Here is a 71569-nt window from a genome sequence, read left to right as displayed (position 1 = left end):
ATTTGTGTAATGGGAAATAATGCAACCGTGAAAGCGAGTGTACCGCGGCTACCTGTGTGGCGCCTGTGTGAACAGCACCTTCATGCAGTTAGGGTGAAAGAAGTATCACAAAGATAGACACGGTGTGGTTCTCCATGTGTAAAAAAAAGATCACAAACCACTGAGGAGCTGGCGCTGTGGTGGACAGGTAAAGCCATCACCTGTGTTGCCGGCATCCCGGCTGCTCCACTTCAGACACAGCTTCCTGCTAATGTGCCTGGGAAGACAGAAGATGATGGCCCAATCATTTGGGTTCCTACACCCAAGTGGGAGGCCCAGAAGAAGCTTGTTGCTTGTGGCTTTGGACTGATCCAACTCCAGCATTTGTGGCCACTTGAAGAATGAAATCAGCAGATGAAAGCTCACTCTGTCTCTCTCTTCCTCCCTCTCTATAACTCTGTCTTTCAATTAAATAAATCCTTTCAGAAAGCTATAAAGGATGCAGATCCAAGAGGTAATATAATAACTCAAAGCACGTCTTAATCTGGGTGATTATCCTGTGGCTGCTTTATAATTATCCTTGAAATGGTACACATGCATGCTGCACATTTTTCTTTCAGTGTGTATAATTATTTTTATGGTTGAAGTAGAAAATAATAGCTACTAGTCATGGTTCTCCTAAGACACAGAGTCAATAGGGTATAGAGAGAGCTATTGCATGAAATTCACTACACGGACAGGCTCATGCTGTTACAGAGGCCAACAGGCCCCTTGAACCTGCTTCTGCAAGCTGGGGACAGGGAAGCAGGGCTGGCAGTGCCCTAAGTCCCATCTAAGTTCACATGCCAGAGAGCCAGGAGATGGAAGTCCACAGACAGGAGATGGGTGTCTATGGGCAGGAGATGGGTGCCCAAGGGCAGGAGAAGATGGGTGCCCAGGGGCAGGAGACAGAAGTCCACGGACAGGAGAAGATGGGTACCCATGGGCAGAAGAAAACAGGTGTTCTGGATGTAGTGGAGATGCAAAACCACGCCTGCACCACCTTCTTGTTATGTTCAGACCTCTGTAGACTGGATGGTGCCTCCCCACACTGGCGAGAAATCTTGACTCGGTCTACCGATCAAGTGCGAGTGGCCTCTAGAAACACCCTCAAAGGTTCGCCCGCCTTCTGGGCATCCCTTAGCCCACTCAGGCTGATACAATGAAAAAATTTTCAAACTAGTTTTTTTAAAATGTTCATGTTGTTTTTTGTTTTTTGTGGTTTTTTTTTTTTGTTGTTGTTGTTTTTATGAAATGCAGAGTTACAGAGAAGGAGAGACTGAGAGAGACAGAGAGCAATCTTCTATCCCTGATAGCCACAACAGCCAGCACTGGGTTGAGCTGAAGCCAGGAGTCAGGAGCTTCATCCAAATCTCACACATGAGTGGAGGGTCCCAAGCACTTGGGCCATCTTCTATTGCTTCCCCAGATCATTAGCAAAGAGCAGGATGGGAAGTTGAACAGCTGGAATACGAACCAGCACCCATGTGAAATGCTAGTGTCACAGGCAGCACTCTAACACTTAAGGTCCCAATGCCAACCCTGATGTATGCTATTATGAAGATGTGTGCCATTAAGACCATCGTTCAAAATGATTAGGAAGTTTCTGCCAAATGAAATAAATCAGGAAAAAGGAATTAGGCAGTAGAGACAACAAAAGTGTAAATTTTATCATGATGATATAATTACTCGGAAACCCAAGAAAATTAACTACTAAATATTTAGTACTAATTAGAGAATTTTTGTAATGCATCTAATTGCAAAATACACACAGCTTAACATCAATCATTGCAATCTCAGTGGCTCCGGGGACTCGGCCGACACCTAAGGGAAGTACACAGTGGGGACACTTGCTAAGTACCAGAAACAGCTGCTCCCAACGGCAGCACAGTTCCAGCAAGGACTGCCAGGCAAACTGAAATGTCAAGAGAATTTGTGAAACTGAATTTGTATATAAAATTGCCTGATTTTGCTATGCAAATAACCCATTGAAAAATTATTTGACTATCATGTCATACCCATAAGCCAGATAGGGCTATGGGCTCCAGCGTGAGTCGGGATCCGCATTTCCCTATATAACTAATCTGCAAATGTAATGAAGGGAAATGTGAAAGGGAGTGAAAGAGACTGACTTTTGAATAACAAGCCAGTGGAAACAAGTCAGCTTAAATTGCTACTTATTGTATCGTATCAAATAAAGTCCATAAACACTTAAGTGTAAAGAAAATGAAACTAAACAAATAGAAGAAACATACAGGTAAATATCTATCTCACCTTGAGTTAGAGAAGAGTTTCTAAAAACAAAGATAGATATGTAAATCAGGAGAAAACCTGAGTTTGATTATACAAGCTTTTTAATTGTATCATGTCAGAAAAATAAAATTCCACTCCAAAATAGGAACAATGTTTGAAACACACAGAATCAATGTCCTGTAAATAATCAGACTGGTCTTAAAATTCATGATAAGAATCTCCAGAAAATATTGAGGACAGAATGTGGCAAAGCACATCATAAAATAAGAAATAAAATGGCCAATAGAGTAGGACAATATTCAGCCTCATTAGTAATCCCAGAAATAAAATTAAACCATCAGCAAGATGGCATTTTCCCTACTGACTTGACAAGGATGTAAAGAAATATTTTTGTTCTTGTTTTAAAGATTTACTTTCTTATTTTTTCTCTTCTTTTTTTTTATTATTATCATCATTTTATGATGCAGTTTCATAGACCTTGGGATTTCCCCAGCCCCTCTTCCCTAATTCCACTCCCTCACTGGGTTCTCCCATATCATTACAACAGTATAGTTCCTCACAAGCAGTCATAAGTCCATCATGGTGGGCATAGACACTGACAGAGAATTTAGCATCTAATTGCCAAGACACCTCTGACAGTTTCACTGAGTAAAGATGCACTCTGCACCATATCCTCACATCTGGACATGTCAGTCTCCACCACAGTCACTATAAATCCACCCAAGTGAAAAGCCACAAAACAATACTAACAAAGGAAAGAAAAATAGAAATTTACAATTCCATGAAGTTAAACAACATGCTATTGGATATGATGGTCTCCATTACACAGTCACTATATACATCTCCTTAAATAAAAAGCCACAAAACATAATCAACACAGGAAGAAGAATATAAATTTACAACACCATGAAGTTAAATAACATGCTACTGAATGACCAATGTGTTGCTGAAGAAATGAAAAAAAGAAAATCAAGAAACTTCTTGAAGAAAATTATGCTACTGTATCATCTATGAGTCAGTGAAGAATTTAATGAGAAAAAAACCTGTTTTGAAGAAATGAAATTAAAAACATCAAAATCCATGAGATATAATTTGTACTGATCTTTGTTGGTGAGATGTATCTTCTGTAGGCAACAAATAAATAGGTTTTTTTTTTTTTTTTTTAAAATACAATCTACTAATCTATGACATTCAATTGCTGAGTTTAAGTCATTTATATCCAGGGTTAATATGAATGGGTGGTCATTTGTTCCTGTCATTTAGCAATGTGTTATTCATTGAGCTACTCTTCTGTTGTTGTTTTACTGGGATGTTCTTCACATTTGCCTTTGGTTTTGGTGGGTGCTATCCCTCTTCTCTGTCAAGAGAACATCTTGAAGTGTCCTTTGTAAGGCAGGTTTGCAAGAGGCATATTCTTGTAACTTTTCTTTACTGTGGAAGAATTTTAGTTCATTTTCAAAGACAAAGGAAAACTTTGCTTGGGATGTTATCCTGGATGAAAATATTTTGCTTTTAGAATCTGGAATATGTCTCTCCATTCTCTTCTGGCCTGTAGAATTTCCTGTGCGAGGTCTGCTGTGAATTTAATTGCCATTCCTTTAAATGTCAACTGATTTTTTTTTTTCAAAAGTACATCTAAGGATCTTTTCCTTATGTTCGATTGTAAAGAGCTTGATTATCATGTGTTGTGGTGAAGATCACTTTTAATTAACCCTGTTGGGAGTTCTGTGCCCCTCCTGGATGTTGTGTTCCAATTCTTTCTCCAGATTAGGGAAATTTTCCCTTATTATTTCATTAAATACATTTGCAAACCCAGCTTCTCTTTCTGCACCTTCTGGGACTCCCACAACTCTTATATTAGGCCTCTTAATAGTGTCTTTCAAATCTTGATTTTTTTTTTTTTAGCTTAACCTATCTCTGCTTCCAACTTTTGGTTTGTTTCCCCCTGGTGACAAGAAATATCTTCCAATTCTGAGATTCTTTCTTCTGCCTCCTTCATTCTAGTTTGGAGACTCTCCACTGTACTTTTAGTTTACTCCACTGTATTCTTCATTTCTGATATATCAGCTTCCATTTGATTCATTTCCTGTGTGACATGGTTCTTAACTTTCTTGAACTCATAGATTATGTGTTTCTTGTTGTTGATAAGAAAATTTATAACAAGTGTTTTGAATTCTGGATCCCCCATTTTCTCGATGTTTTCTTCAGGTACCTCTGAGGTTGGCAAAGGCCTTTTCTCCTTGCAGGGGAGTCTTCAATGATATTCATTGTGCCTCTGTTTCTTCTTTTTCTCTTGGTCATTGTACTTCTAGTTATCAGAGTCTTCTCCTTGGGGCAGGTTTCCAAGCTGTGTCACCCACAGGTCTGCAGTTCAGTTTTACTTATTGTGGTAGGTACACATTTCTTTGTTTGCAGTCAGTCACTTGTGTCACTCCCTCCAGCAAGGTCTGGGTTCTTATGTTAGACTTCCACCATGGTCTGTGTAGGCTAGCTCTTGACTCAGCACTCCACCTCCTGTGATCCTGCACTATTGTTGCACCGTTGTCTATACAATGTTGCTCCCAGTTCTAGTTTGAGTAGTTCCCAGGATGATAGCACATGCACAGCTCCATGTTGTTCCTTCGGTGTCAAAGCCTTTTCCACACTGTCCAAAATGGCACCTGATGTGCCACTACTAGAGTTCTTCATCTGCTGGCTGTTAGGTCTGGGGGCTACCTGGATCTATTTTGGGTAGAACCTGAAGGATGCCACATTGTTGCAATTCACTGAGCCTGAAATGCATTCACTCCCAACTTTGTGGATGTGCAGTCCTGTCCAGTAGTCATTACCTCCTTACACAAGATAACACCTGATTCAGCCCTAGTGGGGTGTGGGCTGTGAAATCCACCTGTTCTCACACTAACTGTTTGGGACCTGCTGCTCTGTCTCTGCTCCTGATCAAATCAAATAAACCAGCAGGATGGGCAGTTTTTTATCTGGATTCATATCCTGAGTTCCCAGTGAACTCCCCTTCCCACCTGATTGTTGGTGAAGTTCTGACTTGCTGAATGCTACTAGTGTATCGGGTCATTGCAGCATTACCTGTTGTCTCTGCTGCTTTCTTGTGTCCATCAGTCTCTAGGTACCTCTCTGCTGTCGGTTTGTCCTCTCCTATTTCCTGGACTGTGCTCTTTCTGCTTCACCCTGTCTAATGTTTCTGTCTATTTAAACATGTCCTCACCCTTTTCTGCCATCCAGATTCTCACTCCCAATTGTTCTTGTTTTTATTGTGCCAACTTACAGGGTATCATGTAATAATATGATACATGTACTAAAGGTGTAATCACCAATCAGTTAGGATTTCCATTTCCTTAAATATTTTTAAAAGATTTTTCAATTTATTCATTTATCTGAAAGAAAGATAGAGATAGGTAGTCGATCTTCTACCCACCAATCCCCACCCTGGATGCTTACAGCAACTAGCAGCACTGGAATGTAGAGCCAGAAGCTCCATCTGGTCTTCAGATGAATGACAGAGCCCACCTCCTGTCCCCCAAGGCACACGTTAGCTGGAGCTGTGTGGGGACTCCCCACAAGGCTCTCTTGTGTGAGATTTGGGTATCACAAGGAGTGGGTTTTTTTAAGAATTACACACACAGAGCAAGAGAAATCTTCCATCTGCTGATTCACTCCCCAGATGATCACAATGGCCAAACCTGATCAGAAAGTAGGAGCCAGGAGCTTCTTCTGGGTCTCTCATGAGCATGCAAGGGGCCCAAGCACTTGGGCCAATCTTCTGCTGCTTTCCCAGGAACATTATTAAAGAGCTGGATGAGATGTGGAGAAACCGGAATTGGACACATGGCATTCCAGCGCTGCAGGCATCAGATTTAGTTGCTATGTCCCAGCACAGGGATGACTTAACCACTCTGCTAACCACTTACCCTAAAGGATCTCTAACACATAAGTGTTCATGTTTGCGGGGTACGATGTGCTAGCTCAACAATGTATACATTGTGTAATCATCAAATCATTTACACACTTTATATTGTGGGGTTATAAGTTCCTCACTTCTGTTTATCCATATACTTGCAGAACACAAAAACAACACACACACAAAAAAAACATAAACAGTGCAAAAACTGACAGAGAAGTAGCTAAGTTAGTACATTCACACTGTGGAAATCTGGGATGAAATTTAAAGTCAGAAGAAAGTATTGAGGGGAATATTTATTACTGAAAGAGATTCACAAAACATTGCTAATGGCTTTAAAGTTTATTTAAAATTAAAATGAATTGTATGATTGCAACCCACACAGTCATATATGATGATCTGAAAAAAATATTCTCCAAGGTGTTAACAACACTCACCTCTGTACTGTAGAATCAGAATTACAATAACCCCAATTTCCTTCTTTAAAATTGTGTTTCTAGGGCCAGCGCCACAGCATAATAGATTAACCTCTAGCTGTGGTGCCTGCATCCCGTATGGGTACCAGTTTGAGTCCTTGCTGCTCCACTTCTGATCCTGCTCATGTGCCTAAATGGCCCAATGCAACCAGAAGCTCCAGCCTTTTCTGCAGCCTTTTGAGGATGAGGCAGTGGATGGATCAACTCTCTCCCTCTCTCTCCATAAGTGAAAAATAATTTTTAAAAAATTGTTTCTGAAGCTAGTTTAGAGGCCCTCAGTAGTTCCACGGATAATGTGTGAGGAGCTCAGAATCAAAAATTGCCCTCCTCTAGATGTGAAGAAAGACAACAAGTGAAGTGAGAGAAGGAAGCAGTCACATCCTGAAGGATCTCACAAACTACATCAAAGGAAAGTCCTTACAGGACAAGGGACTGATCATTGCCCTTGATGCCACTGGACACAGCTGCAGCACCATGAAGGCCTGAGATGTCTCAGCTTTCTCCCAATGCTCCTATAAGTGTGAATTATGTACATTTTATCATTTCACTTATCACAATGTAAATCTAAACAGTTGACTACCTGGAAGACTGTCTGTTTCAATCATTCAAGGAATAAATAAATTCATGAAGTATAAAACCTTCAGAAAAATTGTTTCTGCTTTTTCTATAATAAGCATGTTGTTTTACAAAAGAGATTTATTTTTTACTAAAAAATGCAGTTAGAGTCCTCAGCTGGACTAATGGATTTATTACAGCTACTTAGCTATACTAGAAGGAGATATAGTTCATACAATTTAGTTTGCTGTAGTACTCTGTGTGTGCAAATATATACATTTTATATAATTATGCTTCTACTTATGTTTTTCTTGGACTGTTTTTAAAATAAAGTCATATGCTAAATGCTAATCTAAGAAAGCCACTTTCAAAATATGCAAAATGCCTAAAGAGAACTTAGGCAGGCTTCAATTTAACATAAAATTTAAATTTTATTTCAAAGAATCCACAAACTGAATTCTCTGAAAAATGGCTCATTGGGGTTGCCTGCAAGCACCTGGTTTAGCCATGGCCACTTAATATAGCTACTGAATCTTACACAAATATTTCCAGGCCCGAAGAGGCATTTACTGGCAGACTTGGCCCTCCTTCCAGGCCCAGTTAGCAGTGAATTTTTGCCAACCCCTCAAATACACAGAGAGAAAAAGCCAGAAAGATCTTTTGCCAAGGATTTAAGCAAGGAAAAGTCTGGAACTGCAAAAGGTGTGATGTTTACCAGATGAAGCTGAGAGGAAAGTCATAAACAAGAATGCAGAGGTCCAAAATACACATCAGATCAGGTTTACAGATTTCCAGTGCTAAGAACTACAGAGTAATAGCCTGTAATTTTAAAACAATAAGGCATTTCTTTGACCTTACTGAACACCATCCCGCTCTCCCAGTCAGGGTAGGCCAGCTAAACTGCCTCATGTCGGGCCCCCAGAGCTCCCGCTTAGGTCCCCCCCAAAGTCTCCCAGGCCTTTGTTTTTGAGTAGTAACATCTATAATCTGGTGATTCCCAGATGTGTATCCGGTTACCTCTCTGACTTTCTCATCAAGATCTCTCACACCCCAAACTTGACAGGATCGCTTACAGACTGACTCCTCCCTAATTCTCTCCCTTCCATCCATCTTCTCAGTTCAGTGAAGAACATTACTATGCATCTAGGATTCATTTTACATTTCCTTTTTCTCCTCCCTCACACAAATCCACCAGTGAGTGCCATCAGTTCTCCCCACACTATAGATACACAAGCTGAATCCACCCACTCCCTAGCAGCTTGATTCAAGCCATCATCCCATCATCTCCCGTCTGCAGGATTGTTGTAATAACTATCTCATCCATGCTCCATTGAATGGCCACACTGCTTTTTGAAAGATGTAATTTCTATCTCTACAGTGGATTTCTATTGCGAGTAGAAAAACAAAGCAAGTAAACAAAACTCCACACATTTTTTACTGTGGTCCGGGGGCTGACACAAGCAAGCCTGTGTGATGTTCCTCCACCACCACCTACTCTTGTAAATTACTGTCTAGCCTCAAGGCAGGGAAATTCTACCCTTCTACTTCTGGGATGCTGGATTCCTCCCAACTAAAGGCATTGCACCTTCAGTTACCTAAGCCCGGAAGGGCCTCCACTCCTCCTCACCTCACCCCTGCTTCTCAGGCATTGTTGTTGTTGTTGTTTTCTTTCAATTGTTTGTTTTTTAATTTATTTGAAAGGCAAAGAGCGAGGCTGAGTCAGACACATCTTCCATCCATGGGTTCACTGAGCCAGGCTGAAGCCAGAAGACCAAAACTCAATCCAGATATCCAATGTGTATGGTAGGGATCCAAATATTTTGGCCATCATTGGTGCCTCCCAGGGTGTGTGCTTAGCAGCAAGCAGTCATCAGGAGAACCTAGACCGAATCTGGGCACTCCAATATGGGATGCAGGCATCTCAAGTAGCATCTTAATCCCAGGACCCAAACCTGCCCCTGTTCGCTTGTTGTTAAAATACTAAGAAATGAAGAATTGAGTTGGGAGTATGCAGCTTGTAACAAGTAATTGAAAGTCTAGGGTACTGGCCTTCCACTACTTTCAAGAGAGACACTCCAGCTCTATAATGATGCAACACCCTGCTCCCTCCTGCAAGGGGCTCATAGAACCCAGGCACATCCTCTAAAAGACTTTAAGCAGCTCTAGATAATTTCCCAAATGTAATACAATCTAATTGCTGTTGTGATAGTGGATGGTTCAGGAAATGATGACAAGAAGAAAGGCTGAATGTGTTCAGGACAGACACATTCCTAACACACTTCCTAACACACTTGTGACCTGCTGGGGTTTGATGGACCACGCAAATGCAGATCCTGTGGCTACAGAGGACTGATGGTGCCGATCATGACCGTGGTCATCAGCAATTAAGGTGCTAGCACATGATTCCCTCTGCTCTGGGGCTGACCATCTTGGAAACTGAGAGCCTGAACACAGAAATGCAGAGACCACAGATGGTCAGCTGCCACAAAGATTCCCACATTGGCCAGAATTCTTTGCTCAGCTCCTTCTTTGGGATTTATGTGCTTCCCAGTGTGCCTTCAATAAGTCCTTTAACTAAACTTGCTTTCTGTAATGTACAACTGAAAGGAACCTAAAAAGGAGCCCATCTTCATTATCTGATGGCCAACCTAAAGCTCAGCCTCCCAGAACCGATTCCTTACCAGTGCTTGCCTGCTGCCCTGGGGCATTTACGGAATTTAAACCCAGCACTGATGTTGGTATGTGTGGGATCACTGAATGTATGCGTGTGTACATGCACACACCACACACACAAATACCACATACAGATACAGCATACACAACCTCACACACAATCAACCCACACACTAAACTCACAGTCAACAGCTCCAAGCTCTGCAAAGGAATGCTGTCTCTCCTCATGTCCCTTGTCCGTCCTCAGCTGTCCTCTTTCTATTTCATTTGCCAGGAGTTGTGTCCAACCATCAGAGCATGGGACTTCATTTTCTGTGTATCAAGGGCCCCTTTGATAAATGTTACATTTTGCTACAGGAAAAAAGCCCACCCAGACCCTCACATGCACACACACTTTTGCATGCTGCCAGATTGTTGGGCTCATGATTAAGAATCACGTTTCCAGAGCTGGTACCTCTGTGACCATTCATCGTGCCCCCTGCCCCCTGGCCCAGCAATACCCACTCCGCTCTAGCTAAGGCATTCATCTGTGCCTCTCTCACTAGAGACACCAATAAAACAAAGCAGTTCCTTCCTCCAAGGGTTTGTTATGTGGAAACAAAAATACAAAACCTCCCCAATAATTATAGGCAGCTTCACTTAGGAGTCATTATATGCTTCCTCCATTAGAACACCTCCCCAGGACAACACTTTATAATTTCCTAGATTACAGTTTGTGTCACACCAATTACATCTTAAATGCTTTTCCTTCGTGGGAAGGCATGCTTGGATCCTGACTGGGATTAGAAAACAGCCAAGTCTATCAGCAGCATACTTAGCAAGAATTTCTTCAATGGGTTGTTTCCTGAGAAGATTATCACAATGAGTAATCTCACCGATTTTTTGTTGTTAGTTCCGAAGGGTGACATTTTTGGCCTAGTTCCCAGATTCTGGTGATGTCGCCAATGTGAAACCTGTAGCTTCTTAATATATTATCTCTGCTTTCTAATTAGAGAAGAGGATTGAAAATGTTGAAGCTGTCTAGGTTGCCTTCTTCAAGCAAAGTAAGAGATGGCTGAGGAGAAGGGTGGAAAGAAGGAAGACTGGGTACATGTAGCAGAGGAAGGATCACAAAGTTGAAGGTTAAGTCTGCAACTGGACACAAGTGTCTTTTTCTTGCCTGTGTTAAAGACTCAGGACCGGCTTCAGGCCCCTAAGCCTCCCCTTCAGCCCAGTCTGACGCCCTGTGGGATCATGCTCATTTTCTGCATATACATGATATGCAGCAGGCTTTCACAGTGCAATATATTGAATATCTGTGTCCTCTCCAAATTCACATGCCAAAAGCTAACTCCTAGATGATGGGTTAGGAGGTGGGGTCATTTGGAGGTCATGGAACGTGCACCCTTGTGAAGTGGATTGTAAAAAAGATGCTAGAGAAGTCCCTCAGCCCTTCACACAGGCATGGACATCAAGCAGCAGGGCACTCCCTCACCCCTTCCTCAGGCAAGGACACAAAAACCAGGGCATACTCTCACTCCTTCCCATGGGGAAAACACAATGAAAAAAAAAAATGGCTATCAGGTACCAGGAAGTGATCCTGCTCTAGATACTCTGATTCTGCTAGAACTTCAGAGTTTCCAGAATGGTGAGAAATAAGCTGTTGTTTATAAACTAGTCTGTGACACTGTGTTACAGTAGCCTGAACAGATTAAAGCGTTCTGCCTCAGTACTGTTGACACGTTGGCTACAATCATTCTCAGGGGCTTTTCTGTGCCCTGTAGGATAGTTGACAGCATACCTGACCTGTACACACAAGATACCCGTACTACCCCACCGCCAAGCGAGACAACCAAAATCATCTCCATTGCCAACTAGCTCCATCAAACGTGACAAAATTCCCTCAGAATCACTCAAGACAGGAAAGCTTGGAGTAGACAGGCACAGATTCTAACTTTAACTACATCCTAAACAAGTCCATAACCGGGAGGTGGTGTAGGGGGATGAGGTATTCACTCTTCCTGAGCCCATTTTCTTGTCATTAAGTAACGTCTCAAAAATTATTGCTCAGGTGGGTCTGACTTGGAGGCACGGTACTTCGCTCTCACGGCTGCATGGCTGCAGCTGGGGGATCTTGGGCCAGGCCAGGCTTGGCATTTGGGACCCTAGTTCCGTCCACTGCTGCCATGTGGTGGGCAGATCTTGAATTAGTCTGAGTTTGAGGTTTGGGAAGTTTCTCCGTTCTCAGCCACCATGCTGTGGGAAGATCTCTAGTGGGTTCAGGCATACCACAGTCATGTTGTGGGGCAGATCTCAGGTAGGTCTAAGCTGGAGGCACAGATACTTTGCTCTTCCAGCTGCGTGGCTGCAGCTGGGGAAACTCAGGCTGGGTGGCCTGGGTACCAACAGTACCAAGCAAAGCCCTTGGGCTGCCCAGTGGTGTACTCTGGGAACCTGGGAGTGTGAGATTACAGGGAGCCTGGGGGATGGCACAGGTGGGAACAAGCAGGGACCTGATGGTTCATGCCCAGGTGAAGAATGACTTCTCTGGGACTTCCATGGACAAGTCCACCCTACTTGAAAGGCTGGAACATGGAACCCACCAGGTATCCAATGGGTGCTGTGAGGTTGGGCCATGAAGTCGACAGACATGTGAGTGAATCATGTCTGGGGGGTAGAATCTGTGGGGAGTATGTGGGCTTACCCATGAGGAACAGCAATCTCCATTGGCACATGTAAGATCTCTGGCTGGGAATAGGTCTGGTTGGCAAACTAAGGGATACCCCAGCTGGGTTGGAAATTCCTACTGGTGAACATAAGAGCCAGAATCAGGGCATTATGCTGGGCAAGACATGGCTGCAATCTCCCTCAGCACAGGTGTGGATTAGGTCTAGGGAGGGTCAGACTAGGTTAGACTCTAGCACCCACTGGTACTCATGAGAGTCAAGGTGGGAGCAGAACAGGCTGGGCTACTGCTGAATCATGTGAGAGCTGGGTCTGGCCATGGACCAGGTGTGATTGGGCTGCAACACCCAACAGTAAGAACCAGAAAGAGTATGGGCTGGTTGGGCAAGGACACCATTCCTGCCAAGATAAGAGATATACAAAGTTAACCTGGGCCAAAGACCCACCGATATGCACAAGCTATGCCACTGGGAAGAGGCCAGATAGAAAAGCTTGGTGAACTCCTTTGTCAGGTTGCATTCCCTGCAGGTAAGCACAAGAACCAAGGCAAGGAGCAACCCAAACCAGGCCAAGCTACAGTACCCACCAGCACACATGTGGGTCAGGTCTAGGGGTAAGCCAAGCCAGGCCAGTTCATAACATCCAATGGCAAATCCAAAAACTAGAATAGGGTGTAGGAGGGGCCTGATCAGGCCACAACACCAGCCAGTTCACACTGGAGCTGGGTAAGGCTGGGCTGTAATACCAACCAGCAGAAGCTGGAATTGCGGGCAGGTTGAAACACCTGCTGGTGCATGCTGAGATGAAATGAGCCATGTCAGTCTTGGGTGGGAGTGGGTGTCAGGTCCATGAATCCCAGGAATGGAGGGGCACTTCAGCCTGCCTGCGAGATGGGTGCTAGATCTGTGAGTTCCAGGGGTAGGGGGTCTGCTGGGGCTTGGGTCACCTGGTCCAGGTCCTGGGGCCCACCTGCATGGTGGATGTTGGGTCTGAGTTCCAGGAGCAGGGGGTTTGGCAGGACCTGGGTCATAAGGCCCAGAACTTTCAGCCCACCTGTGAAGTGGGGGTGGGATCCCTCAGCCCCAAGGGTAGAGGTTGACAAGAGGGACCTGGGTCTTCTGGCCCAGGTCACTGGCCCCACCTGCATGATAGGAGCCAGGTCCATGAGCCCTGGGGATGGGAGTTCTGGATGGCCTGGGCCTGCCTACGCAGTGGTTGCTGGATCCATGAGCCCCAGTAGTGGAAGGTGCAGCAGGTTCTGGGTCGCATGGCCTAGGGTTTTGCGCCCACTTGCACAATGGATGCTGGGTCCAAGAATCCCAGGGGTGGAGGGCCCAGTTGGGCTCAGGTTACTTGGTCTGGATTCTTGAGCCCACCTGCAGTGGGGATCCCATGTTTGTGAGCTCAAGAGTTGGAGATCCAGCTTGGCCCATGTCACCTGGCTAAGGTCCATGAGCCCCCCTTGAGAACTGGTCATCCTTAGTGTAAAGGATGGAGTACTAAACAGCAGACCACGGTGCCCATAGAGGACATGGTAGCCCATTGGGGCCTGCAGAGGACATTAAATACCATAGCAGAGAATAGAGAACAGAACATATGGACAACTACCCCAGCCAAATGATGACAGCAAATATCTGGGCAAATGGAGCCTCTAAAGTCAATGGTGTCAGCCAATGGGCATTGGAAGGGATTCCTCATCCACAGATCAGTGAGATTGATAGCATTTCAGAACTATTGCATCCACCTGGGCAGAACCCTCGGAGCATGCACCATTGTGACCCTGGGTTGATACTAAGTGGCCTTTCCCCATCCTTGAGTACTAGAATGTTAGGGAAGCTGGGTATGGCCTATCCCCTTATCTCTCTCCTCCCCCCAGAAATGGGAAGAAGAAATAGAAAGTTTGGAAACAATGATCACACCCACTTCTCCCTAACCCTAGATCCTTCCTACCTGATCAACTATGTAAACATCATCTAAAATAATAATAATAAAGAGCTAAAAATAACAACAACAACAAAAAAAAAAACCTATTTTGAGGGCCAGTGAGATGACTCAATTGGCTAATCCTCCACATGCAAGCACCAGCATCCATATGTGTGCTGGTTTGCTCCATTTCCCATCAGTTCCCTGCTTGATGAAAAACAGGGAAGGATGGCCCAAAGCCTTGGAACCCTGTATCCATGTGGGAGACATGGAAGCAGCTCTTAGCTCCTGGCTTTGACTTCAGCTGCAACGGCCATTTGGGGAGAGGACCAACAGATGAAAGATCCTTCTCTTTCTGTTTCTCCTTCTCTTGTAAATCTGCCTTTCAATAAAAATAAATAAATCTTTTAAAAATGTTTTGAGGATTAAATCAAATTTTACGCAGAGTGTGTAAAATATATAGGATCATAATAGATGCTTCACAAACATTGCTCCGGCTTCTTGCTTCATTCATATAACATTTACTGAGCACATATGCTGTATGATGAAAACACAATTCGTGTCCTTTAGGAGCTAACCAACTCCTAGAGGTGAATACACAAGCAAGATTTGAGAAAGAGATGAATACACAAACAACTAAGGTAAATTACAGCAAATGCATTGGCAGGGGTTGCTTAGAAATGTAACAACTGTTCTTATTTTATTCTCTTACCTTTTGAACTTGCCATGATGGCTCAATGGCTAAATCCTTGCCTTGAATGCGCTGGGATCCTCTATGGATGCCAGTTTGTGTCCCAGCTGCTCCACTTCCCTTCCAGCTCCCTGCTTGTGGCCTGGGAAAGCAATTGAGGACAGACCTTGAACTTGGGACCCTAAACCCACATGGGAGACCCTGAAGAAGCGCCAGGCTCCTGGCTTCAGATCAGCTCAGCTTCAGCCTTTACAGCCACTTGGGGAGTAAATCAGTGGATGGAAGATCTTTCTCTCTGCATCTCTTTCTCTGTCAGTCTTTCTTCCAAATTAAAATAAACAATTAAAAAGTTAACCTTCTTCTCCATAAGTTCATCTTGCATGCATCTTGATAGAAGAAGAAGCCACTGCTGGGTCTTGAGAATGAATAGCAGTTTATCTGAGGGCACAGAACGAGGAAAGCATCCCAGGTACCAGACATGCTGAGCATGGTTTGGTCATGAGAATATTTCAGGAATGCCTGTTACTCACCGGGCTAGTGTGAGGCTGAGTAGGGGAAATTGGCGCAAGATGGAGCAGGTCCCAGAGCCCCCTAGGATGCTCTCATTAGCATGGTGAACACGAGCAGACCTGCCTTGGAAAGCACATGGTGACAGCAGCTGGGAGGATAAATGAGATGGGAAATGAAGGGCGAAAGAGATGGGAAGTAAGAAGACCAGTCAAGAGCTAGTGATTCCAGATGAGAGATAATGAGGGCCCGCACTATAAAATCTGCAATGACAATGGCAAGGGGCCAGCAGGCTCCAGGGACATTAAAGGTAGAACTGACAGGATTTTAGTGACTGATTAGATGGGGGTGGAGAGCTCGTGAAGGAAAAAAAAGAATAGGGAATGAGTATAAGATTGGAGCTTAGAAAATTAGGTAGATGCGGATGGCATTTAGAAATGACAGGCTGCAAGAAAACCGCTTTCTTTTCCTTTTCACAGCTGCCACCACTGACACTGTGCAAAGACGCTCTTTGTCCCCAGCTCCCACTTGACAAATTTGTTTACAACTCAGTTTAACAAAGCTAACTGAATGTGTGGCATGTGCTGTCATTCAGTGATGTTGGATACTCCTGGCTGTCTTCGCTTGGATCCTGGAAAGCTCTGGGAAAACAACACCAGTAAGAAATCATCTCTGTCCAGAGGGGCTCACACCACCTAGGCAGCACAGTCACACCATGTGACCTGCGCTATCCAAGCTTCCACAGGAAAGAATCTTGCACAGAGGTGATGGTACTTGCAACGAACAGTTGCTGCTGAGGGACACAAGGAAAGGAAGATCTCTTAGTCAAAGATGCAAAACATGAAAAGGTCACATAATTTGGCAAGCCTGAAGAATGAAGTGAGCTGGGAGATGAAACTGAGGGTGTGGGCCAGAGCTGATCATAAAGGATGTGTGAGCTAAGGATAACCAAAAGTATGATTAATCACCAGGTTCTTTTGTTCTTTTGAATTCATTAATTTTATGATTAACATAATTATGCATAGATACAGAGTGCAATAAAATCCTTCAATATGGGCATATATTATGTAATACTCAAATTAGTCATTACCATATCCATCACTCCAAATAATTATTATTTCTTTGTGATGAAAACATTAGAAACCACTCTCCTCATGACAGGGAAAACATAATATCTCGGTATTAACCACACCGCCCTATTGTGCAGTAGAACAATACAGTGCATTCCTTGTGTCTGCCAGTAACCATACTCTTTGACACACTGCCACCATTTCCTCCCTTTCGTGGCTTCTGATAAACATTGCTCTACTTCTCTGAGACCAATTTTTCTAGAGTCTATTTTAAATAAGATCGTGTTGCTTTGGTACTTTTGTACCTGGCTTATTCAACATAATACCCTGAAGGTTTATCTATGCTATTAAAAATAATAGTACTTCAACATGTTTACGATGTACATAATAGTATTCTATTGATCCAGCTCCCTGTTAATGCACGTGGGAAGACAGCAGAGGATGGTCCAAGACCTTGAGCCCCTGCACCTGTGTGGGAGACCCAGAAGGAGTTCCTGGTTCCTGGCTGTGGAATAGCCCAGATTTGGTCTTTGTGGCCATTTGGGAAATGAACCAATTGATGGAAGATTCTCCCTCTCCATCTCTCCTTTTCTCTCTGTAACTCTGTTTTTCATCTTGAAGATGTTTTTATTTTTATTGCAAAGTCAGATATACAAAGAGGAGGAGAAACAGAGAGGAAGATGATTCACTCCCTAAGTAGCTGCAACAGCAGGAGCTGCACCAATCTGAAGCCAGGAGCCTGGAGCCTCTTCTGTGTCTCCCACACATATGCAGGGGCCCATGGCTTTGGGCTGTTACCTACTGCTTTCCAAGACCACAAGCAGGGAGCTGGAAGGGAAGTAGAGCAGGCCACTGGGATTAGAACCAGTGCTCATATGAGATCCCAGTGCGTGCAAGATGAGAACTTTAGCCGCTAGACTACCGCACCAGGCTCAAAATAAATAATTTGTTTAAAAAAACAATAATCACTAAAAGAATGAAGAATAAAGGTTTAAAATTTTCCTTGTGCAATGAACTAAACTTCAAATATTCATGCCCCAAATTATTTTTAAATGGTTACTATAAGAGTCATTTCATTTTATGCAGCAAACATAGCAATTAGCAGAGTGACTGGGCCACCAGAAATGCTCCCTTTTAGCCTAGCTTTTGTTCAGAATAATGAATATGAATGCTTATTTTCACTAAATAAATGGTTTTCCTAGATTAGTGTTGAATAAATGCTCACACTATTGTTGTGACACTTCTGACTCAAGCAAAGACATGTGCTTCTCTCTACAGAACACCAACCCTTGAATGACCTCCCAATACAGTGGAGAAGCAAAGTGCTGTGTAACTCGGGGGGAGTAAACCAAGCTTCCAACTGCCTAGACTCAGTGAATGTACAACAGGAAGTCACAAGTACGAAAATGTCAATCCTGGACCAGCATCTAAAGAATCTGCCATACATTTTCACGGGTAATGATTTGCCATCTTTTCAAAGAACCAAAATAGAAATAATAAAGTATATGGTAACAGGTAGTTTAAAGCATTATTTCATATAGCCCCTTGCCTATGCCCATTAGATTGTAGTAGGCATTTGAGGAGTAAACCAGCAGATGGGAGATTCTTCTGTATGCCTCTGCCAATCAAACAAATGAATAAATATTATCTACAATCACAAAATCATGCTCATATATTGCTGTATCATCTTAGAGCCCTAAACCAGCTGAGCTGTTTAAAAGAAAAAAAAATAGAATGCTCTTTTAAGCATTTCAGAGAGCATTCTTCTGAATATTATAGTGACAAAGGACACAGATCTGGCCACTGAAGTCTCAGTTTCACAGTCCTGGGTGCAGTGGGTATGGACAGCATGAAGGTGTGATGAGAACAGTTCCACTGTTGGCAAGGCTGCCAGGAACTTCCAGCTGTGTGGTAAGGCCTGGCAGATGTCTCTCCAACCACCTCAACACAGTTTCACCCTCTTTACATGGATACTCAATCACTGTTGTGGGCTAAGGAGTTAATAGCGCTCCTTAACCTGAGCAGTAACAGGAACCGGGCTTGCGGCTACAGCAGAAGCACAGGTTGAAAAATACCTAGACTAATTGGACGCAGTTGTATCCAATTGCGTGGCTAAAGGACTTTGGGGAAGAGTATATAAGGAGAGGTGAAGGCGTAATAAAGGAAGACCTCAAAGAGATTTCTACCATCACTGGTCTCCTGTCGGGGCTTCATCCCCCTACCCTCTCCCTGTCCACATTATTGGCTCCGCTGGTTGTAGCAAACGGTGCCCAACGTGGGGCATGGCACAAGGGACAATCTGAGGGATCCCTGGAACTTCAAAGGTATGCTTAGAATTAAGACGTTCCAGGGTCAAAGTGACTTCATCCCTAGACCCTCTCCCTGTCCTGGGGCACGAGGGATAATCTGAGGGACCCCTGGAATTCTGGAGACAAGCTTAGAATTAAATATTTTGCATGGGCATAAGTAAAAGTTGTCATGGGGCAAGAACTCGCTAAAGTGCAGGTGATTAAGGGAATCAGAGATCTGCTACAGTCACGAGGCACCAACACTAAGCCCAAGACCACACAGAAGTTTGTTGAAACTGTCTTTGAATTGTTCCCATGGTTTGCTCTCCTAGTAGCCACCTTTTTCCTCTGGTGCTTGATAAAAGAATGCTTTGTCATCCGCTCAAGCAGTGGTGCAACCCTTCCTTGAAAAACTATCCATAAGAAGGAGGAGGGAGCCACAAATCAGAGTAAGAAGACAAAGGGGATCCCAAACCAGGTTAAAAAAGGAATCCCAAGCCAGGCAAAGACTGGAGAAACTGCGCAAAGAAGATTCATGGTCCTCTTTTGAGGAGGAAGGGGAAGAGGATGGAAGTGAGTTTGCCAAGGGTCCTTTACCCATAGAAAATGTACCCATAGGTCATAATCATGTGCCAAGCAAAAATCACTTTTGGCCAGGCACAGAGCCTTCTGCGCTGCCTGTGCCGTGGACGCCATTAAATCTGGGTGCAGCTGTGATAGCTTTACAGATGCAACTTTAGCATCTCTCCCTTCAGTTGAGGCAAGATTAGCTATAGCCCCAGAAAAAATACAACTTGTTTCTCCATTTAATTATTTGGGATTTCAACTTTTTCAGAATTGTATTAAACCCCCCCCCTCAAATTTCAAAATCCACAGGAAAGTTGCAAACTCTTAATGATTTTCAAAAATTGTTGGGGGACAATTAATCAGATGAGACTCAGTTTGAAACTTACTAATGCAGATTTGAAACCTTTGTTTGATATCTTAAAAGGCGACTCCTCTCCAGCATCCCCTAGGGTGCTGACTGTGGAGGGACGTCAGGGGCCCTACACAAGGTTGAGATGGCCACTGAACAAGCCCATTTGACCAGGATTGATTACAATCCCCTGCTTTTATTTATTGTTGTGGCATCCTCATATATACCTATGGGGGCATTTTATCAGCAGGGGCCTATATTGTGGGAACATTTGCACATCTCTTAAGACAATCATGCCTTACTGTTTAGCCATAGCAGAGTTGATACAGAAAGCCATTAAGAGCAGCCTAAGACATTTTGAGAAGGTCCCAGATACCATTATCATTCCATACACTCAGAAGCAGGTTTTGTGTTTGCAAAATATGGAAGAGACCTGGGCAATACTTTTGAGCACTTTTAATGTTGATTTTGACAACCACTATCCCAAGGACCCTGCTGTACAGTTTTTTTTTTTTTATTTTGCACCTTATTGATTTTCCACTTGTAACCTCTCTTCAGCTGTTTTCACTGATGAGTCATCTAATAGGCAGCTTTTGTAATAGATGGCCAGGTTACCACCATCCCCACACCCTTTGTCTCTGCACAGGTTATGGAATTGGTGGCAGTTCTTGCAGCCTTTCAAACATTTTCCATGCAGCCCTTTAATTTGTATACTGATAGAGAGTATGTTGCCCATTCCCTTCCCATGCTGGGGACTGCAGGCCAAATTTCTTCCCACTCTACAGCAGTGTCCCTATTTATAAAAGTCCAAAACTGTATTTGAGCCCACAAAGATAAATTCTTTGTGACTGATATTCGAGCCCATACAGGTTTGCCTGGGCCCTTGACATCAGGAAATGTGGCTGCAGATACTGCCACCAATTGGTGGCCTCAGCCCTTGACGAAGCACAAAAGGCACTTACTAAGTTTCACTTGAATTCCAACAACCCTTCGTTTGCACTTTAATTTGACCAAGAAACAAGCCAGAGCCATCAAGAAGCAATGCTCAGTGTACCCTCAATTTTTGCCTGTTCCCCATTATGGCATGAATCCCCAAGGACTGTTACCCAATCATGTCTGGCAAACGGACATAACACACATTCCAGAGTTTGGGATACTGAAGTATGTGCATGTTACTGTCAATACTTGCTCTGGATTTATTCTAGCTACTCATCAGACAGGGGAACAAGTCAGGCATGCTCTGGCCCATTGTAATGCATATTTTTCCATCTTGGGAACTCCCAAAGTTATTAAAACTGATAATGACCCCTGCTATACCAGCAGTAAGTTTTGTGATTTTGCTGCCTCCCACCACATACAACTAATAACAGGCATTCCTTATATTCCTCAAAGACAAGGTATTGTGGAATGTGCCAACTGTACTATTAAGGATTACCTTATTTAAACAAAAAAGGGGGGAGTTTAGCACTTGAGATCATTTCAACCTTGCATTATTTATCTTAATATTTTTTTTAACATTGGAAGCTGATGGGTGGTCAACTGCAGATTGTCACTGGAATCTGTCTTGGGATCAGAAGAGTCATGTGATGTGGAAGGATCTCTTGATTGGTCAGTGGCAAGGCCCAGATCCTGTCCTCATATGGGGGCAAGGATCAATTTGTGTTTTTCCAAAAAACAAAAATGATCCACGGTGGATTCCTGAGAGGCTTGTCCAGTAAGCTCCTGCTGCTGAGTCTTTTGAAAGCTAAGGTACTGGCCATGCTGATGGCATTTGAGTCAGAAGATCGACAGGACAGGCAAGCATATTGGGCCTTTGTTAAGCACCCCTCCTCTTTTTCTTCTTCCTATGAGCACTGAGATTCTGATATTTCCCACCATTTTCTCCTTAAATCAGACTACCAGACTGTCAAGTGTGCAACCCCAGCTGTTGGGGGCCTTGCCCTCCCTTTAAAAATAGCTCAATTTCTGCCCAAGCTTTTCTTATCATTCCCCTGTTATTACCATAGGGGAAATACCTGCCTTTTCCAAGTGGCAACTTTGTGGGGAATGGGCATGTGCCAGCATGTGCCCCCTTTTCCTTATTCAGGGAGGCAATTATTCCCATGGAAATTATCAGTTCAATCACTCCTCTGGATTTAAGGACTTGGGTGAACCTTAGCTCCTTGAATTTTAAGCCCGTGTCTGCCTGTGTTATCACCTATTTTTCTCTTACAAACAGGAAATACCTCTGAAGTGAATTGCACCAAGGTCAGTTGCACCCTAACAGCATGTTGGAATGGCAATGGTGATACTACTGTTGTTATGTGGCTGCCTAGAATCCTGCCTGTGCCTGTCGGGGCTAATGGAGAGACCTCTGCTGGCCTGATAAGGCTAAAAGAAACTTTGGCATAACAGCGACCATCATAGCCAGTATTGCCATGGCATTGGCAGCCACTGAAGTGGTGACCCTAGGACACACTACAGCTACCATGGAGACCGTGAACAAGCTCATGGGACAGCCCAAGTTATGGAACAACAGAACTTTATTAATGAACACATGCGGGTGGGCATGCTTATGTTGTAACAGCAGGTTGATTTGTTGGCAGAGGAGCAGCAGATGCTGTGGGATATGGTCAGGGCCTCTTGTTCTCCATCATACGTCTTTATGTGTGTGACACCTGTGTGATTGCAAAATGTTTCCCAAGCCCGGAAACAGCTGTCTGCTTATTGCTACCACACTAAAGATACTCCTAGCCACGGAATAGAGCACCAGCCTCCCCAAGGATGGTTTGCTCAGCTGCAGCAGGCAACGCAGCCAGTAACAGGTAAGATGGACCAGGCACTGACCAAGCTAATACAGGGGCTCTGTCATGCTACAGAGATTCCCGATGACAGGTAATGCTGATGGCCTGAGAGTTCACAAACTAAGACAGGCGCATTTGAGTCTGCTTTAAAACAAAAAAGGGGGACCTGTTGTGGGCTAAGTAGTTAACAGTGCTTGTTGGGCTGAGCAGTAATAGGAACTGGGCTTGCAGCTACAGCAGAAGCACAGGCTGAAATACACCTAGACTAATTGGACTCTGCTGTATCCGGTTGCTTGGCTAAAGGACTTTGGGGGAAGAGTACATAAAGAGAGGTGAAGGTGTAATAGAGACTTCAAAGAGATTTCTATCATCACTGGTCTCCTGTTGGGGCTTCATCCCCCTACCCTCTCCCTGTCCACGTTACTGGCTGTGCTGGCTAGAGTAAATCGCCCTGCTAAGAATTCTGTAATCCATTGAGGCATTGTAGTTTGCCCTTTTGAGATGGTTTTTGCAACTGATGTGAGCTTGGGAGTTAATGTCGCTGATCATGTCTTGGTGAGTGGGTCTTTAACAATTTACACATAAGAGTGCAATTAAGCCCGTGCTGTTTCTGGACACTTTATCGTGTGCCTAACTATTGCCTCGGAATCTGGCCCAGACATGTAGCACACCTTCTGGGAAATGGTTTGATAAGTACCCTAAAATTTAGTGAAAATGATCGGAGTACAAGCTGAAACTATTATGGCAATAAATGTAGTCACTGTGACCTTAAAGGCTAGCCTATCATTGCAATTCTTTGGAGCATAGAAAATGTATCTATTTCAACTGCTTTCATGATTTTTGGCTAGAGGAATTAAAGGATGCTTTTATTAATGGTACAGAAATATGTCTTTAACTATTGTTTGATTGTTTATGGAGTTATAAAGCCCGCAATTGTAGAGGGATTTGATGTTTAAAACTTTTACTTTGAATTTTTATGTTTTTCCCCCCTTAGGATATGCTTTCTTGTTAGGTGACAGGTAAGTTGTAAAAATAGAAGTGCTTTTTCTTTTAACATATTTCTCCCACTAAATGTTAGGTAAGTTGTAGAAATAGAAATGTAGTAGGAATGGATATGTATTACTGATTAGTAGGTAATCGCATTTACCTTGACCTTGGAGTCCTGGCCATCGCCCAGTGGCTACTACTAAAAAATGGATAATGGCTTGCTCTGAAGAAAATGACTATAGTAGTATTTTGCAGAATTATCTCTAAGAGTACCTGCTTGGTCATGAAGTAAAAATAGAAGAATTAAATGTTTGTGCAGACGCTTGTGATGTGTCTGGGTAAATAAAGACAGCTTCTCGAGCATTAATAGAGGGCACCAAGTGACCATGTCCTTGTCTCCTTTCACCAAATCCACACACCCTTCTCAAGCTCTGAACTTGGCTGGAGCTGGCCTCCAGCACCCAGGTTCTTGTCCCCCTTTCCTGTCCCAGGAGACCAATGGCTCCCTGGTACACTGCCATGCTTTCCAGTACTCTCTCCCGCTCCCCTCCCCAGGAACTTTCCTAAGTGACATGTGCTTAAGCCAGAAAATGCCCTATTAGCAACTTGACAATTTAGGTGATAAAATATATGTTTCACCCAAATTCTACCTATACTCAATTTTACAATAGACAATACTTGATAGGCTGTTTTCCTCTAGAATTTGATGAATCAGACACTTAAAAATAAAAGGATAAGAAGCATACCAAAATGTTCCAATAGTTCATGTGTTTAAGGACTTCAAACATGAAAATCAAGATGATTTTTTAAAAATACTTTGCTGAGAGCTGGTACAATGACTCAATTGGCTAATCCTCCACCTCCAAATGCCAGCATCCCATATGGGAACCCATTGAGTCCTGACTGCTGCACTTCCCATTTAGTTCCCCACTTATGGCGTGGGAAAGCAACAGAGCATGACCCAAAGCCTTAGGATCCTGTACCCATGAAGGAAGCCTGAAGAAGCTCCTGGCTTCAGATTGCCTCAGCTCTGGCCATTATGGAAGATGGAAGAGATGCAAGATCTTTCTGTTGCTCCTTCTCTCTGTAAATCTGCCTTTCCAATAAAAATAAAACTTTTTAAAAAGTATTTTTGAAATATTTTATGTATTTATTTGAAAGACAGAGCTATAAACAGAAAAGGAGAGAAAGAATCTTACATCTGCTGGCACACTTTCCAAATAATTGCAATAGTCAGAGTTGAGCTTCTGATTATTTCACTTGGGTGAAGGGGTTCAAAGACTTAGGCTATTTTCCACTGCTTTTCCCAGGCCATTAGTAGAGAGCTGGATTAGCAGTGGAGTAGCCAGGGCTCAAACCAACGTCTAAGTGGGATGCCAGCACTGTTAATGGCAACTTAATCTGCTGCACCATGGTGCCAGTCCCCAAGACATTTTTTAAAAGATTTTTTTTTTTAATTTCAAAGTCAGATATACAGAGAAGAGGAGAGACAGAGAGGAAGATCTTCCATCTGATTCACTCCCCAAGTGACCACAACGGCCAGAGTTGTGCTGATTTGAGGCCGGGAGCTACGAAGATCTCCAGATCTCCCATGTGGGTGCAGGGTTCCAACACTTTGGGCCATCCTGGACTGCTTTCTCAGGCCACAAGCAGGGAGCTGGGTGGGAAATGGGGCTGCCAGGATACAAACCAGCACCCATATAGGATCCTGGTGCCCTCAAGGTGAGGACTTTAGCTGCTAGGCCACGATGCCAGGTCATATTCAATTCTTTTTCATCTAAAAAGTTAAAACTTTACAAATATTAGGGCTAAGGAGAAGTGATCCCAGTTACCTGCCAAAGCCCAACGGATACTCCATCCAAGAATGGCTGGGATGCAGGTCTGCACAGGTCATCATCTGCCATGATTTCCCATCCAGCACCACAGAGACACCCCAGAGAAGCTCTCAAAACTGACCCTCAGAGACTACATATTCCAGTGAGCTTCAGGGAGACCCAAGCCATCTTTTCAAAAGGACTTTTAAAACCTAACCTCTGCCTTCATTCCTGTGTCAGCCACTCAAATTAACATTTTTTTCTAACCAAACCATTAACCAGCTTCTTTTGTAGGCCTGGGAGCCTCCCATTCCTCCCCCACCAGATGGAGACCATCACCAAGAGAACACTGCACTTGAAGATTTAAACAGGAGAAACATCCTCGAATTCTGTCTCCTACCGGCCTCTAGTCACTTGAATTCACTCTTTTTGTGGACCGCAACTCAATGTGGTGCCCTGATGGTTGCCACCACGCAGCCTACGTGGTAGTCATCCCTGAGTCTGCCCTGGAGCCCAATCGCCTCCCCATTTTGCCATGTGACAGGAGAGAGGATTCCTTACCACCAAGGGCAATCCTATCATTACTGCCTCTTTGATTAATAAACTTCTTCATGTCCTCTCTCTCCAGACACAGGTGGTGATCATCCGCTGCTGGGGACATTGGTCCTCCACAGACCTAGTGGCACAAGAAATGACAGAGTCTACCACACTAGCCTTTAATTGCCAAGATGCCTTCCCTGCCTCTGATCTTACTAATAATTCTCCTCTCCCTTCCATTAACTAAACAGACTCAATAATCTGCACAATTCAGGCAGCAACTCCAGTCTTAATACTGGGGATCCCCACTTATGTCATGTCTTATTCCAATACTCATTCCACTAGTAATTATAGGTCTCTTATTAACTATTGCCCCTTGTTTCCTAAGGTTCATTCAGAAGAAAATCCAAAAAGCATCATGGATCACCTTCAACCAAATGCTGCTCCGTCCCTACACAAAGGTGCTCACAAACCTCTTCCAGACCTGCTTAGGGACAACACCCTTCTTCAGCAGGAAGTAGCTAGATCAATGATCAATTTTGTGGGATTCAAGGGCAAATAGGTCACTAAGTCACAAGATGGTGGCTAACGGAAGAGTCCTGGGCGTGAACCAAGGCAAGGATCCAGTTGCTTTAAAGAAAGACTGATTGGCCAGGGACCATTTCTGTGCTCCTCATGTTCATCTGCCCCTGGCCTATGGGAGGTGGCTTCCACAGTCGTGCTGATGACACTGACTCCTAGTTCTTCTCCTCTCTTGGAATTCCTGGCCTGAGACTGTTCACTGTTCCATACAACAGTGTTCATTTCCCAAATAAACCAGAACTGCTCAGATGGAACGCCTGCTGCGTCTGTTTGTCTCTTGCATGCAGGGAGGCTGGATGGCAGGCAGTTGGCTCACCCTTTCTGACAACCAGGTACTAGAGGATGGATTCTGTGGGGAGGGAGCCCTGCATTTGTCACCCTCTTTCCCTTTACCAAAAGGCTGGAATGATGGTTGCCATGGTTACCAGAGGAAGGCAGGGCTTGCTTTGAGCCCAGTGTCACTCTAACCTCAGGCTGGGACCAGAAAGGGATGACAGAATTCTGACAGCCCGAGGCAGTGAAATCACTGATGCACCAATGACAGACACTAACCAATATTCTCCACCAAATAAAAGTCAAAGCGCCCTGCCAAAGCAATCCCCATTTCAGTTTCTGTGTCAAGAAGGGTTTAAAACTTCCTTGCACGTTTCTTCCTGGCTCTTTTCTCTTCCTCTGTAGCTCCTTCCTACATGTCTGTTTCTCTACTACATGGGGAAGGGAAGCCCATGACCAAATTTCCCTGGAATAAAGGCTATCTAAACTCTTTTCTATATGTGGCTGATGTGTTCTTTCCCTGGGAGTCGGTGAATTTAACCAGGAATACTTCATGAATTTTCACATTGCCAGGAATGCTTTAGAAAGAAAAAATAGGAACTGAAAGATTTTTAACAACTTAATTTGATAACATACCTGGAGCAAATACTAAGTACCGGCTTAGATCCTGTCTCTTTATATTCCTCTATTATTCAGTAAGTTCATTTTAGGAAGCATCTGACAGTTTCATCAGCCTTTTTCATTTCTATACAAGTGATTTTCACTTCCCACAGAGTAACAACTAAACCCTAAGATTTCCTAGAGAATGGCTTCAATTGTCGAGTCCTCACTATGTACATATAAGGGAAATGCTGGTTTTGATTTCTGTTGGAACAAGACAGTTTTCACTAGAGTACTTAAAGTGTCCAGAAAAAAAAATTCCAAAGTGCTCTTTTGGTGCACACAGATCAACATGTAATAGACAACGTGGCAGAAAATCCAGAACATACTTCAGTCACATTTGATTCTGCCTGCCAGGGGTCCTTCCTTGTAATGGGAAATCATTTGAGTCAGGATGGAACAGTTGATAAGAAGAAAGCACAAACTAGCTAACCAAATCAACAAGAAGGTGTTCTTCCCTTGAAACTCGAGAGCGTAAGCAGGTGCCAGCCACAAGGCCTGCCCCACAAACCATAACATGAGGAGGCCCAGGGACTTCTGCCAAGGCATTCTCACTTGTGGCATCACGAGTGGCAGAAGGCAGAGGTACCAGAGAAAGTACTGGGAGGTGCAGACTTTGTTAAAGGCCACGAAAATGGACGTGTGGAGGAACCAACAAAAGGCAAGGTCTCTGTGATAGGCAAACGACACAGCGCAAAGCAAGACGAGCTGTGGCAGGAAGGCTGCGATTCCCAACGGGAAACTCCACTTGCTCTCCGCAGCCAGATACAGCATGTAGAAGTAGGGGGAAAAGTTGTGTCGGATGTCCCTCCTGGTCAGGTGATAAAGATAGGTGTGTTCCACAAATTCCCAACCGTATTTATAGTAGAAACCAAAGCTCAGGGCAAAAAACGTGAATCCAGCAAGTGCTACGAAAAGCAACACAGCCCGGCTACACATCCTCCTAACGAGTTCCCACAAACGGGCCGGGAAAGAAGTCCCGGGCGGGCCCTCGTCCCGCTCTGGCAGCAGGTGCAGCGCGATGGGAAGGACGTAGGTCACGGGATACAGCTTCATGTGCACGGCGACCCCGTAGGGGACGGCGGCCCAGGCGACCAGCCTTCTCTCTAGCAGGTACAGGGCCATGAGCACCAGGGAGGCGACGATCGAGTCTGCGTTGCCTCGGCTGGACACCGCCATGGGCAGCGGGTTCAGCAGCCAGAAGGCGCAGTAGCCGCACGCCTGGCGCCACCCGAGCCCCCTCAGGAGCAGCAGCCGGTACGCGAGCAGCGCCGTGAGGAGGTCGCAGCTGACGAACACAAACTTGCCCCAGAGCTCGCTGAGGTGCACGTTGGGGGTGAGGACCCAGGCCAGCAGCGGGGTGTAGCGATAGGTCGCCCTCCGATACGGGGAGCGCCCTTCCGCCACGAAGCGCGCCGCGTCCGTGAAGACCTCATAGTCGATGTCCGTGTACCTCACGCGCAGCGTCCGGTCCTGGACGACCCCATAGAACACCAGGGCCACTCGGGCGAGGAAGGCCCCGAGGAACAGCTTGCCGGGGGACACCCGCAGGTTCAAGAGCCGCTCTTGCCAAGGCTTGGTGCGGTCCATGACGGGACTGCCACACTGGCCACTCGACCGCGCCTCCGAACCTTCCATGCGACTTCCCTCCCGGCCAGCCGTGCTCGCATCCCCTCAGGGAAGCGCGCGCGAACCTCCTGGAGCCCAGCACTTCCGGCATGCAGCACCGCCCCCTGGCTGCTTCCGGTCCCCGCTCAGGATTCTCATTGGCTCCGGGGCGGGACTTCCGACGTCTGACTGAGTCCCGGGGCGCTTGACTGGCAGCAGTCGCCGGTTTCAGAGCAAAGCGGCTGTTGTTCCAGAACAGTGTCCAGTCGCCAGAAGCAGCCCTCCGACACGAGCAAGCTGCGAGCGATAGACTCAGGCCTTGGCTGGAGCCCAGAGAGTGGAAAGTTGTGGCTGAAAGGAAAGCAAGGTTGAAATAGTTGCATTTAATATACACCCCAGCTCTGCGTGGGGTTATGTGCGAGGAGTTTGTGAGTCGGTTGAGAAGGGGCTGGAATAGTTTGAAGGAGAGGCAGGGTGGGCATGTGTCAGGCAATATTAGGAGAATACTTAATGTTTAAAACTACTAGTTGTTTAGCAGAAATCCAGGTCTAAGTGAGCATCCTGTATTATCCAGCAGCCCTAGGTGGAGAGGATGGGTGAGGGAAACGAGAAGGCAGGCTCACCTGACAGACCCCTCCACCATCTAGGGTTGCACAGCCGGCCCATGCTCCAGTCTTAGAGAAGATACTGCCCAGCTACACGTAAATCTGGCCCAGGGTTGGCCACTCAAGTGCTCTGAAACTGAATATTCCATTATTACTCAACATGCTGTTTTAGTTTGCTATCAGGACTCAGATTTCCTTAGGAATGGAGGCGGTCCTGTGCTTTTCTGTACAGTTATAGTAGTTCTTCAGTAAAAGTTGTACGCGTTTTGGGTGTTAACTCCTGTCAGAATGCTAAAGAGGCATCCTCGGGGTGCTCCAACAGGCATTCCTTTCCCCCTGGAACACCTACCTGGGTCGCCATCTGCCCTGCACACGCCTCCCTTCTCCACTGGCTCTTTCCCTTCTCTGAGCACTTTCAGCACTTGCCAATTACTTGAGATTGCAGAGGCTTGGAAAGAAAAGGTATATCTTTAACCTTTGAACCTCATAAGTTACTGCAGTCTGAGTCTTGGGGCAGATCCCTAGGAATTGTTGACTAACTTTGTTTTACAGATTGGGTCTACTTCGTAGGGGTGTCTTCCAGCAGCATAGGAGAGGAAGTGACTCCATTCTTTCTGAAACTGCAGCTCTCATTACTAGCCTTTGCTCATACAGCCTACAGTTAACATGGATCCTCTGGATGAACCATATTAATCTCATTCTCCATTCATATTCTAATAACTCTGTTCTTTTATATCCCTGGCATAATTGCATGTCTTATATTGTTCATTATTTCTGGCCATTTTAAGGTACATTGGCCATGTATATAGCAGCAGTATATCATCATTAAAATAATAATTATGATGACTTATAACAGCAGGATTTTGAGGACTTATTTGTAATGTGCCATGCATTGTGCTAAATAATTTTCATGTGAGGTAGATATCTTTCCTTGACAAATGAGAAAGATTAAGGCTTATGGAGCTTAAGTAATTTTTCTAAATCACAACAGCCAGCTAATGGTACAGCAGAGACTCGGAAACCAGGTCTTTGGGGCTTTAGGTGTCTTAGTATGTGGCTGACTTACGAATAAAATATTGACTATGAACTTTCATTTACCTGTCTGTTACCTCTCATTGACCTTTTGTGTGAACCTTCCTGATCTCTTCTATTATGATTCTGTCTCTGATTTATTCTTTTCCTCTTTGAGTAATAGCTGAGACTTAGTCCTATAAGAATTATAGGAGGCAAATCTCTATAAGTAAAAGCTTCCCTAACTGGGTTGGCTTAGGTAATATGGCAAAAAATGCCTCCACCAATATGTCTCAATATGGCTGACCTAGGTGAGACTGCAAGTTACCAAATTTGGGGAAATAAAACCACATACAGCCATACAGCCAAGCAAAGGAAGCCAAACATGTCACTGAAAAAGAATGAAATGTAGAGACTAGTTGTAGAGAAGGATTTAGGGCTGTGTAAAATCTATTGGACAGGGCCCAACACAATAGCCTAGCAGCTAAAGTACTAGCCTTGCATGTGCCAGGACCCCATATGGGTGCCAATTCTAATCTCAGTGGCCCCACTTTCCATCAAGCTCTCTCTTTGGGGCCTGGGAAAGCAGTCAAGGACAGCCCAAAGCCTTGGGATCCTGCACCCGCATGGGAGACCTGGAGGAAGTTCCTGGCTCCTGGTTTCAGATCAGCACAGCACCGATTTTTTTTTTTTTGCAATAAAAAAATAAATAAATAAATCTTTTTTTTAAAAAAAAGTGGAAGGAATGGGTGATATTATTAAGAAGAATTAAAGGGAAGAGTTCTAGCAACACTGTCAGATGTTCTTCTAACATAGCCTCATTCAACCCTCCTGCTGTGGATTCAGGCCATGATCATAAAATTGGTTTATATTTCTCAAAGAAATTTAGAATGAAGACAAGAGATTCATCTATTTCATTTTGGAGCTTGTTCTGAATAGATAAAAATAAAATAAAAGAAACAATCCGTGAAAACTCACCTTTTCCCTAGGTGTACCTGACAGGTTTTAGTCTTTAGTGCAATTATTAGAAAAACCATCACTGGATACTTCTCCTTTAGTAGAGTTAGCCATCACTTAATGTGGAGGCCCAAAGATAGTATGTTCATTTGCAAATAAACTAGGTGAACTAAGATGGGAACGGGACCAGGGAAACAGCCTTGGGGTGATGCAGTGTCCCTGGTTCATAGTTAATGTATAACTGGCTTCTTTTCTCTACCCAGACCTCATAGGCAAATCCCTAGATGATTTTATGGACTGATGTGGGTCTGGGTAGAAAATGACGTAGAAATAAGGAGAGGAATTTCAGACGCTGTCATGGAACTGCACCATCCCCTTATGTAGATGTAGCCAAGGCATCACTGGCATGCTCAAATGCCAGGATTAAGACTCTTGTGACAGAAATGGCCTGCTCTGGAGGCTACTTACAGCCATAGAGGGGCTGGCCCTTTGCCTTGGGGATGTCTTGGCCCAATAGCTTTTCATTTTTGGCATTTGGATTCATGGTGGAACCTTCCCCTTGATGCCTCTTGTACACCAGTGTGCTCGGTTTCTCCATTGCATTCCAGTGGCTGCAGCTACATGTGGCTCACCCCTGTGAGAGAAGGGGCAATATAGTATATTTCAAGAGATGGAGACAGATAAGTGTTTTATTTATGTGCTTTATTTTAAAAAAAAAAAAGGCACTATAGTGAGAGGATGCTCCTTGGGATGGGGGCACCTAATGTAAGTAGTAGATTTTCCTGGCTTTCCCCAATAGGGTATCTCCCCTTCCCATTTCCTTCTAGCTCCTCTCTTCCTGATCTTGTCAATGGGACAAGGTCCATCAAAAGCTTTGATAGCTGGCTGTTCATTTCTGAAGGGCAGTTTCCACCCCACCCTTCCCAGTCATCAGACATGAAATCCTTCATTAGCTGTATCACTTCCATGTTGAAATCAGGATCACTAGTTGTAAGTCAGATAATTTGAGTTTTCAACCCCACAGCCAGGGCAAGATACCTGCCCTCAATGCTGAAGTATCTGAATACTTCCTTTCTGTACATTCAATATATCAGGACATATATATATATAAAAATATATATATACATCTATATACATCTCTATATATGTATATATTATCTCTGTTTCTTTCTTTTTAAATAAACCTTTCATCTGTATCATATCTTAATATCCCAAGCTTCCACTTACTTCTTCTATTCACTAACTCAAGTAAAACTCAAGGTTTTTTTTTTTATTATTATTATTTCACTAGGTCCCTCAGCATCAACATTTCCCATCTTCACACATCTTCACATCCTCCCCCACCCGTTGTTTTGCCCATATTCTGCAATCTCCCCCTCCCCGTAACACCTGAGCCCGAAAACACCCTGCCAACATCCCAAGTCCGTAGCTGGTATGAACAAGGCACTCATTTCTCATCTGACCTGGCTGCTTTTAAACTTGACCTATAGCCTGAAAGCGGACTCCAGGACAGATGGGACAGGCTGCTGTCTAAAGAACCATTCAGGGCTGGGTGTGAGGGAGTCGGTCCCTGGGGTAGCAGTGGAGGTCGGAGGCTTATGGGAGAAGATGCCGGATTGTTCATAGGACAGTACAATTTAAAGTGCAACTTAGAACAAAGCCTGGGATAGGGGTGGAGGCTCAGGAAGGGTTAAGTCTGAAAACGTTCTCAGTATTATCCAAGAAATCTGAGGAGTCTGGGGCTTAGAGTAGACAGCAGGGGAGTGGGAAGAGAGTAACTCCTTCAGAGGGATAAGCAGCAGTTTGCAGAAGAAACCAGCTGGAACATAACTTGCCAACGGATAAGAGATACACAGAGCAGTACATTTTGTCCTTAACGCCTTGAGAGAAATCAGGTATGTCTAATGTTGAAGTCAGTTTCAAGCACAGAGGCTGGCCCTTTGCCTTCTGTTCTTTGTTTCTGATGTTCAGGTTTTTCTGGTTCTTATTCTTACGGCAGGTGGAGTGGGCAGAGATTGGACAGTCTTCATTTTCAACAGTTATCTTGAGTTTAAGGAAAGATGAATAGGACTCTGTTCAGTATAGTAAATGACAGCCATCCAGTCACAAAACGCTCTGGGTTTCTCTGCAGGGAACTTCACACAGGCATGCGTGTACATTCTGATGAGCATATGGTTTCAAACAACTGGTTCAGTCCACCTTAAAAAGGAAACTGCCATTTTATTCCAACAGGGACTCTAGGCCCAGGCACTTTTTGGAGGGGGGGGGCGGGTTGAGGGAGGTGGGGGAGGGAAGAGGAATGCATTCCTTGGTACCTAAGTGAGATCAAAAAGCACTTTTGGAATCTGGGGCTTTAGAGAAACTTTTGTGCTTGTGTGCTGTACCCTGACCTTTCCCACTGCCCCCACCAGAGAATATAAAGCATACTTCTTGACTTGCACGAGGAGGGTGGGGAGGACACTGATTTTCATCACTTTATACCAAGTATCAGGAATGGCTATGAGAAACCACGGTTATTTGATCAGGAGGTATAATTTCCTTCCCTTCCAGCTAATGAAACAACTGGCACTTTTCAGATGGGCACAAGGAGGCACCACAGGGACAATAGTGACTGCCAGCCACAGTGTGTGCTCCTGCCCGAGCATTAACAAAGCCACGGCACCGCCAGGTCCCAGGGGCTCTGTGCTGCAGACTGGAAATCGGAGAACTCACCCATCCCACATCTAAGGCTGATCTAACTCAGCTAGGGAATCTGTGCCCTGTGAATCTAGTTTGAGGGGAGCACCAGTGGTAAGAGAGGGTAGCCCTTGCATTTTCCCTTCTTTCCCCTAAAGGGTCAGAGTTAAGGGAAGAGGATCCTGGGCTAGGCAAGAAAGGAGAAGAGAAACCAAATGCAGTGTAGCATGGGTCATCATTTTCAAGCTTTTCCACGGGGCCTGAGCACTGGACTTTTCTCAAGAGTACATACTGGCTTAGACAAAAGGGACTCAGTCTTCCCAAGGCTTTTTGGAAGATAAGTTCAATGTTCGAGCAACCGCTTTGCATTAAACATTCCAACCCAAGAGTTCTGAATCCAGGAGGAGTGCAGGTTTGCTGTTGGCTACATACAGTTCTTGAGTCAGCCCGGTTTTCTTGGAACAGAGCCTATGAGAGAACTGATGAACCCGAGGGGGTTCGGAAGAGTGGTGAGTGAGATTCTAGAAATAGAACCTCAGGAGTTACCGACAGAAGCAATACAAAACCTGGTTTCACTCAACAAGGTTTGGTGGAGACTCCGGGATAAACTGTTCTCCGATTCCTCCATTTCCCTCTATTTCTGAGGGCACAATCCCCCAAAGTTACTGTCCAAGAGAGTCTTGCCTTTAAGGAACTTTCTAGGTGGGAAAAAATAGAGACAGAAGGGGTGGGGCCAGCCTCACGTCTCCATCTTCCTGGAGTCTCGAAGCACAGCTGAGCTCTTCTCAACCCCTACGACAGGTTTATCTTCCCTCTCCTTCCCCGATCCTGGATTAAGGCAGTTGTGTGCATTGGTGTACAAGCAGGGAGAAGTGAATGGGGGACAGTAGGAGGAAAACAGACACCAGTGGGCCTAGACTGACAGGCCACTGGGTTAAAGAAGAGGGAGTGGAGAATGGGTGCTGCTGGAGCTCTCCAGGGAGCCCAGGTAGTGCCCTTACCAAGGCACGGAACAGGAGGAAGGGAGACAGAGGGATGGGGCTGTGAGAACAGGCCATCAGACGTTGCTGATGCGCACACTAAGGGCACTGCTCTCTTTCTCGGCTTGCTCCCTTAAGGACTCTTCCAACTTGAGCTTCTCTGGGTCTCCGTAGCGGACAGTGCTATCGTGCAGGCCACTAGGGGGAGCCACCTTCACAACTTGGTCGAAAAGGCTAAAATCGGCTATATATTTGCCGCTAGCTGACAGTGAGATGGCAGGCGTGAACTCATAGCCCCAAAGAATCTCCTCCGGCAAGTAAGAAGTGCGCACTTGGCAGGTGGCACTGGTGGACTCCACCGTCCCACTTAGGATCAGCACCAGCTCAAAGTCACCCTCACCACTGCGAAGGGGGAGGTCTTTCAACGGACTGGTCTCATCCACCACGTGGTAGAAGGTAAGCGGCAGGATGAGGAAGGGACTGTCAGAGGCTGTGTCTACTTGGAAAGTCACGTTGACCTGGTTCAGTCGGATGTTCTCACCTTCCTTGGTCTGGTGGGTCTGAAGCAGTTTTCCTGTCACCTGGCAGCCAATGAGGAGGCTCTTACGCATATTGGCAACTCGGATCATAAGGCAGGGCTTCCCATTGTGTGAGGCCACAACTGCATGCTGGCTGAAACGGATGGTCTCGGCCCGCTTCTTGGGCCGGGCAATTTTCGCCAGGAAGGTACCTGTGATAAAGATTTCCAGGATGGTGGTGAGCACCAGCTGTGCAATAAGAAGCACGATGGCCAGGGGGCACTCCTCACTGATGTAGCGGAAGCCATAGCCAATAGTGGTCTGGGACTCGAGGGAAAAGAGGAATGCTCCCGTGAGCGTGTGCACTTGTACCACACAAGGGGTGTGGTTGGCCGGGGGCCCCAACTCCAGCAGGTCCCCGTGTGCCACAGCTACCAGATACCACACCACACCAAAGAGGAACCAGGTGCCCGCAAAGGTCGCGGAGAAGAGCAGAAGCTTGTAGCGCCACTGCATGTCGATGAAGGTTGTCCATAGGTCCTTGAGGTAGAGGAAGCGCTTGTCTGCGATGTGCTCCATTCTCACATTGCTGCGACCATCTTTTGTCAGAACTCTCCGCCGCCGGATCCCTGGGCCCACCAGGGGCCGGCTTTCTGTCTGAGTAGTCTGACTGTAATATACCTTGGCAGCGGACGTCATCTGGAAGGGCCAAGACAAAATAATAGAAATTATTGTGGAAACATAACCAATTCCAAGACATCATCCAACAGAAAAAAAAGAAAGAATTTACATTCACTTTGGTATGATTTATTAAGAACTTGCTATAGGCCAGTCACTGAGCAAGGGACTGCTATTTTGGAGATGAAAATAGCATCATTTTTGCTCTAAGAACTAACAGGACCTAACAACTAACTACTATACACATAATTATAATATAGTATTAGATTACATTACAGGACTGGCAAAGAAGAAATAATAATGGCATAGTTTTTTGAAGGTAGGCATGAGACTGAGAATTCTGTTGATAACTCTAGGTCTGTAATGATCCCTAATTTTGGAAATAGCATCCTTTTCCACATCCATGAATGGCTACCAAGAGGCAAGAAAGGTTATCTTATTGCAAATCTTCCAGGACAATCGCCCTTAACATGAATACACATAAGTTCTCCATTCTCGTCCATAGCCCCAAATAAATAGTCATTAGTGATACTAAGGTATTAAGATATGCATCTGAATTAATTTCATTTTCTGTCATCATCATCATCACCTGATTACATCATCTGGGGAAACTGGTATGGGTTAGAGTCTCAGAATGGTATTAGGGAGAATATACATAGGGGCTGGAATGATGGCTCATCTAGCTAATCCTCTACCTCTAAGATCTGGCATTCTGTATGGGCACCGGTTCATGCCCTGGCTGCTCCATTTCCCATCCAGCTTCCTGCCTGTGGCCTGGGAAAGCAGTCAAGGACGGCACAAAGCCTTGGAACCCTGCACCCATGTGGGAGACCTGGAGGGGGGTCCTGGCTCCTGGCTTTAGATTAGCTCAGCTCTGGCTGTTGTGGCTATTTAAGAGAGTGAGACAAAAGTGGAAGATGTCTCTGTTTCTTCTCTCTGTAAATCTGCCTTTCCAATAAAAATAAATAAATCTTTTTTTAAAAAAATTGATATACACAAGACTTGAGCAAAAAGAGAGGTAGTAGTGGAAGAGAAGCAACACACCAAACCTTCCTAGGGGCGCCGGAACATTCTCTGTGGAGCTGGAGGAAATGCCAGGGTATGGGTGGCAAAACTGCCTTGATCAAATAAAGTGAGAGTTGAGATGGTCTGTTAACTAGTGGTAATGTTTCTGCAGGCTGAAATTCAGGATTGCCCTTTGTCCCGATCATAGAAAATGGGACAAGTGATTGAAATATGAGACAGTTCACTTAATACAAGATGCCTAGCTCCCATGACCAGGGAATAACTTGTACTTTTCCAGCAGCGAAAATTTTAATCACTTGAGCTCTTGCACCCTGGATCAACGGCTAGATCTTCTGGGAAGGAGTAAGGCGATCTGTGAGGAGTTTTCCCTTCACATATTCCACTCCAAAAAGTCTGAACTACTGCATTTTGTTCTTACTCTGCCCCACTACCCTGCTTTCCCCATGTCCTTACTCCTGGAAAGCAATTTAAATTATTGGAATCTATTCATATGCCCATCCAGGCAGGCACTGAAGAGATCACCAACAGGTGGGAATCCCAAAATGGTCTAGAGACAACTAAGAGGACCGTGTTGCCAGCACCCATTCGTCTTGGAACTTTTATTCATGTGAGGCTGCTTAACCAGACTTGGATGCCATTCACTGACCAGTATCTTTAATGACTTTGGGGCAAAAAGAAGACACTGCAGCTCTAACGTCGGGAGCATTCTTATTTGGAGTCCAAGTGAAGTCCTGTCTATCACTCAGAAGTCCTAAACCACCAGCACAATGCTTGTATGAATGTGCCATTTTAGCAAGCCTCCTCCTGATCTTAGACAAGTGAAAAAAAAAAAGGTGTAAGTCCTCTAAAAGAGATTTTGAGGAATATCAGAGAACAGAGGAATTACTGAAGAGTTGGGGATGAATGAAGATGGTTTTCATTTTCGGAAGGGAAACTAAGGTTTCATCTTTCATAAACTGTAAGCAAACATTAGATTGTGAGTCCTGGGGGTAAAATAGCAGACAGAAAGTTATCAAATTACATGAAAAGAATCTAATTTCCCATGACAAATCAGAAAGGCAACAGGTAAAACATACCTAGAGTATCTTAGCAAGGTTTTTAGTAAGATTTCCATTTGTGTCCTTGGGGATAAGATAGAGAATCAAGGACTAGAATCCTGCTGTAATTGTGTGACCTAAATAAAACATTAGTGTTAGTGGTGAATGGACCATAATAGCCTGGAATTAATTTTCTAATGATGTATCAGAGAGATTTATCTTTGGCTTTGCCCTATCCAATGTTCTCAACATTAATTTCACTCAAAGCTACGGACGCTATGACCAGCAATTAAATGGATGGCACAAACTGAAGTGAATTGAAAACACAAAGACTGGGAAAAATTGGGATCCAAAAGAAAGAAGTAGATTAAACCTAAAAAAGGATACAATCTTGATTATGTACTTGGATTCAAAAATTATCTGAGTAAGTCCTGGGTTTCAGAATTGTGATTTAGCAAGAAATACCATGGGGAAACAACCAACATTTTAGCAGAAAATCCAACATAAATTATGCATGTGTTTTGGATGCCAAAAAAAAAAAAAAAAGTCTTGCAATCTTAGGCTACTTAAAGCCTCTAGGGTAAAGATGTAGTTGACTACCTTCTCTGTTCATCCTGGCCCTGCAGGCAGTGTCCGGTATCAAGGAACAATGAGGATCCGTCAGGAATCAGGACCCGATCACATGAGACATGGCTGAAGGAAACAGGGCAAGGCAATCCAAAGAGACCATCTTCAGACGACCTGAAGAGTATAATGGCTGTGTGCAAATGCTGGATTTGAAAGGCAATCATGTGAATGATTTGGACCAGCTCTTTGAGTTCCAAGAGGAACCACCAAAATCAGTGAGTTCAAACTGCAGGGAAAATGATTCCAAACGGTTAGTACAAAGGGCACTGTAACACACAGGATCGTTCAAATGTGAAAAGAGCTTCCGAAAGTGTAGGCAGTGCCCTAGCCTTGCAGGTGTTCAAGGACAGGTTGGACGAGCCCTTGGCAGAGATCACACAGAGGAGATAAATCCTGGATGGGGACTTTCAGCTTCCTCTTATGCTCCTGCGAGATCATGAAGGCTTCCTCTCTCCCTCACTTCTACTCCTGAAGTTTTCTATGGTCCCAATCGAGGGCCTTTTTCCCCCCCGAAACCCTAGCTTTGTGTGAAGTGGAGACTCTAGAGAGCAGGAAGAATGGAAGTTCTTAAGATTCAGGGAAAGCTGGGCTTCTTCTGAAAATAATAGTCTATCACTTCAAAGTTGATAAAATACATAACTTGATCTTCACATCATGAGCTAAATGGGAAAGACATCATCAGAAACTAAGGCCAAGAGATTTGCCCCAACCAGGTTAGTGGTGCAGTTGAAACCAGAACTGGAGTCCTCTGGCTCCTGATCCAGAACATTTTAGTTGGAGCAACTGCTTCTGTGCACCTTGGATTCATTCTCAGGGTCTCACACTTTGAGGAGTTGTCTCTGTGGTATCTGGCGCAGAGAACCACAGCCGAGCCAGGGAAGACAGCCCTCAGAGCCACGCCAATGGGGTCACCGGGCACAGGGGATTTGGGCTACTGCTGCCTTGGCGTTGCCTCTGGCTGTTGTGCCTGCCACCTCCAGCTATTGTGCCACTGTTTGCCAGCCTTTGCAGCTGCCACCTCCAGCTGCGATCTGCTGTTCCCAGCTCTTGTGCCACCTCCCACAGCCAGGCAGCTTTGTTCTCCACAGTGGCCAGCATCAGAGACAAGTAAACAATTAGCTACATACCAAGGGCAAGCTAACCTGGATCCTAGGGAAGACAGCATGCCTACGTTCTGAAAATCCACACACACTTTCCTCTAGAGGGTGCTATTCCCCCAAAACTGTTCCAAACTACTGCACACAGGCAGGCAGGAAATTCTGAACACTACCCTCTGAGTAGTGAGAGGGTGGAAGCAGGGACACCCACCCTTATCCACCTCTAAAAACTTAATGAATGATTCTTCAAACAGACCCCATATCTACAGAGAAGTCTAGCATATTCCTTCAGTAATGACCACTCCCTCTGCGTCATGTCTATCACATCTTACCAAAGCTTGCTCTCTCTCCCTGCGAGTTCATAGTTTTAACTCTCCAGAATGAAAGCAGTTATCACAGCCTTTCATACACACATGCATTTATGTTTTAAATGTTTGCATGGGTTTTTTTTTCTCTATTGAAAGTGAAAGAGGGGGCTGGCACTGTGGTCCAACAGGCTAGTCCTTCTTTGCCTGCCAGTTCTGACATCCCATATGGGTTTCAGTTCATGTCTTTGTTGCTCCACTTTCTGATCCAGCTCCCTTCTTATGGATTGGGAAGACAGCGGGGGATGACTCAAGACCTTGAGCCCCTATACCCATGAGGGAAACCCCAAACATGCTCCTATTTCCTGGCTTTGGACTAGCTAAGCATCATTTGTGCTCTTTTGGGGAGTAAGTCAGCAAATGGAAGATCTCTCCCTGTCTCTCTCTCTCTTTTTTTTTTTTTTTGTAAATCTGCTATTTCAACTAAAAAATGGATAAATCTGTTTAAAAAAAAAAAAACCCGTGATTTCAATCTTCCATCTATTGATTAATTTTCTAAATGCCCACAACAACCAGATGCTGGGCTGCTGGTCGAAGTCAGCTATCTGCAACTCTACCTGGTTTCTCCTACAGAGGGGACAAGGGCTCAAGCATTTGAGCCATCATCTACTGTCTTCCAGGTGGATTGTCAGGAAGCTAGATCAAAAGTGGGAGACTTGGGCCCAATGCAGTAGTCTAGTGGCTAAAGTCCTTGCCTTGAATGTGCCGGGATCCTTTATGGGCACTAGTTTGTGTCCCAGATGCTCCACTTCCATTCCAGCTCCCTGCTTGTGGCCTGGGAAAGCAGTAGAGGACGGCCCAATATCTTGGGACCCTACACTCATGTGGAGACCCAGAAAAAGTTCCTGGTTCCTGGCTTTGGATCAACTCCGCTCTAGCTATTGCAGCTACTTGAGGAATAAACCAGCAGATGGGAGATCTCTCCTTCTCTCCTTCACTCTGTAATCTGACTTTCCAATTTAAAAAGTATCTTTTTAAAAATGTGGAGGACCCCTGGGGCCAGCACTGTGATGGAGCACATTAATCTGCCTCCTGCAATGCTGACATCCCATATGGATGCTGGTTAGAATTCTCAAGGCTCCACATTCCTTCCAGATCCCTAATCATGGGAAAGCAGCAGAAGTTGTCCCAGGTATTTGGACCCCTGCCATGCATGTGGGAGACCCAGAAGAAGTTTGTGGCTCCTGGCTTTAGCCTGGTTCAACCCTGGCCATTGTGGCTGTTTGTGGAGTAAAGCAGCAGAAGAAAGGTCTCCCTATTTCTCTCTCTGTAACTCTGCCTTCCAAATTAATAAAATACATCTCAAGCAGTGGTTTAACTGGCTGTACCACAACAGATCAGAGCTCTTCCAGAACACAGAGGTGTTCTTGAGTAGGATACTGGTTTGTGACTCATGATTAAAATGGACTCATGGTCCCGTTGCTTTCCAGATAAACTATAATGCTCTTAGCATCCAGGGTCCTGCAAGATGTGGTCTCTGACTACTTCTTGGTTTTATGCCTCACAAGTCTTCCTCCATGCATTCCCTAGATGTCAGCTCTGTGAAGAACCCCTTTATCTGATCTTTTCCACCCATGGCCTTGCTTTCACACCATTCCACACTATGCTTGCCTGACTTTCAAAATCTGATTGAAGTGTTAGCTGTACCCTTTAAAACCTTCCCTGACTCTCACAAAAACAGTCATCTTCTCTGTCCTCACTCCTGGCCCTATCCTAGCACAGTTACTAAGCATGGTCTTGCACACATTGCCATTTTTGAAACATCAGAGAGCTTTGAAATGTTTGTTTACCATTATTTACCATCTGTGAAGCTCTTAATTTAAGGCCTCGGATTATGCCTTGCATCTGTCTCCCCAGAACCCAATACAGATTGTTGAGACAAACTGAGAAACACGATGACTGCAAGTTGGACCTGGCCAGGCCATGGCCGAGTGAAAGCTACAGCCTTGGTTTGCCTCACAGCAGACTCCTGGCCTGCGAAGATCTGCAGCAGGAGCCAGGGAAGAGGGTGGAGACCCACGTTCACACGCACTTCACTGATGCCGCGAAGGCTTATGCGTTCCTTTTTCTCAGAAGCTAGGAGAAAGAAAGCCCCAAGACCTCAGGCCAGCTCTCTTTCGGTCAGCTGTTCCTGCTGCAGGAAGATGGCAAGAGCACATGCCTTGTGATTATGTTGGTGCAGTGGCATCGTTTGCACTACATTTGATGACTAGAAAGGGTTTTCTAAACACACCCCTAGGGGTAGGGTGGCACATGGAGGAGCAGGAAGAAGTTGTGCATCTTCCCCAGAATCTGCTGGGTTGGAGAGCGTCAAAAGAGACATAAGCAAAGAGTTTTGTCTGTTTTCTCTGTGGCAGGAGCAAATTAACTGAAAAGAACTTTGGGAAATAGACAGTAAATGAGTTCGTTGCCAAACGTAAATGAATCCTCTTCCACCTAAAACTCCTCTTTGGTTCTCTAAACAGTGAAATTCTCTTCCCAGTTATCTGTGCTCGATGTCTCGGGATTGTCTGAGTCTCCTCCTTCCTCAGCTCGATATCCATCTATTGCCACATGCTGTAAATGCACTATTCATGCCTCCTCCCCTTCATTCGGGTGTCTTACTCCAGGTCCTAACGCCTTCAAGCATAGCGTCCACCTCCTACTTCATCCCCCATTCTCCTGTCTCTGTTCTCTTTCTCAGTGCCATCCTACTTTGCTACTGGGTTCCTCAATGAATACCTCTGACCACAAATCAATGAGTGTTGAATTCCATCCTTTCTTGAGTGCTTTCCTTTGAGGTAGTCAAAGTATAATCCTTATTTTATGAATGAGGAAACCTAGCCAGAGGAGATGCTGTGACTCAGTCAATTGTGAAACTGCACTCAGCCCCAGGTCCTCTGTTTCCCAAACCCATTCACTTTCCATAGATACTTCTCATACACATTATCGGTGTCTCTGTTTCTTTCCCCAGTCCAAAAAATTTCGCTTTCTTCACACTGTCTATCAAAGTTAATCTAAACTCAGACTAGCATATAGGGCCTTCCATGCTCTGCTTCTACGTCTCTTTTCCAGTTTTGTTTCCTACCACTTCTCTCCTTGGGGGGCACATCTAAGGCACACTGAGATCCCTGCCACCTGTTACAGCACTGCAGGTATTCCTACCTCAGCACTGTCTCTCCTGCCCTTCTGCTTTCCTGCCCCCACCTTTCTCTTGGTCTCTACACATCCAAGTCTTGTGTTTCAGAGCTCGGTTTAGATGACTCCTTTTCTATGAATTTCTGTTTGAATCCACAACCTTATGTAAGAGTTTTCTTTTCAGAGTTTCCATCTGTGTATATCTCTATATCTAAAATTTTGGCCTAGCTCTTGGTACATGGTGTATTATTTATCTTCTGTTACAAGTATGCTTACTGGGGGCCCAGCATGGTAGCCTAGTGGCTGAAGCCCTTGCCTTGCACACTCTGGGATCAGAAGTGGCCACAGTGGCCAGAGCTGAGCTGATCCAAAGCCAGGAGCCAGGAGCCTCTTCTGGAGTTCCTACATGGGTGCAGGGTCCCAAGGCTTTGGACCCTTCTCTACTGCTTTCCTAGGCAACAAGAAGGGAGCAGGATGAGAAGTGGAGCAGCCGGAACATGGAGCAGCTCCCATATGGGATCCCAGCAGTTGTAAGTCAAAGATTTAGCCACTAGACCATCATGCCGGGCCCTGAACATGACCCTAACAGGACAACCTAGGGAAATGATGTCATCTAATCTGTCAATGCCTTCTGTGTTTAGGCTGGCTTCATGTGTTTGAGACTGGGTGGCTAGAGGGAGGGGCAGCCACCAGCAGCCCCTGAGTAGGTGTGGAGCCTTTAGCTCCAGCAAAGATGCATGGCCTTGGCCTCTTCCTAACAGGGTTCTGGCCTGCTGGGCGTCCTTCCCGAGAACTACTCAGCAGCTTTCCATTTTCTGACTAGGAACTGCTTTCTGTTCCAAAGGGTTGGTTCAGGGAAATGGAAAGATGGGGGACCTGCTATTTATTGAATGCCTACTTTAGACAAGCACTTTCCATGTCTTCTTTTTTTTTGGCAATACCTGTTGCAAATCTTATAATTGTGATGAGAAAATGGAGGCTCAGGGAGCCTCAATGATATAAACCATAGACGGCGGGGCTGGGATTTGTACCTAGTTATGACTGGATTCCTAAGTTCCGTTCAGTATAGTGTTAGAGTAATGCTACCATGAATGTGCTTTCATTGAGCAAATTCAACCCTCAATGATACATCAAGCATGCTAGACATTATTATCAGGACCCAGATGGATGAAAACTCGGTAGTCATAATGCCCCGGATGCATTGGATATGACGGGACCCTTCTTCTGTGATTTCTTTATCCCATGGTTTCTGCTCACTTGGCATGGCAAGCATTCATTCTTCCACCTCCTGCTATGGGACTGTCTGCCAAGCTCTCCTCTCATCACTTCTCATCACCATGCTGCTCACCTTCTTTCGTTATTTTGTCCTCACTGTCTCCTTCCTTCTGTCCTACTTTGCACCTTCCTCCTCTGTGCTTTTCATTCCTCCCACATCTCTCTGAACTATTCCTTCTTCTCTTTGTAGGATGTCCAGCATCCTGTATCTCATCCTGGAGATGCAACTTTCTGATTTGGGGGGGCTACAGAGAAATGAAATGCTTTCTATCTGATGCCTTCAAGTCCTCTTTTTACAAAATCTTCTTTATTGATCCAATAAATTTTTATTGAAAGACTGCTCAGAGTGTACGGATTGGAACACCCAGATAAGAAAAGTGACATTCTGGGCTCAGCGTGGTGTCTCTGTTGGTTAGTCTAGTCCTCCTCTTGCAAGTTCCAGGATCCCATATGGATGCCAGTTCATGTCCTAGCAGATCCTCTTCCCATCCAGCTCCCTGCTTATGGCCTGGGAAGGCAGGGGAGGATGGCTTAAAGCCTTGGGCTGCTGCATCTGCATGGGAGACCCAGAAGAAGCTCCTGGCTCTTGAATTCAGATCAGTTCAGCTCCAAATATGCAGCCATTTGGGGAGTGAATCAGTGGGTGAAAGATCTTGCTCTGTTTCTCCTTATCTCTGTAAATCTGTCTGCCTTTCCAATAAAAATAAACATACCTTTTAAAATATTGATATTCTGCCTAGACTCACAGAGCCTGAAAATAATAATGGTAGAATTCTGGGCAGAGTAAGGAAGAAGTTAATCACAATTGCTTTTATCCTCTCCACCAAATGAAAAAGCTCTTTCATTGCATCTGCACCTTCACTTAAGTTCCTGAAATATTTAGCTTTCAAATTCATTATCACACTTTATCTTCCTATTACCCAATTTTCCAAGACTTGGTTGTCCACATTAACAGGAAGCATTACAGTAAGCTCCACAGTCTCTTGAGTATTCTCCCTACCTCCCTCTAGAAAAGAGATTCTTAATTTAGGAATTTAGAAATGGGAGAAGAAAGGGAGATATTTCCAGAAAAATCGGAGTGCCCACTAAAGTTATTAACTAATCCAATTAGTGTAAGTTACTGAACCAATCACTGTTGGATGTTAATAAATGAATAGATGAATGGAATTAGGGAATTCTAGTACCAGTTCACTGTCTTTCCCAGTATGTATCTGTCCACCACATTCAAGCACCCAGTGTTGGGAGAGCCCTATTGGTGGCAGGTGGCTTTTGAGCACTCAGTCTGAGAACCTGAGGCAAGGCTGGTCTCCAAATAAAACTGAGCTCAGTTACGGGGTCTTCATTCGCAGAGTTCTGGAGATGGGGTGATAGAATCAGGCACAAGGATGTGGGAGACCTTGCCTGGGACTAAGAAGCAACATGGCATCCAGGAAAGCACACTTAACCAAGAGGCAAGTGACACAGGTGCTGGTCTCAACTCGACACGAACCAGCTGTGACCTGGGAAAGTCCCTAAACCTCTTGGCCTTGGTTTTCTTCACTGGGGAGTGGAGATTATATTCATTCCGCACACTTTAATTCATGACATGTACTCATGGTACCAGAAGACACTCCAATCCTGCGATGTCCGTTTTACTTAAAATATTTTAAGACATCATTTTAATATTATTGAAACAATATGTGTTAGTACAGAAACAAACAAAAAAAAGTGAACATTGCTTAAAACTTAAGACAAAAATATTTCAAGGACCTACTATCTATGGCAGCTTCTGGCCTACCCTGTAGCTTCTCGGGTCAGTCTGAAGGGACAGTGTGAGATGATTAAGGTCACCCTCCCTTTGGGACTTTCTCTGCAGCCTGAGCTCTCTGCCACTAGGGTCTGGCCCCATTCTTTCCATGGGCCTTGATGGAGAGGGGAAGCAGTTACTTAACTTCTTGTTACCAACCACATTACCTCTTTTTTGGAAAGCACTTCCCATTTGAACAGTCATCTTAGAGGCCTCCTGAGGGAGGGCAGTCGCATTGGGGACTGAAAAGAAGCATTTCTGGGCTTCCAAGTGTTCTTAATGAGCAAGAGAGGGGAAGAGAGGAGAAAGCATAGGGGTCTAAAAGGAAGGGCAGTAAGAAAAGCACGGCAGGATTATGTAAGCTCTCAAGGTTGGGAGAAGAATGGAGTCGGGCTTGGGGTTCTCTTTATTCATTAATCTCCCTACTGTCCTGCCCCAAGGAAAGTAAACAAATAGAAATGGAGCCAGAGACACACAAATCTTGAGGTGGGGAAAAAGAGGGCAGTGTGTGTGTGTGTCCCAGGGCCTGACTGGCCAGCTGAGTCACGGTACCCCCTCCAGCCTCCATTCCCCCGCCTTCCCATCCTGCAGCCCCAGCTTGACACCGAGGCCCTGGCCCAGGGAAGAATAGGCTTTTCTTCCCTTGTGTCAACGTTTGGAAAGTTCTCATAGTCTCATCAAAAGAAAGGATAGAAAGCCTTCAAAGCACTTCCTGGGAGCCTGTGACCTCTGTCTGGCCCTTCTGACCCTCCTGTGTATTTACCGGTCAAGAAAGGGAGGGACAAAGAGATGGGGCCATGTCAGACGTTCCCCTCTGTGTAGACACCACTGTTGCCTGTCTGTGTGGGCTGATCGAGGCCACTGCCCCTTCCTCCACCCCAAAGTCCCAGCCAGGCTTCCTGTCCCCTACAAGAACTGCCCAGAGGGTGGCATCCTAGGGACCCCATCTTTCCTGGCAGGAGAAGCAGGGTGGGTAACTTTCTGCTGCCTGCAGCAAACAGACTCTGCCTCATTGATACACCTGCCCTTCCAACCCTTCACACCACCCCCAACGCACTCCCTCCCTGAGTCATCACCCAGCCATGGCATCTGCTCCCAACCACAGAGGGGGACAGCAGAGATGCACGTCCTGGGCTTTGCAGGGAGACAACGCTTTGTGAGCAGCTTGGCACCCTGCAAAGTTCAACTGAGGACACAGTCCATACCACTCCCTCGTCAGCCCCATCTCCAGCAAACTGGAGAGCCTCTGAAGTGGTCCCTTCCAGGCGCTCACCTCACAAGGACAGCTGCTTGGAAGGTTAGCTCATCTCTCCTCACCTTGGCAGAAGAGCCGCAAAGATCTGAGTGCCTAATTTCAGCTGGAAGCCATGGCATACATAAGGTACTTCAAAAGTATGTGTAGGAAAGTGGGATTAAAAGATAACGTTCATTTCCACGAGCTTTTTGAAGATCCCTTGGATTGTGATCTTATCATTTCCCCCCTTGTTGTCAGTAAAATATGAGCCACCAAAACAGTTGCCAGGGACACTGGAGAAAATCTGATTTAGGGGTTGAGTAGGGGAGAAACAGGGTGATGAACAAGATGTCCTTTCAAGGTCTGTCCTCCATGTGACAGCTCTGCCATGGGTCTCCAGTCACCTGACCTCTACCCTGATCTTGTCATACCTCAAAAGACACTGGCTGAGAACAATCTAGCTTAGATACTAGAAGTATTCTTCCACACACAGTCCCCTCAAAAGGATAAGATCCCCAGCCAATCTCTGCTAAGTTTCCAGCAGAGGAGGGTGGCAAAACTACCTGTAGGGTCAGGAAGTTAGTCGCCCAAATGATGCGCCCCATTAGCTCAATGCCCATCTCCAGCATGTGCCGAAGGGCTACCTTCCCACCACCAGGGGGCAGAGCTCTCCAGTCCTCTCACAGACGTTCACCACCCCCACGCTGCCAGAACCATCTGAAATAACCAACATTATACAGTTTTTAAAATGGGTCCAAATACGAGCAATGCCATGATTCTCTCTAATAATATGCAATAACAGTTTTAAAAATGGTAGCAGCCACACTTAGCCTGTGGGGCTTTACGGTCTACAAAGCACTTGTACAAAATCAAAACAATTTCATTTGACCCACACAGCCACACTGGTGGCAGTTAAAGCAGCAGAAAGCGCTTTCCAAGGTCACAGCTGAACTTCTGATCATTAAATCCAAGGGTATTTTCTGAGTCCTCAGCCCCAGCTGGCTCTCTACAGTATCTGAGACAGCCAGCCAGCCCGTCTCCTTTCTCCTCTCCTTGCCTTTTCTCACCTATCCTCACCTCCTTTCCTCTCCCCTCCCCTCCCTTCCCCTCTCCTCTCTTCTCCTCCCTTCTCCTGTCATCCCCTCCCCTCTCCTCCTCTCTCCTCTCCTGCTCTCCCCTCCCCTCTCTTCCCCTCTCCTCCTCTCCCCTTCCTTTCCCTTTCTTCTCCTCCCCTCCCTTCTCCTGTCATCCCCTCCCTCTCCTCCTCTCTCTTCTCCCCTCTCCTCCTTTCCTCTATTCTCTTTTCTCCACTCCCTTCCCTACTCCTCCGTTGCACCCCCCCCCATCTCTCAGCCTTTATTGATGTACAATGAAAATCCAGTGCTTTTGTAGACCTTGTTCAGCAACCCCGCCATGTCTAGACTTTGGGATTTGGGGCAGAACATTTACAATCTAGGTTTCCATTTCCTCTACAGAGGTAGTGGGAGAATTAAACAAGATCATAGATGGCAGAGCTATTTCCTAGTTTTGAGGCCGAGGGTATGGAAAGCATCTCAGTGCCCCTCCAATACCCTGCTGCAGATTCTCTCACCACCTCTCTGATGACTTTTGATCTTTCCTGTCCCTTCAGGATTGATGTTTCTCAGGGACCCACCCTCAACTCGCATCCCTAACCACTGCCATCTCCCTTTCTTGACTCAAACACTCCCCTGGATTCCACCTCCCCTCTTCCCTTCCTTTCCAAGAAGTATCTGGAGCATTCCAACTGTGGCATACTCAGACCCTTGCCTTCTCGCCTCAGAGGGAATGTCTAGCCTGGTTTCTCTCTTGCCTGTCATTTAGAGCATCACTGGACCTTATCAATTCTGCCTTCATGGGCGTCTCTCCGTGCCGCCAGGCTGCCCTGGTTCAGCCTTAGTTCCTCTTCCACCTGAATTGTGGCAATGATCTCCTGCTCTCCCCAGGCCCACCTTCCTCACCTCCCTGCCCCCCAGTGGCCATGTGCCTCCTTTCTGCCACATATTCTGGTGATCACTCTGGCTCAAGATCCTTTCCTGAGCTCTCACAGCTGTTGTGATGGAAGCTAAACTTCTCGGTGTGGTATTTAAGAGTTTTACCAGCTGGCTTTACCTCACTTTGCACGTCACTCATCACCCGTTTTCATCTCTCTCCCTGAGTCCTCTGCTGTGCCTCACTGGTCTGTTTCCACGACCTTCTTATAGGTAGCTCACTCTGCCTAGGATGTTTTCTCCCTGCCCCTTAACTCCCCTCCAGCCTGGAAAACTCCTTGCATCTCTTCAGGTCTCCTTCAATGCCCTCTGGACCGTGGGGCCACACATGGCACCCAGGCAGAAATACTTCTCCTCCTTCTGTGTTTCATGGACATTTTGCCAAATTATCCCTTTTCCACCCAAGAGATGATGAGCTTTTCCAAGACAGAGATCTCAGTCATCTATTGACGCTGCCACTTGTAAATGTAACCTCATGGGCAGCATACAGGAAAGAGACTTGAAACCACTGGGTGCTTCTGAGCTGGGGATGTCAACTCTACAGTGTGTGTGCTGTTACTTCCTACCTGGCCTGTCCCCTTAGCAAATATCACTGATGCATCACAGAACCTTTTCTGTGACTAAGCCCCAGACTCTCTTAACGGGAACAATTTCAATCTAATGAATTAGGTCTAAACAAAACCTTTTGCTTTCCTGACGCACCTGGGTCACAGGCCAAGTCCTTAGCTATGTTTCCTCCCCACCACTTGCTGTCCTAGTCTATGTCACTTACTAGCTTTGGGAACTTTCCATCTCCTAATCATTCCAGTGCTCCATTTCCTCATCTTGGGAAGCAATAAAGCCTCCCACTGCAGGGTGAGGATTACGTGAGATGAAGTACGTGAAATCTCTAAGGCCTTTATGTAAATATGGATATTATGATTGTAGGTGAGGAAAAAGATCTCCTGATTCAGAGAAGCCAAAACTCAGAGAGGTGGAGCAATCTACTTGTGTTTACTTAAAGGGAAACCACAGCTTCTAGAGTGTGAAAGTCCCACTGCATGCTGCTACCCTGCATCCCAGCGGGCTTGGAGATGCTCACACCGCCCCAGCCTTGCTACTGCTGCCTCTGGGACTAACAGGGATATGGGGCAGGATTTACTGGGGCAGAACAGAACTGGAGGGGGCTTCCTACCCAACCCTCTTTTTTCCCACACACTTCTTTATTCCCAAGATGATGTTTCTTCAACCAAAAGGGGGAGAAGGTGTGAAGTAAGGAAGGCTGAGCAGAGAGCAAGGTTCGTCAACAATCTGCCCTCTGACTCCTCACCTTCCCACTGTCTGGTACCCCCAGGAGCTCCAGGAAGCTGGTGGGCTTCTCCAGGCTCAGGTGGCCAGGAACCAGGAAATGTGCATCTAACAGATAATATGCCACTGGAATCCAGGCCACTTGGGACCCCAAGACCCAGCTGGGAATGCCCACCTGAGGAAAGGGCTGACTAGATTCCAGGTGGAGGCCCCTCCCCTCTGCACTTCCTTGTTCGTGACCTCAGCAGCTATGCTGGCCAGTGATGAGGAAGCACCTGAGCCTGACTAGGAGAGCCCAAGAAGCCCAGAACTGGTGGAGGAAAGGCAGAGGCATGGCTCCTCCATGAAGGAGCAACCCCCTGGAGCAACTTCTTTGGAGGCCACATTTTTTGTTTGTTTGTTTGTTTGTTTTTAATTTTTTTTTGGAGGCCACGTTTTCAGCCCCACACCTTCACAAAGAAGTATCCCCGCTTTCCCACAAGAGAGAATGCCTTCTGAACTAAGTCTTAACCTGTGTTTTGTTCCTCTTCGTGTCTTTCCTGGTGCATGGTACTCTTTGATTTAAAAGAGCCAGTAAGAATTGTTCTTCTCCATTATTTTTCCCTTTTCAGAATATGGATTATACTTCTTACTTGAAAGGACTTTCTTCTTTGAAAGCCCTTCCTCTGAGCTTCCCACTGAAGTTTCGATGTTTGAACACTTGAGGGCACTGACCCAGTCTCCCTCCCCGTGAGCTGTGAGCCATCTTTAGAATCTTTTGGTTCCCACTCCAAGCTGCCATCAGCCCCACTCCTTCAATATTTTTCCTGCTGTCTAGAGAGAACAGGTCCACAGAGCTTAGGAAGAGTGCTCACGGCCCCAAATCCAGAGTCTTCCATGGTAGGAGGGCCCTCTTGCATAGTGGGAAAGAGAGAGGCAAAAAACTTCAAGCCCAGACCAAAACCTGCTCCAAGTCAGGCAACTGTGGACTCAAAGCTTCTGGCCATGCCAGGCCCTCCAGGGGAACCAGGGGCTCCCTGTTGGATGTGCAGTCACAAACTGGAGGACTGAGTGGGGGAGAAAGGGAGAATGACAGGAGGGTGGGATAGAAGCAGAGGGAACCATCTTGAAAGCCACCAGGATTGTGTGTGTGGCAGGGTCTGTTACAATCTGGCCTCTGCTAACCTCCCTGCACGGTTACTCTCTCCCCTTCCCTCCCTTTCATGCTCACGCCCTGTCTGCCAGCCACACTTCACTTTCCCAGTTCCAAAACAAATCACACTTTCTGTCACCAGCACTTCTTTGCCAATCACGGGCCCTCTTCCATGGGATACACTTCCCCTCCAACTTCTCATAATCAACCTCCTCAAGCCTCAGCCGAGATGTCACTATTCCTGGAAAGTGTTTCTAGAAATATCCATCCCCAACCTCACCAAGCACCTCCAGATTCCCCACACTCAGAGTTCACGACCTGGGAAGCCCCTTGCAGGCAGACCCCAGGACCCGGGTCAGGCAACATGAGCCCTGCCAGATCCCTCACCCCAGGGGTTCACGAGCTCAGCACACACTGACCCCAGGGTGGCATGGCTCATGTCACCTTTGCTCCCATTTCCAGCTCCTACTGGTGAGTGCTGCACCATAGCTCCATACAATCAGAACTTTGTCCCAGCCCCAGTGTGAACTGATTGGAGCCTCTGGGCTCCTCTGGAACCACAAACACTATCTCAGCCCCAACCATGTGGCAAATGGCAGGTGCTGTGCAAACTGTTACATGCATTGTTCTATACCCCCTAGAGGGCCGGTTCCAGCATTGTCTTCATATTAAGGATATGAAAACAAGACGTAGAGACATCAGCTGACCTGCCTGGGGAGACTACTAGAAAGAGCTGGCACTGTGGGTGAACCTGCTGAACACAAAATGTCTGTGCTCTCCCTCACTACTGCATCATGGCCGAGAATGAACATGGGCAAAACCCTGCACCTGTATCCCCTTCAACTTCCCTGTGTCATCAAAGAGGAAGTCAAGGCCTAGAAACAGCCAGTAACTTCCCCCAGATCACCCGGCTAGCCTGGAGGATGTGTCATTTGGGGTCAGAAGCCAAGCAGTAACACTGGCCTTCTTCCTCAGCCCGACTTCTCTCTTCTTCTTACCAGATCCTTGTTTTGCTTTGGGTTCCTGCTGTGCCAGCTGGTGTGGAGCCAATGGTGAAATGCTACCCGTGGAGCCCTTCCCCTTGCCCATTCCCAGGCCCAGCCCAGGATATGTTCACTTTGGGCCTCCCACCTCACAGGTTTCACTCTCCTGTAGCAGCTGGCAAAAAGTATGCCAATGGGAAGAATTAGAAGAGAAAGTCAGTAATGAGTGAGGTCCACAGGCAGGGCACAGATTCAGGGATGCTTTGGCTGGAGGCTGTAAAAACAAGCAAAGGAGTTCCTTTGAGAAGGCTGGAAATTCCACAGCCCATGACGGCTCTGGAAGTCACTGCCAAGATCTCCAGGCCACCAGCCTTTGTTCCATAGGTAACTGACAGGGGACTTCTCATGAGATAAAGTGGGTTCTGCACCTCTTCTCATGCCTCCTCTTTACTTCCTAGTAGACTGAGTCCTGTTGAGTCAGAACGTATACCTGCTGCTGCCCAAGCAATATTTCCAGCTGCAGTCTTGGTGAAGGCCTAGGGGTGCTCTGTACCTATCATTCACATCTGGGGAGTTGATTCAATCTGCCTGCAGGTGTCCTCTCAATTCCTGTCCTTCTTGGGGCTGCAGCCCTTGCACCCCCCAGGATGTGTGAGGGCATCCATCATCACCCAAGATAATCTCTCTATCCCAATTTCCTTTTACCTTCTACCAGCATTCCTCCCTCAAAAAGACAAATCAGGGAGGGGTGATAAGAGAGATGGGGCCCCAACTGCCTTCCATCCCACAGTAACTAACTGCCTGGGTATAGCAGGAAGGGCAGGACTTACACATCAGGCAGGCACTTGGAGGGACACTTGGAGGCAGAGAGCCACACTAGACCTGAGGGTCAGAGGAGATATGTTCCTGCTCAAAGATAAACTAGTGAGGCAGCTCAAGCAGAATCCAGCAGTGAGAGGTAGGGGCATTCTAGATAAGGAGTGGGAAGATGGAGTGGTTCTTCTGTGTAAACCTCAACTCAGGGAAATGCCAGCAAACCAATAGTACCTTGGCTGCTCATCAAATGGGGCTCCTGCAGCTGTGACCCGTCTGCCCTCCCAGAACCCAACCACACCATCATGCTGACAGCTCTCAGGAGCCTGGCATCCCAGTCAGCCTTTCTTCTCATGGCATCTCCTCTAGACTGCCAGAAGATGGCCCACACCATTCTAGAAGAGGCGTAGATACCCTACAGATTCTAGTATGGACCTGGGGACATTGGCTGGGAAGGCCAGAGCTCTGTGAAAGACAAGGTCACAAGGACTTGTACTCAGGAAAGACCTCCAACTACAATCTCAGCTGAGGGTAACTCCATCCAGCCGTCCAGGGTTCAGAGTAGGAATGGGGCTGGTGTGAAAGTAGAAAGTGAAAGATGCTAGGCTTATCATACCTGGAGGTAGTGAAAGGGGCAGGTGATCTTTTGAGGTCCATTCCAGACTCACTAGTCTATTTAAGGTCCCTAGAGTTGCTGTTTTGCTCCCCAGCAAGCTCCCACTTTTTCCCAAGGGAGGGGGATAAAACATAGGTTCTGTAAAAATCCTACACGACAGTGGAGGGAGTCATCCAACTGGAGCCAAGAGGCAGCTAGAAGGAAAAAGTAAATACATAGAGAGAGAGAGGCAAAAGGTTGCTATTTTGATCCCAGTCTTGGAACCATCTGCCTCTCAGAACCGTCCCATCTCCTCGACCTCACCAGGCCACTGGGGGTGGGGTTGTGTTCCGGTGCATTAGGCCAGCTGCTGGATGTGATCGTCAAGCATCCTTCCGGAGCGCCTGACTCAGCTCTGGGGCAGGGGTCCTGGGCCACCCAACACGCCCCACGATGGAGCTGGTGCCAGGGCAGAATACTCAGAGTTCAGTAGAGGCTGTGCCCATGGTTAACGTATAAGCAGATGCAGTCTGGGGCAATGGGACATTCTCCGCCCCAGGGCCACATTCTTGAGGTCACAACAAGTGCAAACTTGTTATAACCTGTGTCAAAGCAGCGGAGGGCAGCCAGGGCATGAGGGGGGTGCTGCCATGCCTGTGGCCGCCGGAGGGAATGCAAAAGAGAACAGGGTAGGGGGGTGGAGGGGTGTCAGGTGCACAGGGGCAGATGCCAATGGGTGTGGATATGAACGTGCAGGTCCATGCGCCTGGCCAGGCGTGTTGTGTCTGGGCACATCCACCTAGGTATGCATCTGGGAGCCGCGTGTGGGGCTGCATACATGAGTGTGTGCTTGTGTGTCTCTGCATATATGAGCCCAAGAGGGGGTGGGCAGCCACAGGCCCAAGGGTCTGGGCGTATGGAACGAGGAGTGGGCAGTCTGAGGGCCCTTTCCCTTCTGGGGCCCCACAGAGCCTGCATTCCTTCTTCCACATACAGACCCACCCCCTGAGAGCCAGGCTACTTCCCTCTTGTGCCCTCCACAGCCTGGTCCATCAAAGGCCCATCTTCCCAGCTTGTCTGGAAAGGTGGGGGGGGGGGGGTCGCCTCCTGCCCATCCCCTCTGGCCCTGGGCCCACTCCCCGTCGCCCCTCCTCCACGCTCTCTGGGCCCTCCGGACACTGGGGCGGGTGGAGGGTAGTGGGGGGTAGGCTCTGAAAGCAGGTGACTGTTTGGGGGAACTCAGGGACAGAGCCCCCATTGTGCCCGCCCCAGAGCCGCCTCAATGGAGCTCTCTGGCACAAAGGGGCTTTGACAATGGACAGGACATTAGTATGCAGAGCCAGCCCCTCAGCCCTCTCCCTGTCCCACAGCCCAGGGGTGGGAGCTGGGGGGCTGCTGGCAGCAGGAGATGGGGGTGGGACAGGGCTGAGGCTGAGGAGATCTGTGCCCACAGGAGCTCCACTGGGGAGCACTGCCTAGGAGCCAGAGGAGGGAGCCCAGCCTGCAGCTCCCGAACCTGTCATTCGCCCCCATAAGGGACCCTCCCAGTGGAGAAGGGCCACAGAGACAGGCTGGAAGGAGGAGGAGGGGCTGTAGGAGGCCAGGCCCCTGGATCCTGGGCTGGGCTCTCAAGAGAGCTGGGTGGGCAGTCCGAGCCCACCCGCTTTCTGCCTCCGTTTCGCCAGTTGTTCGGAGGAACTGTGTGAGTAGGAAGGGAAAATAAAATGGAGCTGAAGGATGCAAGATCTCCTGTGAGTGGGATTGTGTCTCAGAGTTGTCAGGCTTGGGAGTGGGGGGAATCAGAACTGTCAGAATTCAGAGAAGGGTCTGCTCAGAATTTAAGGGTCTTTGGAGTTCCTTGAGTGCCTCCTCCTTCCTATTGGGAGACCTCCATTGCTGTGACTATGGAGACTAGAGAAACCACAGCAGGAGTAGCAGGGAGGAGTGGTGGGGGTCAAAGCTCCTCTGCCAGTGTGGGCTCTGCCACGGAGCTGGACTGCACAGAGTCCGGTGCAACAGGCAGCTCAGCTAAGGAGAATTTGACAGGAGGTTCCAGGAGTTAGGGTCATCTCTTCCACAGTGTGTGCACCTGCTTTCCACATCTGCCTTCCGCCTTCCCACTGAGGGAGGAGGTTTCTTCTCTCACTTTGGGGTCTCCAGCTGCTGTTCCCAAGGTACCATGTCCTGCCCTATGCAGCACACACGAAGGGCAGCATGGGACCTAAGATCCCCAGATTGGTCTCCAAGGTCTGGAGTCAGCTGAGAGTTGAGGGGAGGGTGATGATCAATGATTGATGGGGGAGGGGCTGGCGGGGGGTGGCAGTGGACAGGGACCAGGCACCCTCTGGGGTGCAGTGTTGTCTCATCTCAGGTTTCCCCTGCCCTGGGTCAGTAAACCTAGGAGAAAGGGCCACTACAGATAGAACTGCTCCCTCAAGGCAGGACAACCTCTGCTTCGGAAGGCCTTGCCACATGCTTTCCTCTCCACAGCTGCTGATGTTTCCCTGCACCCTGCCGGTAAGGCCTCCTGCTGGGGCCCTGCATGGCTCACCAGGGACTGCTGCATTTTCCCTCTCAGGACCTCCCTAAGTGCCTGAACAGCGATGAGAAGAGCACAGGGTGGGGAGTTACTCAGCTTCCCTAAGACACTGCATAACTGATGCTTCCTTGGCTGAGCCAAGAAGCGTCTCTGCATCACGAGAAGCATCTTCCTGCCTTTCAGCTCCTGGGGCAAGGCCCTGGAACTTAATCAGAGCCCATGTTACTGAGTTTCTGCTGAGTATCTTTCTAGCTTGTGTCATTTAATTCTCAACAACTCTTTAAAAAAATAAAGGCAGTGTTCGGTGTAAAGTGCCATTTTACAGACAAGAAACTGAAGCACAGCGATAAAAAAATAAGTAAATCTAAAAAAAAAAAAAAAAAAGACCATGGTTGGATGAGGGGCATCAACGACAATATTCAGATTGGTCCAGGTTTTTAAAAAATTCTTTCTAAGGTTCCTCTAGACTAGCAGTTCTCAAAGTATGGTCCAGGAACCCTGTAGGTTCCATAGACTCCTTTCAGAAGTTTGTGAGGTCAAATGTACTTTTTTTTCTTCAAAGATTTCTTTTATTGCAAAGTCAGACATACAAAGAGTAGGAAAGACAGACAGGAAGATATTCTATCTGATGATTCACTCCCCAAGTGGCTGCAACAGCCGGAGCCGAGCTGACCCAAAGCCAGGAGCCAAGAGCTTCTTCCGGATCTCCCACACAAGTGCAGGGTTCCAAGGCTTTGGGCCATCATCCTCGACTGCTTTCCCAGGCCACAAGCAGGGAGCTGAATGGGAAGTGGGGCATCCGGAATTCTGGCCCATGCACTGTGAGGACCTTAGCTGCTAGGCTACTGTGCTGAGCCCCCAAATGTACTTTCATAATAATATTAACAGCACATTAGCTCACCATTTTCACTTTCAATATTTCCTGAATGTTCTGTGGAGTTGTCCGGAACAATATGACCGATGCAACTGCAACATACTAAATGCAAAAGCAGATGCCAGCTGACTCTCACTAAACCAGACCTTAAAACGTGACATGAACATAGAAGAAAATGTCACTCTTCTTATTAAATGTTTCATTGGCTTCTTTGCTTGCTTGTTTTGGAAAACACCTTTCATTTTAATTGTATCATTTTGGCTTATCTGCAATGGTTCATTATTGTTATTCATAAGTGAACTCATAATTAAATATTCTCCGTGTTCCTTTCTTACATGGTAAATGTCAATAGATACAACGCATACAAAAAAAGCTCTTTGGAGTCTTAGGTGAGTTTTAAACACATAACAAGGTTCTGAGATCAAGAAGCTTGGGAACCACTATCTAGCCCAACTATCCCCTCTCCTCCTACCAACTGCCCATCATCTCCTTCATCAGAGAGTCCACTGGGGAGGTTCAGATATAGGGAGGGAAGATGTGCCTAGATCTGGCTGTTGAGACTGGGATCTGAAGTGAGGCTGAAGGAACAACACAGAGAGCACGAGCCTACACCCCACTTGGGAGAACCCCTATTTGTCTCCCACCCTGCAAGCTTCTGGATTAGAGGTTTGCTCACAATGATGGAACTATCCAAGACCAAACTCTGACCTTAACCTTTTTCTTCCGCTACAGACACCTGCTGACAAACTCAGCATGGGGCTGGAGTTGACCTCCCTGGTGACAAAAGACAGGCTGTGCAGGCGCTACCTATGTGTGCTGGTTTCTTACATTGGAAACAGGAGATTCTAGTGCTGCTTGAAGTCTCAGAGAGAGGTCATCTCTACTGAAAAGAGCAGGAGATAGAAGAGTGTCTCTTGAGGTTTCCTAGAGTTGGGACATAGAATCTTACCTTACCCCTAGAGAGCTTGGCAACAGGACCTTCCTAGGGTCCTAGGGCAAGACGTTCCCAAAAGCTTTTAAAGCCAGGGTCCTCCCATCAGCATGAGCAAGCACAATAGTTGCTCATCTGTGCACCATGGAGCCACTTCATGTCCAGGAGCCGAAAGCCCTTTACTGGATGCTCAGGGTCCAAGGAGAGAAGACATGTCTTCTGCTTTTGGCAGTCCCCAGTGTGACAGGAGCATGACCACACCCTAAACTAGAGGATCCCACAGCCTAACAAGGAAGGCAAGATGTTACCATCAGCACCACCATGCCAGGGACATCCTGAGCAAAGTCATCAACAAAGGAGATGAGCAGCACAACAGAGCAGAGAGAGCAGCAGGTGGCTGGAGACATGCAGGCAGAGTGGGCGCTGGACTGGCCTGCATGAGGGTCAGAGGCTGTCATTGCACACAATTCCTGGAATGAGGCCTGAAAGATGCAGTCCCAAAAGATGGGGGTGCTGGGAGGAAAGGTTGAGAGCGATGGGCAAGACTGATAGCCAGCAGGAGTGACTGGCTAGGGAAGGAGCAGGATACAACAGGTGCTTCATAAAGACAACCCCAGGGATAATCCCACAGTGAAGAAAAGGGAAGGGATCAAAGACACAGAAAGACTGGAGTCAGGGAGGACATTAAGGAAGTTGCCATGGACACCAGACTGATGGGATACGCAGGTTGGCCTGGGGACAGGAGAGGAGGGTCCACACACCTTGGGAAACTTGTGCAGCAAAGCTGGCAGGAGCAGGAATGGCAAGGCCATGGAGGAGGCAGAGCAGGGAATGGAGAAGAGATTATTTGGGTAACACTTGGCTGGGTCAGTTCACATTTATTGAAACAATATTGAAAACAGAGCACCTGTTTGGTGAAAACCCAAGTAAAGAAGGGGGAGGGGGAAGCAGGAAGGGCAGTGTGGAGAGCCTGCCTCAGGTGCCGGCCAGCCTGTTAAAGCCAGAAGCCTCATCTGAAACTACCTGACCACAGCTCCACCTCCCCAACTGCAGGAACATATAAGGAGAGAGGCCGGCATGGAATCTCACAAAAACCGCAGTGGAGGGGCAGGGCCAAGGCCTAGAAGCAGGAAAGATGACAGGGCAGATGTAGCCAGGAGGTGGAAGAAGTGCAATACACCACAACTGCATTTTTTTTGTACGCCAGGCCCTTTATAAATATTGACTCTTCTAATCCTCATTGTTAACCCCACTGTAAGGGAGAGGAGACCTGCACAGCCACAAAGTGGTACGAACAGGGTCATGCCCTGTCTGAGCCACTGTCTCAGAGAAGAAATGGGTCTGGGGCTGTAAGGCAAGCCGGCACCAGCCAGCCAGGGGAACCCCTGAAAGGTGTCACAATGTCCCAACCTTAGAGTGTCGGAACTCCTCCTAGAAACCTGCCTGATGGTTTTTTGGTTTGGTTTGGTTTGGTTTGGTTTGGTTTGGTTTGGTTTGGTTTGGTTTGGTTTGGTTTGGTTTGGTTTGGGGGCTTTGGAGGAATACTTTTGATTTTACCAGTCATGCATGTGTGTGTGTGTTTCACCTGTGTGTCACTTCCAGAAGGCTGTCCCCCTTTCTTTCCCAGTCCTCATTTCAGAAGCCTTCCCTTTTATGAGTCATGTTCTAGTCTGTGCCCACACAGCCTCAACCCTTCCTTTCCCCAAGACTTTGAAGGCCTTTTCCATCCCTTCCATGTTACACCGTCTCAGAGGCCTCCATGGCTGATTCAGCCCTCCCAAGCATCTGCTTCTCCGGCCCTTTGTCCAGGCGAGGCAGTTCAGTTCTTCCTTCTCTGCCACATTCCAAGGACAGCCCCTCCCTCCCCCCACCACTTCAAATCCAGGCTCCCAGCTGGCACCCACCCACGGGAGGGTTTTTCCTACAATCCCTTTCTCTTTGCCCTTTCAAGGTTCTGATGGGGGAGGGGATGGAGAGGGCCCACCCAGATGCACTCTTCCCATGAAGAGCAGTTGACAACAAGGAGACGAAGCCCAGATGAAGGCAGATGAGCTTCGAACTCTTGGGAGAGACTGAGGTGACACAGGGGCTGCCCCAGCCAAACCCCCTCCTCCAAAGATTGGGTGCTAAAACACTTGGATTCCAATCTCCCTTTTTCTCTCCAATCTTTCTGCAGCCTCCTCTCGGTGGTGTGCCTTGGAATCTAACTTCTCTCTACTCCCTCTCCAGGGCCTCACTGCTGTCCTGGACAGCTTTGGCCTTAGCCTAGGCAGTAGCACTGACCAGTCAGGCAAGAGAAGAATCTAGGCCGGGGAGGGAAGGGAGGGTGAAGGTTTTTTTCTTCTGTCCTAAATAACCTTTGGCAGAAAACTGAGGGGTTCCGTTGTCTACTATGTCTTCCTCTCTCTTCCAGCACTGGGGGCTTCCGTCTACCTTCTCCTGGGAGGTCCAGGAATCTCCTTCGAGGAAATGGTTCTTTCTGCATAATCCACTCAAAGCTGCTGGTCCACTAATGTGACTGCAGAAAACTTCTTCAGAGCCCACCCAGATCCAGGCAGTCCAACTTTTCTGGTCCCATAGGAAGGACAAGAGAAGGAAGACCCCTGCCTAAGGCAGCAGAGCTGGAGCTGTCCCGGAGTTTATGCATTGTGGCACAAATGAGGAATGCCAGTGGGCAGACAACTCACCCACCCACTCGAACACCTGCGTCCATTGACTGGGCTGGGGTAGGTGCCTGGGGGACAGGCTAGGGGGCAGTGGGAAGATTCTGCATTAGAGTCACAGAAGGAATGGGACCATACTCCTAACCCCTATCCCCTCACCAACTGCTCCAACCCAGGGCAGTGGAGTCATTGCTATTTGATATCCACTGAGACAACTTGGCTGCTCTGGGCACTGGGTAGGGGGTGGGGGGGATGGCTCAGAAAACAGCAGCTCCTTTCAGGACCCAGGTTGGCAAGGGCTTTGGGAGGCTGGACTGGCCCAGATCACCCCTATCTCCCCCTCCTTCCCTCTCTCCCTCCCTCACCACTACCAAAGGACTGATTGGGTGGGGGGATGTGGGCCAAAGGAGTTGGCACCGCCTGGGCCAGGCCTATTGCCTCTACAATCCAGCCCTGGATCTCTTCCTGGCATGATGCCGCCCTTCACCCCTCCTCCACTATTTCCTCGTCCCTAAAGAGCCAGCCAGGAGCCAGAACACCTGGTTCCTTCCAAACTTGATCTCCCCTCCTACTCAGTGTACACCCCGAAGAACTAGGAACCCCACCCCTTGGCACAGGATGGAACCAGGAACATGTTCAAAACTCCTTGGACACTAGGAAGACTGAAAACTAGATCGCACATCGTGGTGGCTCTTGGTGGGTTTCCCGACACCCACTCTCAGTACCCCCGAGGAAGGTGACCCCACCACCCTAGGAGAGCACAAAATCTTCCATGTCAACTCCCTCCCATTCAGGCTGCTTAAAGCAGTCCCAATAGGAAGAAATAAAATTCAAACATTGCCTCAAGTCAGAATTTGCATTGATAAGCAATGCAATTGGACTTTTGGGGTCGGGGCACCAGCTGCTCCACTCCCACTTCCCGTTTGCCTCAGCCAGCTTGGGCCACTTCATTGACCAGGAAGAAACCTCAAGGTCCCAGAAGCCCCAGCCCTACACACTCTTAGTTTTGCCCTTCTGTCCATTCTGGGACTCAATTCTCCTCCCCACCAAAGAAGGCAGTTTCAAGCTTCTTCTCTTTCCTAACACAAGTGTTCTTGCTTAGTTCCTGGTACGGGAAGGCCGGAGGGAGGGTAGGAGGAGGGAATAGCATGGGAAGGGGCATCCAGCTTGAGGGTGAAACTGCAGATTCCCGGCTACCATCAGAACCTCACAGAGGTGGCCCAGCTCCTCTCCTCCTGGGGATCCCAGGGGAAAGGAGCTGAAGCAGGATGGGGGGTGATGGGCAGGGGTGTCTAGAAGCAGGGTCCAAGTCAGAAGGGAAGGAGGGAAGGAAGCAAGTGGGATGCAGGGCCAGCTGCAGCTCCCTAAGCCAAGATATCACGATATGTTTTCCCCCCATTCCCTCTGCTGTGTGTGACTTGGTAATTCGCAAGTGTCACTATGTGTGGGGCACTGCGTTGGAGGAGAGGGAAGGAGCTGGGCATGGGAGCAACCTGCTCATCTTGGTAGAGGGGGCACTGTGCCCTTGGCGGGTGTGAGGGAGGTATGGCTGTGTGTGGTGGTCAGTGGCAGTAACTTAGGGAGCCCTGATGCACCTGCAGGTCTGGGCTGGGGAAAGCCCTTTACTGTGTTAAAGGGCTGAGGTGACCAGCCTGGGTGGAGTTCGAGTGGTGAGGTGACCGGTCCAGGAGGGTCTGTTTAGGGTTCCTAAGCGCAGGAGGTCAGAGGGCAGGATCCTCCGCTGACACTGGGCAGAATAGGGGCCAAGGAGCTGAGAGCCTCACTGTGTCTGCAGAGCCAAAATGGACAGGGCTGCGGTGAGGGCGAAAGCACTCCTGCGACAGGGTCAAGGTCTTACCTTGGTCCGAGGCGGAGGGGTCCCTCGGATGGGCCGTGAGGCAGCGGGACAGATGGACGGATGGGGCAGTCAGGAGTGAGGAGCCGAGCTGAGCGACCGGCAGGGCCAAGAGTCTTAAACCCGGAGCTGGGATCTGATAAGGGCTTGTCCGGGGGCCGGGGCCGGGGTCGGGCCGGCCGGGGGCAGAGCTGGGCCGGGCCGGGCCGCCCCCTCCCTCCGCAGCGCCGGAGCCAAACTTTGTGTGAATGGAGGGGCCCGCGGGGGGTGGGGGGCCGGGCGGGCTGGGGCGGGGGGCTCCGGACGGACCAATGGGAGAGTGGAGCGCCAGGCTCGAGCGGCCACGATTGGCGGCGAGGGGGCGAGGGGCGGGGCGGAGGGGGTAAGGAAGCGGAGACCCAGACAGATGGAGGCGCAGAAAGAGTGGAAGATAGAGACCCAGACAGAGTCCGGGGGCACGCGAGATGGAGAGCCGATACGCGGGCGATAGGAGCCGAGCTGGCACGACCACAGGGAGAGAGGGAGGGCAGCAGAGCGAGGAGGCCGCGCCGGAGACCGGGGCGCGAGCGCAGCCGCGGGGCGGTCCTGGGACCGGCTCCGTGGGGTAGGGGCGAGTTGAGGGCGCGCCCAGGGGCCCTGCCCGCTGCACTCGGGGCGGCGCCCGGGAGCGGGAAGCTGGTGCACCTTGCAGCGCTACCTGCGTGTTGGTAGTTCCCGAGTACCGGATGCGAGCTGCACACCTGCAGCGGGCGATGGGGAAGGAAAGAGAAGCCCTTGGCCGGGGCGGAGAGCAAGGAGGCGCTCCAGGGCTGTGGAAAGGGAAAGTCGCTCCACCTAGGGCGCGCCCAGTAGAGGTGGGCGGACAGAGGCTCCAGAGGATGCAGAGAAACCAGCTCCTGGGAGCTGACGGGCAGGACGCTGAAGGCAGAAAAAGCTGCACAAGCAAAGGTCCCGGGGCACAGCAAGAAATTATTCCACCAGACTGACGACCAAGTCCGTGATTCTCAATCTAGTCAATATCTCACATTCCCTGCACCATTTTCCCGGAGGCCTTTATCCATAAACTTATCTCTTGGGCATTTGTTAAGGAAGGGGGCGAGGGAGTCCTCATTCTTGTTCATCATAGACAATAACCAGTGTTAACCATATTCAGTTGACAGAAAACCAAGTACACAAAGCAAAGAAACTAGGAAGTTTAACTTTTTAATCTCCAAAAGCCCTAAAATAGGTAAATGCACATTTCAAAGAAGGAAGGACTGGATGGGGGTCAGGGGAGTTGGGATGGGCGACACCCAGGTAGAGACCTCTTCCAAGGCCAGGCCAGAGTTCCCGTAGGCAGTGGAAAGCAACGGAAATGTCGTGGGCAGCAGGGAGACAGGGGCACAGCAGGGCTTCAGCAGGTGACGGAGATGGTTTGACTCAAGGAGAAATAGTGACAGAAAGTCATTGCAGACACAGCACAGATCAGTGAGGGGGTAACAGTGAGATGTGAGCAGAGAAATGGGGTTCAAGTACAGAAAAATCAAACAAGCTGAAAGACTTTGAGACTGATTTAATAGGATGATGAGCAAAGGAAGAGGGTTTGTGAATTCACAGGGTCTCAAATGTAGGGATCAAGAGAACTGTGAGGTCGTGCATAGATGCAGGGAGGCCAGGGGAGGAGCCCGCCTGCTGCAGCAGGTGCAGAGAGCAGACCTCGAACTTGGCAGTGCAAAATGTCAGGACTGATTTGAAAGCAGTTTCAGGAGAATGATCAAGGCGGGAACCTGAGTTACCATTACAAAGTGAGAAAACGAGCCTGGCATCGTGGCCTAGCGGCTAAAGTCCTCGCCTTGAACGTGCCGGGATCCCATATGGGCGCCCATTCTAATCCCAGCAGCTCCACTTCCCATCCAGCTCCCTGCTTGTGGTCTGGGAAAGCAGTCGAGGACGGCCCAGAGCCTTTGGACCCTGCACCCACGTGGGAGATCTGAAAGAGCTCCTGGCTGCGGGTTTCGGATCAGCTCAGCTCCAGCCCTTGCGGCCACTTTGGGACTGAGTCAGCAGACACAAGATCTTTCTCTCTGTCTCTCCTTCTCTGCACAATTCTGATCTGTGTCTTCAATGAAAATAAGCAAATCTTAAAAAAAAAAAAAAAAGACCTGGAAGATTATAGGAATAATATGACAAGGAACGGGATAGCTAAGGGACCCCTAAGGAGAATGCAGTCCCAACATTCACAGACAAAAAAATAGAGAGTGACTGTGATCAAATTCCAAATAAGGGGCCAGGGTTGCATTGCATCAGGTAAAGTCACCATGTGCAGCGCCAGCATCCCATATGGGTGCCAGTTAGTGTTCCGGCTGCTCCACTTCTGATCCAGTTCCCTGATAATGGCCCAAGAAGCACAGTGGAAAATGGCCCATGCGCCAGTCACATACAAGACTCAGATGAAGTGCCTAACGCCTGGCTTCAACCCGCGTCAGCCCCTGGCCATTGAGGCCATCTGAGGAGTGAACCAGTGGATGGAAGATCTGTATGTGCATGTAATTCTGCCTTTCAAATAAGAAAATATAAAGAACAGCAGAGAAAAGTACCTGAAGAATGGTAAGAACTTACGGAATCACTAGCACACCTTTTTGTGCACTTAATATTTTTTCCAAAAAAAAAAAAAAGTTATGCAAACATTTTTCTTTGGCTCTTGCTCGTGTGTTGACATCTCCAGTATCTGCAAGTCTATTTCAGATTTAACAGATTTAAGTTTAATATGTCATCTTTCCCACAGGAGAGCTGCTGTTTGTTTATTCTCTACTGCTATGGGCGTACAACCATCCCCCAACCAGAAACAACAACCACCCTGGATTCTTTCTTCTTCCCCTTAGCTTGCTCACGTAACCCATGCAGCTACTTTCCAGTCCACTGCTGCCTTTCTTTCCATGCCATGACCACTGCTTGTGGCTGGGACACCATCCCATCTCACCAGGGCAGCAGCCTTCTGACTGCCCCTTCGCTCCCAGTCATTATCCACCCTCCTAGTCCTTCAGATCACAGATTCCCTTACATAAAATGAAGTGACATTAATGTACCTCTCTCTGGAACACAAATCGGACCATGCCATTTCCCAGTTTAGAATCTCTAGTAACTGTCAATTGACTGTAGGTCAGTTCCAAGTTCCTGAACATGGAACAGAAGGCGAGTTATAACCTGGCCCTGTGCCCTTCCACCCCCTCTTCTTCCACTGCACCTGTGCAGCCAAACCTAAGGCCACCTCCTCCCCCAATGCCTAGATCCAGTTTCACCTTCTCTTTCTGTGTCTTGTTCCCCGATCCTTTGTCACTCATACAGCTCCAACTGTCATTTCTTTTTTTAGATTAATTTATTTTTATTTGAAAAGCACATATTACAGAAAGAGGAGGGAATATAGAGAGAAGGTCTTCCATCTATCTGCTAGCTCACTCCCCAAATGTCCACAACAGCCAGAGCTGAGTTAATCCAAAGGCAGGAGCCAGGAGCTTCTGCCGGGTGTCCCAAGCGGGTGCAGGGTCCCAAGACTTTGGGTTGTTCTTGACTGCTTTCCCACGCCACCATCAGGGGGCTGGATGGGAAGTGAAACAGTTGGAACATGAACTTGAGCTCATATGGAATGCTGATGCGACACTCAGAAGATTAGCCTAGTGTCTGGTGCGGTGGCCTAGCAGCTAAAGTCCTTGCTTTGAAAGCTCCAAGATCACATATGGGCACCAATTCTAATCACGGCAGCCCTGCTTCCCATCCAGCTCCCTGCTTATGACCTGGGAAAGCAGTCAAGAACAGCCCAAGGCCTTGGGACCCTGCACCCGCGTGGGAGACCTGGAAGAAGTTCCTGGTTCCTGGCTTCGGATCAGCTCAGCACCAGCTATTGCGGTCATTTGGGGAGTGAACCATCAGATGGAAGATCTTTCTGTCTCTCCTCCTCTCTGTATATCTGACTTTGCGATAAATTTTTTTAAGTAAATAAATAAATAGTAATAATAATAAAGATTAGCCTGATGTGCTGCCACACTGGCCCCTCATCTGCCATTTCCAAGTGATGCCCAGATCTCCATCCTCTTGAAGGGGCCACGACTGTGGTTCTAGTTGCCCTCGGGGCATTTCCACTTTCGATTACAAAACCTACACAGAACTGCTTATCCTTCCTGCAGCTGAGCATGCGCGTCATAGCCTAATGTCTGTGTTACCTCTGGTCAGTCAGACTGAAAGTGACACTTCACCCTTGCCCCATGCCCTATCCCTGATATGTCCATTGTGCCACCAAATTTTGTCACATCTTCCCTTGTTAAATCTCTCTAGGTTGTCTTTTGCTCATTGCCATGACCTGTACCAGGGTCAGGAAGGTCACCACCAGGCTGAGACCTGCCCCAACCCTTCCCTCTTCTCCCCAGTCTCAAACCAAGAGGCAACCTGATGCATTGCGTCCGCCCCTGTGCTCTTGTCTCAAAACCCCACAGAGGTGTCCCTTGCTTACAGGTCACAGTCCCAACTGACCTGTTCAACAGTTAGGACACGCCTCTCGAGAAGGAGGGGAAGATAGTGCAAGGGCAGGAACAGCAAGAGGCAGCTGCCGGTGAAGAGCAAAGAGCTGGAAAAACTCCTTCCAAACAGTCCCTTTCCACAGATAAAAGAGTCAGAGAGGGCCCGGCATGGTGACGCAGTGGTTAAGGTCCTCGCCTTGCACGCCCGGGATCCCATATGGGCGCCGGTTCTAATCCCGGCAGCCCCGCTTCCCTTCCAGCTCCCTGCCTGTGGCCTGGGAAAGCAGTCGAGGACGGCCCAAAGCTTTGGGAACCTGCACCCGCGTGGGAGACCCGGAAGAGGCTCCTGGCTTCGGATTGGCATGGCATTGGCCGTTGCGCTCACTTGGGGAGTGAATCATCGGATGGAAGATCTTCCTCTCTGTCTCTCCTCTCTGTATATCCGCCTTTCCAATAAAAAAAAATAATAAAAATATATCTTTAGAAAAAAAAAAAGAGTCAGAGAGGGGGGTGTGTGGGATGCAATGAAGCAACTTGGATTTACACGTGCCTTTTTTCTTTAACATTTAAAAAAGGGTGCGTTTATTTGAAAGGGAGAGCTACAGCAAGAGGAGAGACAGAATGAGAGAGGTTTTCCATCCTCTGGTTCATCTCTCAAACAGTGCAGTGCCAGGTGCGGGGCCATTAACTCCACCCAGGTTAGTCTACATGGGTGGCAGGGGTCTAGGCACTTGGCCCTTTCCAGGCACCTTGGCAGGGAAATGGGTAGCAAACTGAGTACTGGGGCTTGAACTGGCATTCATACGCAATAGCAGTGTCACAAGCAGCAGCTTAGCTTGCTGTGCCATACCACCAGCCCCAGATGTGACAGATCAGTGTAGAAACGGAAGATTGTGGAAAAGTATACAGATGGCTTCAATATCACTCTAACATTTCAGTTTTGAAAGAGTTAGAATTTTTTACCCTGATAATTATATTTTACAATTTTTTATCTTTTATTTTATAAGGTATTTATGAGATATGTATTTTATATATGTTATGTGTTTTAAGATATATACACCTTACATACATAAGACATATACATCTATATTTTGTACATGTTGAATGTCAGTTTTTATTTTATCTTATTTTATTCTATTTTATTTATTTATTTGCTAAGGAAAAGTTCTACAGCAGTCAGTAGAAACCCAGTAGGAAACTATTACTGAAGCCATAGGAAATGAGAATCTTTTTTTTAAGATTTACTTATTTCTTTTGGGAAAGCAGATATACAGAGAGAAGCAGACAAAGAGAGAAAGATCTTTCATCTGCTGGCTCACTCCCCAAGTGGCCACAATGGCCAGAACTGGGCCAATCTGAAGCCAGGATTCAGGAGCCAGGTGCTTCTTCTGGGTCTCCCACGCAGGTGCAGGGTCCCAAGGCTTTTGGCCATCCTCCACTGCTTTCCCAGGCCACACACAGGGAATTGATGGGAGGTGGAGCAGCCGGGACACGAACCAGCATCCACTTGAGATCTCAGCACATGCAAGGCAAGGATTTTAGCCACTAGGCTACCACACCAGGCCCAGAAATTACTATTTGTGAGTATTTACTCTGCAGAATAGATCTTCAGATGGGAACCTGAGGTTCGAAGAGGTTAACATGGCTGGCCTATAGGACCAAAGCTAGAAAGTGTTAGATTTGGGATTTGAATGCACATGTGCTGGAGGCCAAGGCTTGTCACGGGGTGATTTCCACAGCTTCAGCACAATCTTCCATACCAACCTCAGACTATGACTGCAGAGCACAAGCTGGCATGAGGAATCATGGTTATAACATCGGATGTCCACCACACCGGCTGACAGAAGTCTTCTCTTTCTTTAAAAACCTTCTTTTCCAGGCCTGGCATGGTAGCCTAGTGGTTGGGGTCCTCACCTTGCACTCACTAGGATCCCATGTGGGTGTCAGTTCTAATCCTGGCAACCCCACTTCCCATCCAGCTCCCTGCTTGTGGCCTGGGAAGCCAGTCAAGGATAGCAAAGGTCTTGGGACCCTGCATCTGCATGGGAGACCCAGCCAGGAGACTCCTGGCTCCTGGCTTTGGATCGGTGCAGTTCCAGCCGTTGCGGTCACTCACAGAGTGAATCATCAGACAGAAGACAAAATAAATAGAAGAAAAAAAGAAAACGTTATTTTCACTATTCACCAACTTCTGGTTTTAGTTTGATTTGCTTTTCCTCCTCCTGCCTGGCTCCTTTGTGGTGGATTCCCTCCAGCTTTGGCCTCTTTCCCCTGTTCACAGTGAGATCAGAGCTCACAGGGGTAGGCAGAGAGTAGGGGTGAGTAACTGTTCTGGCTGGGCAGCAAAATGAAGGGCTTTCTCTGGGAAGAGCAGAAGTGAGCAGAAAGAATAAGGAGAGGTGGAGACATGGGGAACACAGGGCAGAAACCCTAAAAGGCGGCGTGTCGCCAGTCAACCAAGTTGGCTGAAAAGGATGGACTCTGGCGTGGCCCTGTATCACTGAGCAAATTTCATTAGCACTGGGCAGATGATACGACATCTATAATCCAAAAATCCAAAATCCAAAATGCTCCAAGAGCTGAAAATTTTTGAGCACAAAGTGACACAAGAAGAAATTTCCACATTTGACTTCATATAACTGCTCAGAATTTAAAATCAGGTACACTAAAAATATTGCATAAAATTACCTCCAAGCTACACATGTAAGGCATATGTGAAGCATAAGTGAATTTTGTGTTAAGATTCAGATCCCATCTCCCCAAGATCTCGATATTTCTATCTCTGTGTGTGTGTGTGTGTGTGTGTGTGTGTGTGTGTGTGTGTTGAGAGAAAGAGAGAAAGAAAATATTCCAAAAATCCCAAAAACTCTTCTGTCCCAAACATGTCATGTCAAATAAGGGATATTCAACTTGTAGCTAAATGACTCAGGTCACAGAGGGTAGAACAAAAGATGGACTGAGTGGTATGTTCTCAGTCCCTAAAGGGTCATTATTTATATGGGCCACCTTCTTAAAGGCAGTTTACACAAAGCTATATTTAAAAAAATCAGGAGGAATGTATTACGTTACTAAAGGCTTCTTTCCTCAGGAAAAAAAAGTAGAGCTCATTGGCAGGTGTGGCGGCACAGCAGGTTAAGCTGCCCTTGGGGTACCCTTACTCCATATCAGAGTGTTTGGTTTGAGTCCCAGCTGTTCAGTTTCCAATCCAGCTTCCTGCT

At 47.1% G+C, this 71569-nt stretch overlaps 2 protein-coding genes across 2 annotated transcripts; both read right to left on the bottom strand.

Annotated features, from left to right (window-relative positions):
* Window positions 1–25699: 25699 nt before the first annotated feature.
* On the bottom strand, window positions 25700–29234 carry PIGM (phosphatidylinositol glycan anchor biosynthesis class M). The gene has a single exon (XM_041003388.1). The coding sequence runs from the start codon at window positions 29219–29221 to the stop codon at window positions 27914–27916; it is 1308 nt and encodes a 435-aa protein (XP_040859322.1). The 5' UTR covers window positions 29222–29234; the 3' UTR covers window positions 25700–27913.
* A 5964-nt stretch (window positions 29235–35198) lies between these two features.
* On the bottom strand, window positions 35199–64090 carry KCNJ10 (potassium inwardly rectifying channel subfamily J member 10). Its single transcript, XM_041003380.1, has 2 exons — window positions 63865–64090; window positions 35199–36637 (listed from the first exon to the last, which is right to left on the bottom strand). The coding sequence occupies exon 2, from the start codon at window positions 36635–36637 to the stop codon at window positions 35498–35500; it is 1140 nt and encodes a 379-aa protein (XP_040859314.1). The 5' UTR covers window positions 63865–64090; the 3' UTR covers window positions 35199–35497.
* Window positions 64091–71569: the final 7479 nt, after the last annotated feature.

Source organism: Ochotona curzoniae, unplaced genomic scaffold (genome assembly GCF_017591425.1).
Source record: "Ochotona curzoniae isolate NIBS_2020 unplaced genomic scaffold, NIBS_Ocur_1.0 scaffold_2683, whole genome shotgun sequence".
Classification (NCBI taxonomy): Eukaryota; Metazoa; Chordata; class Mammalia; order Lagomorpha; family Ochotonidae; genus Ochotona; species Ochotona curzoniae.
This window is presented reverse-complemented; position numbering and strand designations above follow the sequence as displayed.

Bases quoted from the DNA above. Each gene is read 5' to 3' on its own strand.
- PIGM (XM_041003388.1), bottom strand. From the start codon at position 29,221: ATGGAAGGTTCGGAGGCGCGGTCGAGTGGCCAGTGTGGCAGTCCCGTC.
- KCNJ10 (XM_041003380.1), bottom strand. From the start codon at position 36,637: ATGACGTCCGCTGCCAAGGTATATTACAGTCAGACTACTCAGACAGAA.